The sequence below is a fragment of the Narcine bancroftii genome, unplaced genomic scaffold, assembly GCF_036971445.1.
Source record: "Narcine bancroftii isolate sNarBan1 unplaced genomic scaffold, sNarBan1.hap1 Scaffold_113, whole genome shotgun sequence".
Taxonomy (NCBI): Eukaryota; Metazoa; Chordata; class Chondrichthyes; order Torpediniformes; family Narcinidae; genus Narcine; species Narcine bancroftii.
The window spans coordinates 487,566-548,513 of NW_027211848.1; the positions used below are offsets into that span (position 1 = coordinate 487,566).

The 60,948-nt window shown below is 47.3% G+C and overlaps 1 protein-coding gene and 1 long non-coding RNA gene across 2 annotated transcripts; both read right to left on the minus strand.

The window, feature by feature from the left end:
• Window positions 1–29,319: 29,319 nt before the first annotated feature.
• On the minus strand, window positions 29,320–55,628 carry LOC138750291 (uncharacterized). Its single transcript, XR_011349232.1, has 3 exons — window positions 55,539–55,628; window positions 54,071–54,156; window positions 29,320–29,442 (listed from the first exon to the last, which is right to left on the minus strand). It is a non-coding gene; the product is annotated as an uncharacterized lncRNA (long non-coding RNA).
• On the minus strand, window positions 41,693–55,689 carry LOC138750290 (endophilin-B1-like). Its single transcript, XM_069912390.1, has 3 exons — window positions 55,546–55,689; window positions 51,301–51,519; window positions 41,693–42,500 (listed from the first exon to the last, which is right to left on the minus strand). Exons 2-3 carry the CDS (start codon window positions 51,457–51,459, stop codon window positions 42,315–42,317), a joined length of 345 nt encoding a protein of 114 aa, XP_069768491.1. The 5' UTR covers window positions 51,460–51,519; window positions 55,546–55,689; the 3' UTR covers window positions 41,693–42,314.
• Window positions 55,690–60,948: the final 5,259 nt, after the last annotated feature.

Below are 60,948 nucleotides of genomic sequence, written 5' to 3' on the forward strand. Positions count from 1 at the left end.
AAAGGTGGAGAACTGTGGGGAACAATGCAGAACAGAGGGGAACCAAAGGGAGCAGAGGGAACGGATTGGAAAAAGTGGAGAACCGTGGGGAACACTGCACGACAGAGGAGAACCAAAGGGATCAGGGGGAACAGATAGGAAAAAATTGGGGAACTGTGAAAACACTGCATGACAGAGGGGAACTAAAGGGAGCAGGAGGTACAGGTTGGAAAAAGTGGGGAACCGTGGAGGACACTGCAGGACAGAGGGGAACCTAAGGGAGCAGAGCGAACAGATTGTAAAAAAGTGGGGAACCGTGGGGAACACTGCAGAACAGTATGAAACCAAAGCGAGCAGGGGCAACGCATTGGAAAAAGTGGGGAACCGTGGGGAACACTGCAGAACAGTGAGGAACCAAAGGGAGCAGGGGGAACAGCTCGGAAAAGTGGGGATCCGTGGGGAACAATGCAGAACAGAGAGGAACCAAAGGGAGCAGGGGGAACAGATTGGAAAAAGAGGGGAACCGTGTGGAAAAATGCAGAACGAAGGGGAACCAAAGGGAGCAGGGGGAAAAGATTGGAAAAAGTGGGGAACCGATTGGAACAAGTAGGGAACCGTGTGGAAAAATGCAGAAAGGTGGGGAACCAAAGGAAGCAGGGGGAACGAATTGGAAAAGGTGGAGAACTGTGGGGAACACTGCAGAACAGAGGGGAACCAAAGGGAGCAGAGGGACCGGATTGGAAAAAGTGGGGAACCGTGGGGAACACTGCACGACAGAGGAGAACCAAAGGGATCAGGGGGAAGAGGTAGGAAAAAATTGGGGAACTGTGAAAACACTGCATGACAGAGGGGAACCAAAGGGAACAAGGGGAACAGGTTGGAAAAAGTGGGGTCCCATGGGTAACACTGAATGACAGAGGGTAATCAAAGGGAGCAGGGGGAATGGATTGGAAAAAGTGGGGAAGCGTCGGGAACACGGCAGAACAGAGGAGAACCAAAGGGAGCAGGGGGAACAGATTGCAAAAAGTGGGAAACCGATTGGAAAAAGTAGGGAACCGTGTGGAAAAATGCAGAAAGGTGGGGAACCAAAGGAAGCAGGGGGAACGAATTGGAAAAGGTGGAGAACTGTGGGGAACACAGCAGAACAGAGGGGAACCAAAGGGAGCAGAGGGAACGGATTGGAAAAAGTAGGGAACTGTGGGGAACACTGCATGACAGAGGGGAACCAAAGGGAGCAGGAGGTACAGGTTGGAAAAAGTGGTGAACCATGGAGAACACTGGAGCACAGAGGGGAACAAAAGTGAGCACGGGAAACGGATTGCAAAAAGTGGGGCCCAAGGCGAACACTGAATGACAGAGGGTAATCAAAGGGAGCAGGGGAACCGATTGGAAAAAGTGGGGAACTGTGGGGAACACTGCAGAACAGAGAAGAACCAAAGGGAGCTTGGGAACAGATTACAAAAAATTTGGTGAACCGTGGGGAAAACTGCAGAACAGAGCGGAACCAAAGGGAGCAGGGGGAACAGCTCGGAAAAGTGCGGACCCATGGGGAACAATGCAGAACAGAGAGGAACCAAAGGGAGAAGGGGGAACAGATTGGAAAAAGTGGGGAATCGTGGGGAGTTCTGCAGAACAGTGGGGACCCAAAGGGAGCAGGGGGAAAGGATTCGAAAAAGTGGACCGTGGGGAACTCTGAAGCAGGGGGAACGGATTGGAAAAAATGGGGAACCGTGTGGAAAAATGTAGAACAGAGGCGAACCAAAGGGAGAAGGGGGAACAGATTAGAAAAAATTTGGAGAACCATGGGGAACACTGCAGAACAGTGAGGAACCAAAAGGAGCAGGGGGAACGGATTGGAAAAGGTAGAGAACTCTGGGGAACACTGCAGAACAGAGGGGAAGCAAAGGGAGCAGGGGGTACAGGTTGGAAAAAATGTGGAGAACCGTGAGGAACACTGCAGAACAGTGAGGAACCAAAGGGAGCAGGGGGAACAGATTGGAAAAAGTGGGGAACTGTGTGGAAAAATGCAGAACAGTGGGGAACCAAAAGGAGCAGGAAGAACAGATTGAAAAAAGTGGGGAACCGTGAGGAACAATGCAGAACAGAGGGGAACCAAAGGGAGCAGGGGGAATGGATTGGAAAAAGTGGGGAACACTGTGGAAAAATGAGAACAGAGGGGAAACCAGAGGGAGCAGGGGGAACAGATTGCAAAAAGTGGGAAACCGTGGGGAACACTGCAGAACAGAGGGGCACCAAAGGGAACAGAGGGAACGCATTGGAAAAAGTGGGGTACCGTTTGGAACACTGCACGACAGAGGGGAACCAAAGGAAGCAGGGGGAACGGATTGTAAAAAGTGGGGAACCGTGGAGGACACTGCAGGACAGAGGGGAACCAAAGGGAGCAGGGCGAACAGACTGTAAAAAAATGGGGAACCGTGGGGAACACTGCAGAACAGTATGAAACCAAAGCGAGCAGGGGGAACAGCTTGGAAAATGTGGGGAACCGTGGGGATCACTGCAGAATAGAGGGGAACCAAAGGGAGCAGGGGGAACGGATTGGAAAAAGTGGGGAAGCGTTGGGAACACTGCAGAACAGAGGCGAACCAAAGGGAACAGGGGGAACGGATTGGAAAAAGTGGGGTACCATGGGGGAAACTGCAGGGCAGAGCGGAACCATAGGGAGCAGTGGGTACAGGTTGGAAAAATGTGGAGAACCGTGAGGAAAACTGCAGAACAGTGAGGACCCAAAGGGAGCAGGGGGAACAGTTTTGAAAAAGTGGGGAACCGTGTGCAAAAATGCAGAAAAGTGGGGAAACAAAGGGAGCAGGAGGAACAGATTGGAAAAAGTTGAGAACAGTGGGGAAAACTGCAGAACAGAGCGGAACCAAAGGGAGCAGGGGGAAGAGCTCGGAAAAGTGGGGACCCGTGGGGAACTATGCAGAACAGAGAGGAACCAAAGGGAGCAGGGGGAACAGATTGGAAAAAGAGGGGAACCGTGTGGAAAAATGCACAACAACGGGGAACCAAAGGGAGCAGGAAGAACAGATTGGAAAAAGTGTGGAACCGTGAGGAACACTGCAGAACAGATGGGCACCAAAGGGAGCAGTGGGTACAGTTTGGAAAAGTGGGGAACCGTGGGGAACAATGCAGAACAGAGGGGAACCAAAGGGAGCAGGGGGAACAGATTGGAAAAAGTGGTGATACGTGGAGAGATCTGCAGAACAGAGGTGAACCAAAGGAAGCAGGGGGAACGGATTGGAAATAGTAGGGAACAGTGTGGAAAAATGCAGAACAGAGGGGAAACCAGAGGGAGCAGGGGAAACAGATTGGAAAAAGTGGGGAACCGTGGGGAACACTGCAGAACAGAGGGGCACCAAAGGGAGCAGAGGGAACGCATTGGAAAATGTGGGGAACCGTTTGGAACACTACACGACAGAGGGGAACCAAAGGAAGCAGGGGGAACGGAATGTAAAAAGTGGGGCCCATGGGGAACAATGCAGGACAGAGTGGAATCAAAGGGAGCAGGGGGAACGGATTGGAAAAAGTGGGAACTGTGGGGAACACTGCAGAACAGAGGGGAAACAAATGGAGCAGGGGGAATGGATTGCAAAATGTGGAAAACCATGGGGAAAACTGCAGAACAGAGTGGAGCCAAAGGAGCAGGGGGAACGGATTGTAAAAAGTGGGGCCCAAGGGGAACACTGCAGGACAGAGCGGAATCAAAGGGAGCAGGGGGAACTGATTGGAAAAAGTGGGGAATCGTGCAGAACACTGCGGGACAGAGGGGAACCAAAGGGAACAGGGGGAACGGATTGGAAAAAGTGGGGAACCATGGGGAATACTTCAGGGCATAGGGGAACCATAGGGAGCAGGGGCTACAGGTTGGAAAAAATGTGGAGAACCGTGAGGAACACTGCAGAACAGTGAGGAACCAAAGGGAGCAGGGGGAACAGATTGGAAAAAGTGGGGAACCGTGTGGAAACATGTAGAACAGTGGGGAAACAAACAGAGCAGGGGGAATGGATTGCAAAAAGTTGGGAAGCGTGGAGGACACTGCAGAAATGAGGGGAACCAAAGGGAGCAGGGCGAACAGATTGTAAAATAGTGGGGAACCGTGGGGAACGCTGCAGAACAGTATGAAACCAAAGCGAGCCGGGGGAATGGTTTGGAAAATGTGGGGAACCGTGGGGAAAACTGCAGAACAGAGTGGATCAAAAGGAGCAGGGGGAACAGATTGGAAAAAGTGGGGAACTGTGGGGAACACTGCAGAACAGAGCAGAACCAAAGGGAGCAGGGGGAACAGATTGGAAAAAGTGGGGAACCGATTGGAAAAAGTAGGGAACCGTGTTGAAAAATGCAGAAAGGTGGGGAACCAAAGGGAGCAGGGGGAACGAATTGGAAAAGGTTGAGAACTGTGGGGAACACTGCAGAACAGAGGGGAACCAAAGTGAGCATGGGAACAAATTACAAAAAATTTGGAGAACCGTGGGGAAAACTGCAGAAGAGAGCGGAACCAAAGGGAGCAGGGGGTACAGCTCGGTAAAGTGCGGACCCATGGGGAACAATGCAGAACAGAGAGGAACCAAAGGGAGAAGGGGGAACAGATTGGAAAAAGTGGGGAATCGTGGGGAGTTCTGCAGAACAGTGGGGACCCAAAGGGAGCAGGGGAAAAGGATTCAAAAAAGTGGACCGTGGGGAACTCTGCAGAAAAGAGGTGGACCAAAGGAAGCAGGGGGAACGGATTGGAAAAAATGGGGAACCGTGTGGAAAAATGTAGAACAGAGGCGAACCAGAGGGAGAAGGGGGAACAGATTAGAAAAAATTTGGAGAACCATGGGGAACACTGCAGAACAGTGGCGAACCAAAGGGAACAGTGGGAACGGATTGGAAAAAGTGGGGAACCATGGGGGACACTGCAGGGCAGAGGGGAACCATAGGGAGCAGGGGGTACAGGTTGGAAAAATGAGGAGAACCGTGAGGAAAACTGCAGAACAGTGAGGAACTAAAGGGAGCAGGGGGAACAGTTTTGAAAAAGTGGGGAACCGTGTGCAAAAATGCAGAACAGTGGGGAAACAAAGGGAGCAGGAGGAACACATTGGAAAAAGTTGAGAACAGTGTGGAAAACTGCAGAACAGAGCGGAACCAAAGGGAGCAGGGGGAACAGCTCGGAAAAGTGGGGACCTGTGGGGAACAATGCAGAACAGAGAGGAACCAAAGGGAGCAGGGGGAACAGATTGGAAAAAGAGGGGAACCGTGTGGAAAAATGCAGAACAAAGGGGAACCAAAGGGAGCAGGAAGAACAGATTGGAAAAAGTGGGGAACCGTGAGGAACACTGCAGAACAGAGGGGCACCAAAGGGAGCAGGGGGTACAGTTTGGAAAAGTGAGGAACCGTGGGGAACAATGCAGAACAGAGGGGAACCAAAGGGTGCAAGGGGAACAGATTGGAAAAAGTGGGGATACGTGGAGAGATCTGCAGAACAGAGGTGAACCAAAGGAAGCAGGGGGAACGGATTGGAAATAGTAGGGAACAGTGTGGAAAAATGCAGAACAGATGGGAAACCAGAGGGAGCAGGGGAAACAGATTGGAAAAAGTGGGGAACCGTGGGGAACACTGCAGAACAGAGGGGCACCAAAGGGAACAGAGGGAACGCATTGGAAAAAGTGGGGTACCGTTTGGAACACTGCACGACAGAGGGGAACCAAAGGAAGCAGGGGGAACGGATTGTAAAAAGTGGGGAACCGTGGAGGACACTGCAGGACAGAGGGGAACAAAAGGGAGCAGGGCGAACAGACTGTAAAAAAATGGGGAACCGTGGGGAACACTGCAGAACAGTATGAAACCAAAGCGAGCAGGGGGAACAGCTTGGAAAATGTGGGGAACCGTGGGGATCACTGCAGAATAGAGGGGAACCAAAGGGAGCAGGGGGAACGGATTGGAAAAAGTGGGGAAGCGTCGGGAACACTGCAGAACAGAGGCGAACCAAAGGGAACAGGGGGAACGGATTGGAAAAAGTGGGGTACCATGGGGGAAACTGCAGGGCAGAGCGGAACCATAGGGAGCAGTGGGTACAGGTTGGAAAAATGTGGAGAACCGTGAGGAAAACTGCAGAACAGTGAGGACCCAAAGGGAGCAGGGGGAACAGTTTTGAAAAAGTGGGGAACCGTGTGCAAAAATGCAGAACAGTGGGGAAACAAAGGGAGCAGGAGGAACAGATTGGAAAAAGTTGAGAAAAGTGGGGAAAACTGCAGAACAGAGCGGAACCAAAGGGAGCAGGGGGAAGAGCTCGGAAAAGTGGGGACCCGTGGGGAACTATGCAGAACAGAGAGGAACCAAAGGGAGCAGGGGGAACAGATTGGAAAAAGAGGGGAACCGTGTGGAAAAATGCACAACAACGGGGAACCAAAGGGAGCAGGAAGAACAGATTGGAAAAAGTGTGGAACCGTGAGGAACACTGCAGAACAGATGGGCACCAAAGGGAGCAGTGGGTACAGTTTGGAAAAGTGGGGAACCGTGGGGAACAATGCAGAACAGAGGGGAACCAAAGGGAGCAGGGGGAACAGATTGGAAAAAGTGGTGATACGTGGAGAGATCTGCAGAACAGAGGTGAACCAAAGGAAGCAGGGGGAACGGATTGGAAATAGTAGGGAACAGTGTGGAAAAATGCAGAACAGAGGGGAAACCAGAGGGAGCAGGGGAAACAGATTGGAAAAAGTGGGGAACCGTGGGGAACACTGCAGAACAGAGGGGCACCAAAGGGAGCAGAGGGAACGCATTGGAAAATGTGGGGAACCGTTTGGAACACTACACGACAGAGGGGAACCAAAGGAAGCAGGGGGAACGGAATGTAAAAAGTGGGGCCCATGGGGAACAATGCAGGACAGAGGGGAATCAAAGGGAGCAGGGGGAACGGATTGGAAAAAGTGGGAACTGTGGGGAACACTGCAGAACAGAGGGGAAACAAATGGAGCAGGGGGAATGGATTGCAAAATGTGGGGAACCATGGTGAAAACTGCAGAACAGAGTGGAGCCAAAGGAGCAGGGGGAACGGATTGTAAAAAGTGGGGACCAAGGGGAACACTGCAGGACAGAGCGGAATCAAAGGGAGCAGGGGGAACTGATTGGAAAAAGTGGGGAATCGTGCAGAACACTGCGGGACAGAGGGGAACCAAAGGGAACAGGGGGAACGGATTGGAAAAAGTGGGGAACCATGGGGAATACTTCAGGGCATAGGGGAACCATAGGGAGCAGGGGCTACAGGTTGGAAAAAATGTGGAGAACCGTGAGGAACACTGCAGAACAGTGAGGAACCAAAGGGAGCAGGGGGAACAGATTGGAAAAAGTGGGGAACCGTGTGGAAACATGTAGAACAGTGGGGAAACAAACAGAGCAGGGGGAATGGATTGCAAAAAGTTGGGAAGCGTGGAGGACACTGCAGAAATGAGGGGAACCAAAGGGAGCAGGGCGAACAGATTGTAAAATAGTGGGGAACCGTGGGGAACGCTGCAGAACAGTATGAAACCAAAGCGAGCCGGGGGAATGGTTTGGAAAATGTGGGGAACCGTGGGGAAAACTGCAGAACAGAGTGGATCAAAAGGAGCAGGGGGAACAGATTGGAAAAAGTGGGGAACTGTGGGGAACACTGCAGAACAGAGCAGAACCAAAGCGAGCAGGGGGAACAGATTGGAAAAAGTGGGGAACCGATTGGAAAAAGTAGGGAACCGTGTTGAAAAATGCAGAAAGGTGGGGAACCAAAGGGAGCAGGGGGAACGAATTGGAAAAGGTTGAGAACTGTGGGGAACACTGCAGAACAGAGGGGAACCAAAGTGAGCATGGGAACAAATTACAAAAAATTTGGAGAACCGTGGGGAAAACTGGAGAAGAGAGCGGAACCAAAGGGAGCAGGGGGTACAGCTCGGTAAAGTGCGGACCCATGGGGAACAATGCAGAACAGAGAGGAACCAAAGGGAGAAGGGGGAACAGATTGGAAAAAGTGGGGAATCGTGGGGAGTTCTTCAGAACAGTGGGGACCCAAAGGGAGCAGGGGAAAAGGATTCAAAAAAGTGGACCGTGGGGAACTCTGCAGAAAAGAGGTGGACCAAAGGAAGCAGGGGGAACGGATTGGAAAAAATGGGGAACCGTGTGGAAAAATGTAGAACAGAGGCGAACCAGAGGGAGAAGGGGGAACAGATTAGAAAAAATTTGGAGAACCATGGGGAACACTGCAGAACAGTGGCGAACCAAAGGGAACAGTGGGAACGGATTGGAAAAAGTGGGGAACCATGGGGGACACTGCAGGGCAGAGGGGAACCATAGGGAGCAGGGGGTACAGGTTGGAAAAATGAGGAGAACCGTGACGAAAACTGCAGAACAGTGAGGAACTAAAGGGAGCAGGGGGAACAGTTTTGAAAAAGTGGGGAACCGTGTGCAAAAATGCAGAACAGTGGGGAAACAAAGGGAGCAGGAGGAACACATTGGAAAAAGTTGAGAACAGTGTGGAAAACTGCAGAACAGAGCGGAACCAAAGGGAGCAGGGGGAACAGCTCGGAAAAGTGGGGACCTGTGGGGAACAATGCAGAACAGAGAGGAACCAAAGGGAGCAGGGGGAACAGATTGGAAAAAGAGGGGAACCGTGTGGAAAAATGCACAACAAAGGGGAACCAAAGGGAGCAGGAAGAACAGATTGGAAAAAGTGGGGAACCGTGAGGAACACTGCAGAACAGAGGGGCACCAAAGGGAGCAGGGGGTACAGTTTGGAAAAGTGGGGAACCGTGGGGAACAATGCAGAACAGAGGGGAACCAAAGGGTGCAAGGGGAACAGATTGGAAAAAGTGGGGATACGTGGAGAGATCTGCAGAACAGAGGTGAACCAAAGGAAGCAGGGGGAACGGATTGGAAATAGTAGGGAACAGTGTGGAAAAATGCAGAACAGATGGGAAACCAGAGGGAGCAGGGGAAACAGATTGGAAAAAGTGGGGAACCGTGGGGAACACTGCAGAACAGAGGGGCACCAAAGGGAACAGAGGGAACGCATTGGAAAAAGTGGGGTACCGTTTGGAACACTGCACGACAGAGGGGAACCAAAGGAAGCAGGGGGAACGGATTGTAAAAAGTGGGGAACCGTGGAGGACACTGCAGGACAGAGGGGAACAAAAGGGAGCAGGGCGAACAGACTGTAAAAAAATGGGGAACCGTGGGGAACACTGCAGAACAGTATGAAACCAAAGCGAGCAGGGGGAACAGCTTGGAAAATGTGGGGAACCGTGGGGATCACTGCAGAATAGAGGGGAACCAAAGGGAGCAGGGGGAACGGATTGGAAAAAGTGGGGAAGCGTCGGGAACACTGCAGAACAGAGGCGAACCAAAGGGAACAGGGGGAACGGATTGGAAAAAGTGGGGTACCATGGGGGAAACTGCAGGGCAGAGCGGAACCATAGGGAGCAGTGGGTACAGGTTGGAAAAATGTGGAGAACCGTGAGGAAAACTGCAGAACAGTGAGGACCCAAAGGGAGCAGGGGGAACAGTTTTGAAAAAGTGGGGAACCGTGTGCAAAAATGCAGAACAGTGGGGAAACAAAGGGAGCAGGAGGAACAGATTGGAAAAAGTTGAGAAAAGTGGGGAAAACTGCAGAACAGAGCGGAACCAAAGGGAGCAGGGGGAAGAGCTCGGAAAAGTGGGGACCCGTGGGGAACTATGCAGAACAGAGAGGAACCAAAGGGAGCAGGGGGAACAGATTGGAAAAAGAGGGGAACCGTGTGGAAAAATGCACAACAACGGGGAACCAAAGGGAGCAGGAAGAACAGATTGGAAAAAGTGTGGAACCGTGAGGAACACTGCAGAACAGATGGGCACCAAAGGGAGCAGTGGGTACAGTTTGGAAAAGTGGGGAACCGTGGGGAACAATGCAGAACAGAGGGGAACCAAAGGGAGCAGGGGGAACAGATTGGAAAAAGTGGTGATACGTGGAGAGATCTGCAGAACAGAGGTGAACCAAAGGAAGCAGGGGGAACGGATTGGAAATAGTAGGGAACAGTGTGGAAAAATGCAGAACAGAGGGGAAACCAGAGGGAGCAGGGGAAACAGATTGGAAAAAGTGGGGAACCGTGGGGAACACTGCAGAACAGAGGGGCACCAAAGGGAGCAGAGGGAACGCATTGGAAAATGTGGGGAACCGTTTGGAACACTACACGACAGAGGGGAACCAAAGGAAGCAGGGGGAACGGAATGTAAAAAGTGGGGCCCATGGGGAACAATGCAGGACAGAGGGGAATCAAAGGGAGCAGGGGGAACGGATTGGAAAAAGTGGGAACTGTGGGGAACACTGCAGAACAGAGGGGAAACAAATGGAGCAGGGGGAATGGATTGCAAAATGTGGGGAACCATGGTGAAAACTGCAGAACAGAGTGGAGCCAAAGGAGCAGGGGGAACGGATTGTAAAAAGTGGGGACCAAGGGGAACACTGCAGGACAGAGCGGAATCAAAGGGAGCAGGGGGAACTGATTGGAAAAAGTGGGGAATCGTGCAGAACACTGCGGGACAGAGGGGAACCAAAGGGAACAGGGGGAACGGATTGGAAAAAGTGGGGAACCATGGGGAATACTTCAGGGCATAGGGGAACCATAGGGAGCAGGGGCTACAGGTTGGAAAAAATGTGGAGAACCGTGAGGAACACTGCAGAACAGTGAGGAACCAAAGGGAGCAGGGGGAACAGATTGGAAAAAGTGGGGAACCGTGTGGAAACATGTAGAACAGTGGGGAAACAAACAGAGCAGGGGGAATGGATTGCAAAAAGTTGGGAAGCGTGGAGGACACTGCAGAAATGAGGGGAACCAAAGGGAGCAGGGCGAACAGATTGTAAAATAGTGGGGAACCGTGGGGAACGCTGCAGAACAGTATGAAACCAAAGCGAGCCGGGGGAATGGTTTGGAAAATGTGGGGAACCGTGGGGAAAACTGCAGAACAGAGTGGATCAAAAGGAGCAGGGGGAACAGATTGGAAAAAGTGGGGAACTGTGGGGAACACTGCAGAACAGAGCAGAACCAAAGCGAGCAGGGGGAACAGATTGGAAAAAGTGGGGAACCGATTGGAAAAAGTAGGGAACCGTGTTGAAAAATGCAGAAAGGTGGGGAACCAAAGGGAGCAGGGGGAACGAATTGGAAAAGGTTGAGAACTGTGGGGAACACTGCAGAACAGAGGGGAACCAAAGTGAGCATGGGAACAAATTACAAAAAATTTGGAGAACCGTGGGGAAAACTGGAGAAGAGAGCGGAACCAAAGGGAGCAGGGGGTACAGCTCGGTAAAGTGCGGACCCATGGGGAACAATGCAGAACAGAGAGGAACCAAAGGGAGAAGGGGGAACAGATTGGAAAAAGTGGGGAATCGTGGGGAGTTCTTCAGAACAGTGGGGACCCAAAGGGAGCAGGGGAAAAGGATTCAAAAAAGTGGACCGTGGGGAACTCTGCAGAAAAGAGGTGGACCAAAGGAAGCAGGGGGAACGGATTGGAAAAAATGGGGAACCGTGTGGAAAAATGTAGAACAGAGGCGAACCAGAGGGAGAAGGGGGAACAGATTAGAAAAAATTTGGAGAACCATGGGGAACACTGCAGAACAGTGGCGAACCAAAGGGAACAGTGGGAACGGATTGGAAAAAGTGGGGAACCATGGGGGACACTGCAGGGCAGAGGGGAACCATAGGGAGCAGGGGGTACAGGTTGGAAAAATGAGGAGAACCGTGACGAAAACTGCAGAACAGTGAGGAACTAAAGGGAGCAGGGGGAACAGTTTTGAAAAAGTGGGGAACCGTGTGCAAAAATGCAGAACAGTGGGGAAACAAAGGGAGCAGGAGGAACACATTGGAAAAAGTTGAGAACAGTGTGGAAAACTGCAGAACAGAGCGGAACCAAAGGGAGCAGGGGGAACAGCTCGGAAAAGTGGGGACCTGTGGGGAACAATGCAGAACAGAGAGGAACCAAAGGGAGCAGGGGGAACAGATTGGAAAAAGAGGGGAACCGTGTGGAAAAATGCACAACAAAGGGGAACCAAAGGGAGCAGGAAGAACAGATTGGAAAAAGTGGGGAACCGTGAGGAACACTGCAGAACAGAGGGGCACCAAAGGGAGCAGGGGGTACAGTTTGGAAAAGTGGGGAACCGTGGGGAACAATGCAGAACAGAGGGGAACCAAAGGGTGCAAGGGGAACAGATTGGAAAAAGTGGGGATACGTGGAGAGATCTGCAGAACAGAGGTGAACCAAAGGAAGCAGGGGGAACGGATTGGAAATAGTAGGGAACAGTGTGGAAAAATGCAGAACAGATGGGAAACCAGAGGGAGCAGGGGAAACAGATTGGAAAAAGTGGGGAACCGTGGGGAACACTGCAGAACAGAGGGGCACCAAAGGGAACAGAGGGAACGCATTGGAAAAAGTGGGGTACCGTTTGGAACACTGCACGACAGAGGGGAACCAAAGGAAGCAGGGGGAACGGATTGTAAAAAGTGGGGAACCGTGGAGGACACTGCAGGACAGAGGGGAACCAAAGGGAGCAGGGCGAACAGACTGTAAAAAAATGGGGAACCGTGGGGAACACTGCAGAACAGTATGAAACCAAAGCGAGCAGGGGGAACAGCTTGGAAAATGTGGGGAACCGTGGGGATCACTGCAGAATAGAGGGGAACCAAAGGGAGCAGGGTGTACAGTTTGAAAAAGTGGGGAACCGTGAGGAACAATGCAGAACAGAGGGGAACCAAAGGGAGCAGGGGGAATGGATTGGAAAAAGTGGGGAACACTGTGGAAAAATGCAGAACAGAGGGGAAACCAGAGGGAGCAGGGGGAACAGATTGCAAAAAGTGGGAAACCGTGGGGAACACTGCAGAACAGAGGGGCACCAAAGGGAGCAGAGGGAACGCATTGGAAAAAGTGGGGATACGTGGAGAGATCTGCAGAACAGAGGTGAACCAAAGGAAGCAGGGGGAACGGATTGGAAATAGTAGGGAACAGTGTGGAAAAATGCAGAACAGAGGGGAAACCAGAGGGAGCAGGGGAAACGGATTGGAAAAAGTGGGGAAGCGTCGGGAACACTGCAGAACAGAGGCGAACCAAAGGGAACAGGGGGAACGGATTGGAAAAAGTGTGGAACCATGGGGGACACTGCAGGGCAGAGGGGAAGCATAGGGAGCAGGGGGTACAGGTTGGAAAAATGTGGAGAACCGTGAGGAAAACTGCAGAACAGTGAGGAACCAAAGGGAGCAGGGGGAACAGTTTTGAAAAAGTGGGGAACCGTGTGCAAAAATGCAGAACAGTGGGGAAACAAAGGGAGCAGGAGGAACACATTGGAAAAAGTTGAGAACAGTGTGGAAAACTGCAGAACAGAGCGGAACCAAAGGGAGCAGGGGGAACAGCTCGGAAAAGTGGCGACCCGTGGGGAACAATGCAGAACAGAGAAGAACCAAAGGGAGCAGGGGGAACAGATTGGAAAAAGAGGGGAACCGTGTGGAAAAATGCAGAACGAAGGGGAACCAAAGGGAGCAGGGGGAAAAGATTGGAAAAAGTGGGGAACCGATTGGAAAAAGTAGGGAACCGTGTGGAAAAATGCAGAAAGGTGGGGAACCAAAGGGAACAGGGGGAACGAATTGGAAAAGGTGGAGAACTGTGGGGAACACTGCAGAACAGAGGGGAACCAAAGGGAGCAGAGGGACCGGATTGGAAAAAGTGGGGAACCGTGGGGAACACTGCACGACAGAGGAGAACCAAAGGGATCAGGGGGAAGAGGTAGGAAAAAATTGGGGAACTGTGAAAACACTGCATGACAGAGGGGAACCAAAGGGAACAAGGGGAACAGGTTGGAAAAAGTGGGGTCCCATGGGTAACACTGAATGACAGAGGGTAATCAAAGGGAGCAGGGGGAACCGATTGGAAAAATTGGATTACTGTGGGGAACACTGCAGAACAGAGGGGAACCAAAGGGAGGCAGGGGGTACAGAATGGAAAAAAATGTGGAGAATCGTGGGGAACACTGCAGAATAGAGGGGAACCAAAGGGAGCAGGGGGAACGGATTGCAAAAAGTTGGGAACCGTGGAGAACACGGAAGGACAGAGGGGAACCAAAGGGAACAAGGGGAACAGGTTGGAAAAAGTGGTGTCCCATGGGTAACACTGCAAGGCAGAGGTGAACCATAGGGATCAGGGGGTACAGTATGTAAAAAAATGTGGAGACTCGTGGGGAACACTGCACAATAGAGGGGAACCAAAGGGAGCAGGGGGAACGGATTGGAAAATGTGGGGAAGCGTCGGGAACACTGCAGAACAGAGGAGAACCAAAGGGAGCAGGGGGAACAGATTGGAAAAAGTGGGGAACCGTTTGGAAAAAGTAGGGAACCGTGTGGAAAAATGCAGAATAGTGGGGAACCAAAGGGAGCAGGGGGAACGAATTGGAAAAGGTGGAGAACTGTGGGGAACACTGCAGAACAGAGGGGAACCAAAGGGAGAAGGGGAAACGGATTGAAAAAGTGGGGCCCATGGCAAACACTGCATTCCAGAGGGGAATCAAAGGGAGCAGGGGGAACAGATTGGAAAAATTGGGGAACTGTGGGGAACACTGCAGTACAGAGGGGAGACAAACGGAGCAGGGGGAACGGATTGCAAAAAGTTGATAACTGTGGAGAACACGGCAGGACAGAGGGGAACCAAAGGGAACAAGGGGAACAGGTTGGAAAAAGTGGGGTCCCATGGGTAACACTGCAAGGCAGAGGGGAACCATAGGGAGCAGGGGGTACAGGATGGAAAAAAATGTGGAGAATCGTGGGGAACACTGCAGAATAGAGGGGAACCAAAGGGAGCAGGGGGAACGGTTTGGAAAAAGTGGGGAAGCGTCGGGAAAACTGCAGAACAGAGGAGAACCAAAGGGAGCAGGGGGAACAGATTGGAAAAAGTGGGGAACCGTTTGGAAAAAGTAGGGAACCGTGTGGAAAAATGCAGAATAGTGGGGAACCAATGGGAGCAGGGGGTACGAATTGGAAAAGGTGGAGAACTGTGGGGAACAATGCAGAACAGAGGGGAACCAAAGGGAGCAGAGGGAACGGATTGGAAAAAGTGGAGAACCGTGGGGAACACTGCACGACAGAGGAGAACCAAAGGGATCAGGGGGAACAGATAGGAAAAAATTGGGGAACTGTGAAAACACTGCATGACAGAGGGGAACTAAAGGGAGCAGGAGGTACAGGTTGGAAAAAGTGGGGAACCGTGGAGGACACTGCAGGACAGAGGGGAACCTAAGGGAGCAGAGCGAACAGATTGTAAAAAAGTGGGGAACCGTGGGGAACACTGCAGAACAGTATGAAACCAAAGCGAGCAGGGGCAACGCATTGGAAAAAGTGGGGAACCGTGGGGAACACTGCAGAACAGTGAGGAACCAAAGGGAGCAGGGGGAACAGCTCGGAAAAGTGGGGATCCGTGGGGAACAATGCAGAACAGAGAGGAACCAAAGGGAGCAGGGGGAACAGATTGGAAAAAGAGGGGAACCGTGTGGAAAAATGCAGAACGAAGGGGAACCAAAGGGAGCAGGGGGAAAAGATTGGAAAAAGTGGGGAACCGATTGGAACAAGTAGGGAACCGTGTGGAAAAATGCAGAAAGGTGGGGAACCAAAGGAAGCAGGGGGAACGAATTGGAAAAGGTGGAGAACTGTGGGGAACACTGCAGAACAGAGGGGAACCAAAGGGAGCAGAGGGACCGGATTGGAAAAAGTGGGGAACCGTGGGGAACACTGCACGACAGAGGAGAACCAAAGGGATCAGGGGGAAGAGGTAGGAAAAAATTGGGGAACTGTGAAAACACTGCATGACAGAGGGGAACCAAAGGGAACAAGGGGAACAGGTTGGAAAAAGTGGGGTCCCATGGGTAACACTGAATGACAGAGGGTAATCAAAGGGAGCAGGGGGAATGGATTGGAAAAAGTGGGGAAGCGTCGGGAACACGGCAGAACAGAGGAGAACCAAAGGGAGCAGGGGGAACAGATTGCAAAAAGTGGGAAACCGATTGGAAAAAGTAGGGAACCGTGTGGAAAAATGCAGAAAGGTGGGGAACCAAAGGAAGCAGGGGGAACGAATTGGAAAAGGTGGAGAACTGTGGGGAACACAGCAGAACAGAGGGGAACCAAAGGGAGCAGAGGGAACGGATTGGAAAAAGTAGGGAACTGTGGGGAACACTGCATGACAGAGGGGAACCAAAGGGAGCAGGAGGTACAGGTTGGAAAAAGTGGTGAACCATGGAGAACACTGGAGCACAGAGGGGAACAAAAGTGAGCACGGGAAACGGATTGCAAAAAGTGGGGCCCAAGGCGAACACTGAATGACAGAGGGTAATCAAAGGGAGCAGGGGAACCGATTGGAAAAAGTGGGGAACTGTGGGGAACACTGCAGAACAGAGAAGAACCAAAGGGAGCTTGGGAACAGATTACAAAAAATTTGGTGAACCGTGGGGAAAACTGCAGAACAGAGCGGAACCAAAGGGAGCAGGGGGAACAGCTCGGAAAAGTGCGGACCCATGGGGAACAATGCAGAACAGAGAGGAACCAAAGGGAGAAGGGGGAACAGATTGGAAAAAGTGGGGAATCGTGGGGAGTTCTGCAGAACAGTGGGGACCCAAAGGGAGCAGGGGGAAAGGATTCGAAAAAGTGGACCGTGGGGAACTCTGAAGCAGGGGGAACGGATTGGAAAAAATGGGGAACCGTGTGGAAAAATGTAGAACAGAGGCGAACCAAAGGGAGAAGGGGGAACAGATTAGAAAAAATTTGGAGAACCATGGGGAACACTGCAGAACAGTGAGGAACCAAAAGGAGCAGGGGGAACGGATTGGAAAAGGTAGAGAACTCTGGGGAACACTGCAGAACAGAGGGGAAGCAAAGGGAGCAGGGGGTACAGGTTGGAAAAAATGTGGAGAACCGTGAGGAACACTGCAGAACAGTGAGGAACCAAAGGGAGCAGGGGGAACAGATTGGAAAAAGTGGGGAACTGTGTGGAAAAATGCAGAACAGTGGGGAACCAAAAGGAGCAGGAAGAACAGATTGAAAAAAGTGGGGAACCGTGAGGAACAATGCAGAACAGAGGGGAACCAAAGGGAGCAGGGGGAATGGATTGGAAAAAGTGGGGAACACTGTGGAAAAATGAGAACAGAGGGGAAACCAGAGGGAGCAGGGGGAACAGATTGCAAAAAGTGGGAAACCGTGGGGAACACTGCAGAACAGAGGGGCACCAAAGGGAACAGAGGGAACGCATTGGAAAAAGTGGGGTACCGTTTGGAACACTGCACGACAGAGGGGAACCAAAGGAAGCAGGGGGAACGGATTGTAAAAAGTGGGGAACCGTGGAGGACACTGCAGGACAGAGGGGAACCAAAGGGAGCAGGGCGAACAGACTGTAAAAAAATGGGGAACCGTGGGGAACACTGCAGAACAGTATGAAACCAAAGCGAGCAGGGGGAACAGCTTGGAAAATGTGGGGAACCGTGGGGATCACTGCAGAATAGAGGGGAACCAAAGGGAGCAGGGGGAACGGATTGGAAAAAGTGGGGAAGCGTTGGGAACACTGCAGAACAGAGGCGAACCAAAGGGAACAGGGGGAACGGATTGGAAAAAGTGGGGTACCATGGGGGAAACTGCAGGGCAGAGCGGAACCATAGGGAGCAGTGGGTACAGGTTGGAAAAATGTGGAGAACCGTGAGGAAAACTGCAGAACAGTGAGGACCCAAAGGGAGCAGGGGGAACAGTTTTGAAAAAGTGGGGAACCGTGTGCAAAAATGCAGAAAAGTGGGGAAACAAAGGGAGCAGGAGGAACAGATTGGAAAAAGTTGAGAACAGTGGGGAAAACTGCAGAACAGAGCGGAACCAAAGGGAGCAGGGGGAAGAGCTCGGAAAAGTGGGGACCCGTGGGGAACTATGCAGAACAGAGAGGAACCAAAGGGAGCAGGGGGAACAGATTGGAAAAAGAGGGGAACCGTGTGGAAAAATGCACAACAACGGGGAACCAAAGGGAGCAGGAAGAACAGATTGGAAAAAGTGTGGAACCGTGAGGAACACTGCAGAACAGATGGGCACCAAAGGGAGCAGTGGGTACAGTTTGGAAAAGTGGGGAACCGTGGGGAACAATGCAGAACAGAGGGGAACCAAAGGGAGCAGGGGGAACAGATTGGAAAAAGTGGTGATACGTGGAGAGATCTGCAGAACAGAGGTGAACCAAAGGAAGCAGGGGGAACGGATTGGAAATAGTAGGGAACAGTGTGGAAAAATGCAGAACAGAGGGGAAACCAGAGGGAGCAGGGGAAACAGATTGGAAAAAGTGGGGAACCGTGGGGAACACTGCAGAACAGAGGGGCACCAAAGGGAGCAGAGGGAACGCATTGGAAAATGTGGGGAACCGTTTGGAACACTACACGACAGAGGGGAACCAAAGGAAGCAGGGGGAACGGAATGTAAAAAGTGGGGCCCATGGGGAACAATGCAGGACAGAGTGGAATCAAAGGGAGCAGGGGGAACGGATTGGAAAAAGTGGGAACTGTGGGGAACACTGCAGAACAGAGGGGAAACAAATGGAGCAGGGGGAATGGATTGCAAAATGTGGAAAACCATGGGGAAAACTGCAGAACAGAGTGGAGCCAAAGGAGCAGGGGGAACGGATTGTAAAAAGTGGGGCCCAAGGGGAACACTGCAGGACAGAGCGGAATCAAAGGGAGCAGGGGGAACTGATTGGAAAAAGTGGGGAATCGTGCAGAACACTGCGGGACAGAGGGGAACCAAAGGGAACAGGGGGAACGGATTGGAAAAAGTGGGGAACCATGGGGAATACTTCAGGGCATAGGGGAACCATAGGGAGCAGGGGCTACAGGTTGGAAAAAATGTGGAGAACCGTGAGGAACACTGCAGAACAGTGAGGAACCAAAGGGAGCAGGGGGAACAGATTGGAAAAAGTGGGGAACCGTGTGGAAACATGTAGAACAGTGGGGAAACAAACAGAGCAGGGGGAATGGATTGCAAAAAGTTGGGAAGCGTGGAGGACACTGCAGAAATGAGGGGAACCAAAGGGAGCAGGGCGAACAGATTGTAAAATAGTGGGGAACCGTGGGGAACGCTGCAGAACAGTATGAAACCAAAGCGAGCCGGGGGAATGGTTTGGAAAATGTGGGGAACCGTGGGGAAAACTGCAGAACAGAGTGGATCAAAAGGAGCAGGGGGAACAGATTGGAAAAAGTGGGGAACTGTGGGGAACACTGCAGAACAGAGCAGAACCAAAGGGAGCAGGGGGAACAGATTGGAAAAAGTGGGGAACCGATTGGAAAAAGTAGGGAACCGTGTTGAAAAATGCAGAAAGGTGGGGAACCAAAGGGAGCAGGGGGAACGAATTGGAAAAGGTTGAGAACTGTGGGGAACACTGCAGAACAGAGGGGAACCAAAGTGAGCATGGGAACAAATTACAAAAAATTTGGAGAACCGTGGGGAAAACTGCAGAAGAGAGCGGAACCAAAGGGAGCAGGGGGTACAGCTCGGTAAAGTGCGGACCCATGGGGAACAATGCAGAACAGAGAGGAACCAAAGGGAGAAGGGGGAACAGATTGGAAAAAGTGGGGAATCGTGGGGAGTTCTGCAGAACAGTGGGGACCCAAAGGGAGCAGGGGAAAAGGATTCAAAAAAGTGGACCGTGGGGAACTCTGCAGAAAAGAGGTGGACCAAAGGAAGCAGGGGGAACGGATTGGAAAAAATGGGGAACCGTGTGGAAAAATGTAGAACAGAGGCGAACCAGAGGGAGAAGGGGGAACAGATTAGAAAAAATTTGGAGAACCATGGGGAACACTGCAGAACAGTGGCGAACCAAAGGGAACAGTGGGAACGGATTGGAAAAAGTGGGGAACCATGGGGGACACTGCAGGGCAGAGGGGAACCATAGGGAGCAGGGGGTACAGGTTGGAAAAATGAGGAGAACCGTGAGGAAAACTGCAGAACAGTGAGGAACTAAAGGGAGCAGGGGGAACAGTTTTGAAAAAGTGGGGAACCGTGTGCAAAAATGCAGAACAGTGGGGAAACAAAGGGAGCAGGAGGAACACATTGGAAAAAGTTGAGAACAGTGTGGAAAACTGCAGAACAGAGCGGAACCAAAGGGAGCAGGGGGAACAGCTCGGAAAAGTGGGGACCTGTGGGGAACAATGCAGAACAGAGAGGAACCAAAGGGAGCAGGGGGAACAGATTGGAAAAAGAGGGGAACCGTGTGGAAAAATGCAGAACAAAGGGGAACCAAAGGGAGCAGGAAGAACAGATTGGAAAAAGTGGGGAACCGTGAGGAACACTGCAGAACAGAGGGGCACCAAAGGGAGCAGGGGGTACAGTTTGGAAAAGTGAGGAACCGTGGGGAACAATGCAGAACAGAGGGGAACCAAAGGGTGCAAGGGGAACAGATTGGAAAAAGTGGGGATACGTGGAGAGATCTGCAGAACAGAGGTGAACCAAAGGAAGCAGGGGGAACGGATTGGAAATAGTAGGGAACAGTGTGGAAAAATGCAGAACAGATGGGAAACCAGAGGGAGCAGGGGAAACAGATTGGAAAAAGTGGGGAACCGTGGGGAACACTGCAGAACAGAGGGGCACCAAAGGGAACAGAGGGAACGCATTGGAAAAAGTGGGGTACCGTTTGGAACACTGCACGACAGAGGGGAACCAAAGGAAGCAGGGGGAACGGATTGTAAAAAGTGGGGAACCGTGGAGGACACTGCAGGACAGAGGGGAACAAAAGGGAGCAGGGCGAACAGACTGTAAAAAAATGGGGAACCGTGGGGAACACTGCAGAACAGTATGAAACCAAAGCGAGCAGGGGGAACAGCTTGGAAAATGTGGGGAACCGTGGGGATCACTGCAGAATAGAGGGGAACCAAAGGGAGCAGGGGGAACGGATTGGAAAAAGTGGGGAAGCGTCGGGAACACTGCAGAACAGAGGCGAACCAAAGGGAACAGGGGGAACGGATTGGAAAAAGTGGGGTACCATGGGGGAAACTGCAGGGCAGAGCGGAACCATAGGGAGCAGTGGGTACAGGTTGGAAAAATGTGGAGAACCGTGAGGAAAACTGCAGAACAGTGAGGACCCAAAGGGAGCAGGGGGAACAGTTTTGAAAAAGTGGGGAACCGTGTGCAAAAATGCAGAACAGTGGGGAAACAAAGGGAGCAGGAGGAACAGATTGGAAAAAGTTGAGAAAAGTGGGGAAAACTGCAGAACAGAGCGGAACCAAAGGGAGCAGGGGGAAGAGCTCGGAAAAGTGGGGACCCGTGGGGAACTATGCAGAACAGAGAGGAACCAAAGGGAGCAGGGGGAACAGATTGGAAAAAGAGGGGAACCGTGTGGAAAAATGCACAACAACGGGGAACCAAAGGGAGCAGGAAGAACAGATTGGAAAAAGTGTGGAACCGTGAGGAACACTGCAGAACAGATGGGCACCAAAGGGAGCAGTGGGTACAGTTTGGAAAAGTGGGGAACCGTGGGGAACAATGCAGAACAGAGGGGAACCAAAGGGAGCAGGGGGAACAGATTGGAAAAAGTGGTGATACGTGGAGAGATCTGCAGAACAGAGGTGAACCAAAGGAAGCAGGGGGAACGGATTGGAAATAGTAGGGAACAGTGTGGAAAAATGCAGAACAGAGGGGAAACCAGAGGGAGCAGGGGAAACAGATTGGAAAAAGTGGGGAACCGTGGGGAACACTGCAGAACAGAGGGGCACCAAAGGGAGCAGAGGGAACGCATTGGAAAATGTGGGGAACCGTTTGGAACACTACACGACAGAGGGGAACCAAAGGAAGCAGGGGGAACGGAATGTAAAAAGTGGGGCCCATGGGGAACAATGCAGGACAGAGGGGAATCAAAGGGAGCAGGGGGAACGGATTGGAAAAAGTGGGAACTGTGGGGAACACTGCAGAACAGAGGGGAAACAAATGGAGCAGGGGGAATGGATTGCAAAATGTGGGGAACCATGGTGAAAACTGCAGAACAGAGTGGAGCCAAAGGAGCAGGGGGAACGGATTGTAAAAAGTGGGGACCAAGGGGAACACTGCAGGACAGAGCGGAATCAAAGGGAGCAGGGGGAACTGATTGGAAAAAGTGGGGAATCGTGCAGAACACTGCGGGACAGAGGGGAACCAAAGGGAACAGGGGGAACGGATTGGAAAAAGTGGGGAACCATGGGGAATACTTCAGGGCATAGGGGAACCATAGGGAGCAGGGGCTACAGGTTGGAAAAAATGTGGAGAACCGTGAGGAACACTGCAGAACAGTGAGGAACCAAAGGGAGCAGGGGGAACAGATTGGAAAAAGTGGGGAACCGTGTGGAAACATGTAGAACAGTGGGGAAACAAACAGAGCAGGGGGAATGGATTGCAAAAAGTTGGGAAGCGTGGAGGACACTGCAGAAATGAGGGGAACCAAAGGGAGCAGGGCGAACAGATTGTAAAATAGTGGGGAACCGTGGGGAACGCTGCAGAACAGTATGAAACCAAAGCGAGCCGGGGGAATGGTTTGGAAAATGTGGGGAACCGTGGGGAAAACTGCAGAACAGAGTGGATCAAAAGGAGCAGGGGGAACAGATTGGAAAAAGTGGGGAACTGTGGGGAACACTGCAGAACAGAGCAGAACCAAAGCGAGCAGGGGGAACAGATTGGAAAAAGTGGGGAACCGATTGGAAAAAGTAGGGAACCGTGTTGAAAAATGCAGAAAGGTGGGGAACCAAAGGGAGCAGGGGGAACGAATTGGAAAAGGTTGAGAACTGTGGGGAACACTGCAGAACAGAGGGGAACCAAAGTGAGCATGGGAACAAATTACAAAAAATTTGGAGAACCGTGGGGAAAACTGGAGAAGAGAGCGGAACCAAAGGGAGCAGGGGGTACAGCTCGGTAAAGTGCGGACCCATGGGGAACAATGCAGAACAGAGAGGAACCAAAGGGAGAAGGGGGAACAGATTGGAAAAAGTGGGGAATCGTGGGGAGTTCTTCAGAACAGTGGGGACCCAAAGGGAGCAGGGGAAAAGGATTCAAAAAAGTGGACCGTGGGGAACTCTGCAGAAAAGAGGTGGACCAAAGGAAGCAGGGGGAACGGATTGGAAAAAATGGGGAACCGTGTGGAAAAATGTAGAACAGAGGCGAACCAGAGGGAGAAGGGGGAACAGATTAGAAAAAATTTGGAGAACCATGGGGAACACTGCAGAACAGTGGCGAACCAAAGGGAACAGTGGGAACGGATTGGAAAAAGTGGGGAACCATGGGGGACACTGCAGGGCAGAGGGGAACCATAGGGAGCAGGGGGTACAGGTTGGAAAAATGAGGAGAACCGTGACGAAAACTGCAGAACAGTGAGGAACTAAAGGGAGCAGGGGGAACAGTTTTGAAAAAGTGGGGAACCGTGTGCAAAAATGCAGAACAGTGGGGAAACAAAGGGAGCAGGAGGAACACATTGGAAAAAGTTGAGAACAGTGTGGAAAACTGCAGAACAGAGCGGAACCAAAGGGAGCAGGGGGAACAGCTCGGAAAAGTGGGGACCTGTGGGGAACAATGCAGAACAGAGAGGAACCAAAGGGAGCAGGGGGAACAGATTGGAAAAAGAGGGGAACCGTGTGGAAAAATGCACAACAAAGGGGAACCAAAGGGAGCAGGAAGAACAGATTGGAAAAAGTGGGGAACCGTGAGGAACACTGCAGAACAGAGGGGCACCAAAGGGAGCAGGGGGTACAGTTTGGAAAAGTGGGGAACCGTGGGGAACAATGCAGAACAGAGGGGAACCAAAGGGTGCAAGGGGAACAGATTGGAAAAAGTGGGGATACGTGGAGAGATCTGCAGAACAGAGGTGAACCAAAGGAAGCAGGGGGAACGGATTGGAAATAGTAGGGAACAGTGTGGAAAAATGCAGAACAGATGGGAAACCAGAGGGAGCAGGGGAAACAGATTGGAAAAAGTGGGGAACCGTGGGGAACACTGCAGAACAGAGGGGCACCAAAGGGAACAGAGGGAACGCATTGGAAAAAGTGGGGTACCGTTTGGAACACTGCACGACAGAGGGGAACCAAAGGAAGCAGGGGGAACGGATTGTAAAAAGTGGGGAACCGTGGAGGACACTGCAGGACAGAGGGGAACCAAAGGGAGCAGGGCGAACAGACTGTAAAAAAATGGGGAACCGTGGGGAACACTGCAGAACAGTATGAAACCAAAGCGAGCAGGGGGAACAGCTTGGAAAATGTGGGGAACCGTGGGGATCACTGCAGAATAGAGGGGAACCAAAGGGAGCAGGGTGTACAGTTTGAAAAAGTGGGGAACCGTGAGGAACAATGCAGAACAGAGGGGAACCAAAGGGAGCAGGGGGAATGGATTGGAAAAAGTGGGGAACACTGTGGAAAAATGCAGAACAGAGGGGAAACCAGAGGGAGCAGGGGGAACAGATTGCAAAAAGTGGGAAACCGTGGGGAACACTGCAGAACAGAGGGGCACCAAAGGGAGCAGAGGGAACGCATTGGAAAAAGTGGGGATACGTGGAGAGATCTGCAGAACAGAGGTGAACCAAAGGAAGCAGGGGGAACGGATTGGAAATAGTAGGGAACAGTGTGGAAAAATGCAGAACAGAGGGGAAACCAGAGGGAGCAGGGGAAACGGATTGGAAAAAGTGGGGAAGCGTCGGGAACACTGCAGAACAGAGGCGAACCAAAGGGAACAGGGGGAACGGATTGGAAAAAGTGTGGAACCATGGGGGACACTGCAGGGCAGAGGGGAAGCATAGGGAGCAGGGGGTACAGGTTGGAAAAATGTGGAGAACCGTGAGGAAAACTGCAGAACAGTGAGGAACCAAAGGGAGCAGGGGGAACAGTTTTGAAAAAGTGGGGAACCGTGTGCAAAAATGCAGAACAGTGGGGAAACAAAGGGAGCAGGAGGAACACATTGGAAAAAGTTGAGAACAGTGTGGAAAACTGCAGAACAGAGCGGAACCAAAGGGAGCAGGGGGAACAGCTCGGAAAAGTGGCGACCCGTGGGGAACAATGCAGAACAGAGAAGAACCAAAGGGAGCAGGGGGAACAGATTGGAAAAAGAGGGGAACCGTGTGGAAAAATGCAGAACGAAGGGGAACCAAAGGGAGCAGGGGGAAAAGATTGGAAAAAGTGGGGAACCGATTGGAAAAAGTAGGGAACCGTGTGGAAAAATGCAGAAAGGTGGGGAACCAAAGGGAACAGGGGGAACGAATTGGAAAAGGTGGAGAACTGTGGGGAACACTGCAGAACAGAGGGGAACCAAAGGGAGCAGAGGGACCGGATTGGAAAAAGTGGGGAACCGTGGGGAACACTGCACGACAGAGGAGAACCAAAGGGATCAGGGGGAAGAGGTAGGAAAAAATTGGGGAACTGTGAAAACACTGCATGACAGAGGGGAACCAAAGGGAACAAGGGGAACAGGTTGGAAAAAGTGGGGTCCCATGGGTAACACTGAATGACAGAGGGTAATCAAAGGGAGCAGGGGGAACCGATTGGAAAAATTGGATTACTGTGGGGAACACTGCAGAACAGAGGGGAACCAAAGGGAGGCAGGGGGTACAGAATGGAAAAAAATGTGGAGAATCGTGGGGAACACTGCAGAATAGAGGGGAACCAAAGGGAGCAGGGGGAACGGATTGCAAAAAGTTGGGAACCGTGGAGAACACGGAAGGACAGAGGGGAACCAAAGGGAACAAGGGGAACAGGTTGGAAAAAGTGGTGTCCCATGGGTAACACTGCAAGGCAGAGGTGAACCATAGGGATCAGGGGGTACAGTATGTAAAAAAATGTGGAGACTCGTGGGGAACACTGCACAATAGAGGGGAACCAAAGGGAGCAGGGGGAACGGATTGGAAAATGTGGGGAAGCGTCGGGAACACTGCAGAACAGAGGAGAACCAAAGGGAGCAGGGGGAACAGATTGGAAAAAGTGGGGAACCGTTTGGAAAAAGTAGGGAACCGTGTGGAAAAATGCAGAATAGTGGGGAACCAAAGGGAGCAGGGGGAACGAATTGGAAAAGGTGGAGAACTGTGGGGAACACTGCAGAACAGAGGGGAACCAAAGGGAGAAGGGGAAACGGATTGAAAAAGTGGGGCCCATGGCAAACACTGCATTCCAGAGGGGAATCAAAGGGAGCAGGGGGAACAGATTGGAAAAATTGGGGAACTGTGGGGAACACTGCAGTACAGAGGGGAGACAAACGGAGCAGGGGGAACGGATTGCAAAAAGTTGATAACTGTGGAGAACACGGCAGGACAGAGGGGAACCAAAGGGAACAAGGGGAACAGGTTGGAAAAAGTGGGGTCCCATGGGTAACACTGCAAGGCAGAGGGGAACCATAGGGAGCAGGGGGTACAGGATGGAAAAAAATGTGGAGAATCGTGGGGAACACTGCAGAATAGAGGGGAACCAAAGGGAGCAGGGGGAACGGTTTGGAAAAAGTGGGGAAGCGTCGGGAAAACTGCAGAACAGAGGGGAACCAAAGGGAGCAGGGGAACACATTGGAAAAAGTGGGGAACCGTAGAGAACACTGCAGCTCAGAGGGGAACCAAATAGAGCAGGGGGTAATGTGGGTAATAATTGGGGAACAGTGAGGAACAATGGGGAACAGTTGGGGATCAGTGGGGAACAGAGGGAAAAAGTCGGGAACAGTTGTGGAACAGTGGAGAACAAATGGGAAACAGTGGGATAAATGGGGAACAGTACGGAGCATTGGGAAAAATGGGGAACAGGTTGGAACAGATGCAGAACAGTGGGGAACAGTGGAGAAAAGTAGGGTACAGTGTGGAACCCAGGGGTACACTGCAGAATAATGGGGAATGGAGGGATTATTGGGAAGTGGGGGGAACAATGAGGAAAAGGGAACAGTGGGGAACACTGCAGAACAGACGGGAACAAAGGGGAACAGTGGGGAACAGATGGGTAACAGTGGGGAACAGATGGGTAACAGCTTGAGAATAATGGGGAACATATGGGGAACTAACGGTGAATAGTGGGGAACCTTGTAGACCAGGTGTGAAAATGCTGGGAAACAGATGGGATTGATGGGGAACAGGTGAAGAATAGTGGGGAACAGTGAAGAACTGTGGGGACCAGATGTGGAATATTAGGGTACAGTGGGAAAAATGGGGGAAAGTGGGGAACAAAGGGGTACAGTGCAAAACAGTTCAGGAACAGCTGGAAAATAGAGAGGAACATTGGGGAGCAGGAGTAATAGTGTGGAACAGACGGTAAACAGTGGAGAAAGGGGGTAACAGTGAGGTACAGATGGAAAAGAGATGGGGAAGTGATGGGGAACAGTGAAGATCCATGGGGACCAGGTGGGTAACTGCTGGGAAACAGTGAGGAACAGTGGAGAACCATTTGGGAACAATGAAGAACTGTGGGGAACTGTGAAGGACAGTGGGGAAAAGTGGGGAACAGTTAGTACAGTGGGGAACATAGAGTCACATTGGGGAAGAGTGGGGAACACTGGGGAAATGTTGAAGACTGTGGGGAGCTGTGGATAATTCTGGGGGGCAGTGGGAAACAAATGGTGAACAGTGGAGATCTGTGGAAAACAGTGTGGAAAAGTGGGGCACAGATGGGAAAGAGTTGAACATTTTGTGGGCAAAAATGTGGTACAGTGGGTTACGGTGGGGGGATTGTTGGAGAACAGTGCAGAACATTGGGGAATATGGGGAACATTGGGGAACAGATGGTGACTGATGTGGAATATAGGGGAACAGTTGGGAACATTGTTGAACAGTAGGGAATAGTGGGAAAGTGGGGAAAAGGAGGAACTGTGGGGAACAGTCTGGGAATCAAGGGTAACAGGTGTGAAACAGTAGAGAACAGTGGGAAAAATGGGAAACAGTGTGGAACAGAGGGAGAAGAGTGTGGAATAGTGGGGTATACTGCAGAACAATGGGCAATGGAGGGGAATATTGGGGAGAAGGGGGAAACAATGAGGAAAGGGGAGCAGATGGGAACAGTGGGGAACACTGCAGGAGAGATGAGAACAGAGAAAACAAAAGGGAGCAGGGGGAACAATGGGGAACGGATGGGGAACAGTGGGGAACCATGGGGAATAGGTGGGAAACTGCTGGGAAACACTTGGGATTGGTGGGGAACAGTGGGAAAAAGTTGGGGAACAGGTGAAGAACAGTGGGGAACAGAGGTGAACTGTGGAGAACAGATGTGGAAGAGTGGGGATTAGTAGGAAAAATGGGGAACAGTTGGAGAACAGTGGGACACTGATGGGGAACAGTAGGGAAACATGGGGAAGAGGTGGGAAACTGCTGGGAAACAGTTGAGATTGGTAGAAACATTGGGGAACAGGTAAGGAACAGTGGGGAACAGTGAAGAGTTGTGGTGAACAGATGTGGAACAATAGGGTACAGTGGGAAAATGGGGTACAGTGAGGAAAATTGGGATAAATGGGCAAGAGTGGGGAACAGTTTGGAAACAGCTGGAAAACAGTGAAGAACTGTGGGGAACAGATGTGGAACAGTAGGGAACAGTGAGAAAAATGGGTAACTTTGGGGAACAGTTTGGGAACAGCTGGAGAACAGTGGGGAACAGTGAAGAACTGTGGGGGAACAATGGGGAACAGAGGGGAAGAATGAGTAACAGTGGGGAACAGAGGGTAACAGTGGAGAGCAGTGGGGAACATTTGGCGAACATTGGAGAATGTGGGGAACAGTGGTAAAAAGTGTTTGACAGGTGGGGAACAGTGGGGAACCGTGGGGAACACGTAAAATTGTTGGGGAACTGTACTATGGAGGGCAACAGCTGGGAAAATTGAGGAATGTAAGGAAGGAAAGGGGAACAGTGGAGATCTCTGCGGAACAGTGGGCAACAGAGGGGAATAGTGGGGAGCAGTGGGGAACGGATAGCGAACTGTGGAGAATGGGAGAACAGTGGAGAAAAGTGGGGAACAGATTGGGAAATGAGGGGAACAGTGGGGGACCATGGAGAACAGTGGTGAAACGTGGGGAACTGGTGGGAAACAGCAGGCAGAACAATGGAGAACAGGTGTGGAATAGGTGACGAACAGTGGGAAACAGTTTAGAACAGATAGGGAACTGATGGGGAACTCTGGGGACTTGTGGGGACTGTTGGGAGGGCAGAAAGGTACATATATACAGATTTGAAATATGCATTTGGAGTGGTACACACATTTAGGAAAATTTGGAAAGAACGAGGGATGATAACAACAAGATGAAAAGAACTGGCTCATGAGCAACTAACTGAAAAGACTTTGGAAGCATTAATCAAACCAGAAAGAATTGCCACAGTACATGTACCAGGTCATCAGAAGGGGAACTCACCAAAAGCACGAGGAAATCGGATGGCTGATGAACTGGCCCGACAAGCGGCACGATCAGGAAAAGTACATCCACCTGATGGCTCTGATACCTCTCAGAGAAGGGCTGAAGAAGGTCCTATCTTTTCCCTCCCTGAAGAAGAAAAAAATGGAAAAGATGGGAGCAAAGAAGACGGAAAATGGTGGCTCCCCAATGGAAGACAATTGTTAAATAAAGAAATCACCCAGCAGATACTAGGGGAACTGCACTCATGCTCCCACCGGGAGTGCAAGCACTGTGTGATGCATTCTTACAAACTTATGCCTGCAGAGGAGTCTATATCCTAGCAAGACAGGCAGTGAACCGCTGTGTGATCTGTTTAAAGGTTAATAAGAAAGTTATAAGAAAGTTATGAAAGCTATGCCTGGAGGAGTACCACCTTTAGCAATCTGGCCATTTCAGCGGATACAAGTGGATTTCACCAAACTCCCTAAGGTCCAGCGATGGAAATTTCTACTAGCAGTTGTGGACCATTTCACGAGATGGGTTGAAGCGTTCCCCACCGTCAATGCCACTGAACAAGCATATAATTCTGGAAAAAATTGTACCCCGATATGGAATAGCCGAATCCATCAATTCAGATCAGGGAAAGCACTTCGCTTCTAAAATTTACAGCCTGGTCTGTGAAACCTTAGGGATAAAATGGAAGCTGCATACTCCAAGGCATCCAGAGTGGAACAAATGAATGCCACTTTAAAAATGCAAATTACATAACTAAAAGAAGAGACTAAATTACCCTGGACCAAGTGCTAACCAATAACTCTTCTCAGAATTCGGACAGCCCCATGACAAAACATTAATATCCCCTTACGAGATGTTATTTGGACTCCCATATTTGGGGCGGATAGAAGGAATACCTACAGTCAAAAACAATGATGTGTTTTTAAGGAATTATCGACTGGCAGTTTCTCGTTCTCTTGCAGATTTAAAAGCTAAGCGTCTGCTGGTGCAGAGCCCTCCTCTGCATTTCCCTATCCACTCTGTGAATGCTGGTGACTGGGTCCTGATCAATTCGTGGAAAGAAGAAAAGCTTCAGCCCTGGTGGAACAGACCATATCTAGTACTATTGACCACAGAAAAATCAGACTGAACAAAGGAAAAGGGGTGGACACATGCTAAAAGTTAAATAAATGGGCCCCAACAGTATCAGATAGATGTTTTCGCTGTAAGAAGGAAACGGGAACAACAGTATATTTCAATTTGGGCATGTGAGAAAGTGGAAAAGTTTTGGGAAGATCTAAATCAGGTATTAAATAAAATCACAAAAAATAACATATCAAAAAATCCAGAGATTTTTCTTCTAAATAATATAAGAAGTAAAGAACGTGGCCTCGATTTGTATGAAGCGCAAAAAAGATTTATTACGATAGCCTTAGCTGTAGCAAAAAAATGTACAATGTCAACCTGGAAATCAGAAGATAGCCTGGGAATACAGCAATGATACATGGAAATGAATAAATGTATTGAATTGGAAAAATAACATATAATTTAAGAAATAACATCACAGTATTCGAACAAATTTGGGAACCGTACATGGAACACAAAAGAGAGGTCCTACCGCAGACCACCACCTCTTGAAATGACAGAATGAGAAGTAGACGAAATGAACTGACCCAGTGTGTAAAAGTAGATGACACAATTTTCTTGTCTATTTCATTGTGTGATAACATTGTTTAATGGGTTTATTGTATTGTATATGTTGAATGTTTAGTGGGTGGGGAGGGGGGTGGGACACTATATATTCAAGAGGGAAACGTTTGTGGGTATTTTGGTGAATATGGCTCATAGTGTGAAGAAAAAAAACTTTAAAAAAAGAATAAAGGGACCTGTGGTCCCACCACCAGCCACAGAAAGAAGGAAAGAGGAGTAAAAAGGAACAGAAAAGAAAACTACAATAATGAAACTTTTGCGCTTACTATTTCAATTTGACTTATACATATCATAACTTTGCGTGTTAAACCTAAAAATTATTTTATCTCTCTATGTACTAATTATGCTAAGAACCAAAATCAAACAGATTGTTGGGTTTGTGCGAAAATACCACACCATGGCAAGTCAGGAGTCCCCTTAGTAGCAATCCCTCTCTCCCTACACAAATTATTTGATATATAGATCTTGCCGAGCAACAGTGATCCAACCATTGAAGATAAATACAAAGGGTGGTCGATACGACCAAAACCAACAAAGTCACCAACTCCTCAGTCTGGAGAGATGCTTCCTTTTGAGAAACCAACTAGGAGTTTCCAATTTCATGAAGAATTAGACCGTCACACGACTGTGAATCCCACACCCGGTAAATGGCACATATTGGGTGTGTGGACGTAAAATTTATTCATGGTTACCCGGAGAAAAGGAATGTTGGAATCGGACAAAAGGATTTATATTGACCTGTACACCTAAAGGTTGGAGTGGATTTTATTACCTGGCATACTTAATTCCCAATGTCCGTGAACTTAACCAGCTACCTGTACTAGGCTTGTCCCATGGGAAAAGCAAAAGGGTGACTGAAGGAGATCGTCTCATGTGGAGGTTTTTCCCAACATATGGAGCTGCACAAAGTGCGGTTGAGATTCAAAAATAGCAGCCACCCTAGATGAACTAGTAAATAATACGAACCTGGTACTTGGGGAAGTCCAATCCCAAGTCTGGGCAATAAATACAGAAATGGCCACCATGCAACTTACAGTCCTCCAAAAATGCATGGCCCTTGATTTTATTTTGACAGAGAAAGGGCTTTAATTGGTTCTGAATGTTACACATACATCCTGGATGAATCAGCTAATATCTCGGATTTGGTGGTCCATATTAAAAAGTGTAGAGAGAAGATCCAGGAGACTAGAGATAAATATAAAAAAGGAGGTGATTGGACATGGGGAGATTGGAATTTCGGAGGTTGGGTGCCATGGTTAATGCACTCTGCTATATCTGGCTGAATGATTCTAGTGGGCTTATTGATTGGATCAGCCATCCTACGATGTTTTATCACAAGATCCATTTGCTCAGCTACTGGAGCGAAGCAGGTGGTATTAAAAAATCCCATGGCAGATGAACAACGACAAATTCAACTCATGTTACAATTTGAGGAAACAAAAGGTGAACAATAATGCAGTTTAATCAGAAATACATGATAACGAGAAAAAAGGAGGAATTGTGAAAAACAGTTGAATATGATTAAACTCGCACCATTCTGTGAAAAATGATGGAATGCAAAGTATGTAGATAAGAGCTTGAGAGTAGACAGTACTAGCCAGTGGGCCCCTTCTTATCTCAAGCCCCAAGGATGCAAGGAACTGGTTCAGGTTGGTACAGTGACCTAAGATAGTCTATAGCTAGTACTGCGATTGCCTAATAGGGACATGAACAGGCAATGTATGAAGAGGGAAGAACTGAGTGATACCTGGATTGATGGAAGGGAGAAGGAGAATGTTGTAATGTATTGGGATTCTGATTGGAAGAAGGTAAATGAAGGTGGGGTGATGTTGAACGTAGGACTGTAGAAAAGAGTGATGATTCTGAACTTCCGGTATGTCCCCAGACCAGGGACACCCGACTCTGCAGACTCGAAATAAAGATGAACCTGTTCTTAAAAACTTTGTCTCCAGACTAAGGATTGTGAACTTTATATTTCACGGTGGGGAATGGATGGTGAACAGTGGAGTAGTGTGGGAAAAAGTGTGGAAAAGTGGGGCACAGTTGGAAAACAGATGATCTTCTGATGGTCAACAATGGGGAACCATGGGGTACGTTGGGGAACAGTGCAGAACATTGTTCCCCACAGTTCTCCTTTCCACATTATACCCCCTGCTCCCCATTATTCCCCTCTGATCCCAATTGTTCTAGTGTTCCCCACGGTTCCACACTGTTCTCTAGCTGTCCCCCCGGTTCCATACTGTTCCCCACGGTTCCCAAATTTTCCCCACTGTTATGCATTATTCCCACTGTTCCCCACTTTTGCCCTCTGTTCCCCATTTAACCCACTGTTCCCCATCAACTGTTCCACACTGTTGCCCATTTTTCCCAATGTTCTCCACTGTTCCCCATATATACCTCTGTTCCCCAGTGGTTCACACCTGTTCCTGACTATTCCCCACAGTTCCCCACTTTTCCCCTCTGTTCTCCACTGTGCCCCTCTGTTCCCCAGCTGTTCCCCATCTGGCGGAAGAATGAGGAGCAGTGGGGAACAGAGAGGCACAGTGGATAACAAGTGACGAACAGTGGAAAACAAGCGAGTAACAGTGGACAAATGTTGGTAACAGATGGGGAACAGCTGGGAACAGAGGGAAAAAGTCGGGAACAGTGGGGAATAGTGGTGGAACAGTGGGGAACAGTGGGATAAATGTGGAATGGGGACAGCTGGAGAATAGAGGGGAACAGGGTGGAACAGATGCAGAATATTGGGGAAAAATAGTGAACAGTGTGGAGCAGGGGGTTCAAATGGAGAACACTATGGAACAGTGGGGAACAGTGAAGAACTAAGGGGAAGAATGAGGAACAGAGTGGCACAGTGGGGAGCAGTGTAGAACAGGGGGGAAGATTGGGGAAAATGGGCAACAGGGCAGAAACATAGAAACATAGAAGATAGGAGCAAGAGTAGGTCATTCGGCCCTTCGAGCCTTCTCCACCATTCAATGAGATCATGGCTGATCTTAAAGTTCAGTACCCCGTCCCCGCCTTCTCTCGTAACCCCTAATTCCCTTATACTGAAGAAATATATCTAATTCCCTCTTAAATATATTCAATGAACCTGCCTCTACTGCTCTGTGTGGCAATGAATTCCACAGATTCACCACGCTCTGGGTAAAGAAATTCCTCCTCATCTCGGTTCTAAATGGTTTGCTTATTATCCTCGAACCATGGCCCCGGGTTCTGGACACCCCCACCATTGGAAACATCCCTTCCGCATCCATTCTGTCCAGTCCTGCCAGAATTTTATATGTCTCTATGAGATCCCCTCTCAATCTTCTAAACTCTAGCGAGTACAATCCCAAATTGTGCAATCTTTCCTCAGAAGTTATTCCTGTCATTCCAGGTATCAGCCTGGTGAATCGCCTTTGCACTCCCTCCATTGCAAGAACATCCTTCTTCAGATAAGGCGACCAAACCTGCACACAATACTCCAGGTGTGCTCTCACCAGGGCTCTGTACAACTGCAGTAAGGTATCCTTATTCCTATACTCAAATCCTCTTGATATGAAGGCCAACATACCATTTTCTTTTTTAACCGCCTGCTGTACCTGCATGCTCGCCTTCAGTGACTGGTGCACAAGAACCCCTAGATCTCTCTGCACTTCCCCATCTCCCAATCTATTGCCATTCAAATAGTAATCTGCCCTCCGGTTTGTATTACCAAAGTGGATAAGCTCACATTTATCCACATTGTAGTGCATTTGTCATGTAACTACCCAGTCCCCCAATTTATCCAAATCACACTAGAGCTTCCTGACCCCCTCTTCAGTGCACACAACCCCTCCTAGCTTAGTGTCGTCTGCAAATTTGGAGATATTACATCCAATCCCCTCATCTAAATCATTAATGTAAATTGTGAACAGCTGGGGTCCCAGTACAGATCCCTGTGGCACCCCACTGGTCACCGCCTGCCACTCAGAAAATGAGCTGTTTATCCCAACTCTCTGTCTTCTATCTGCCAGCCAGTTCTCAATCCACATCAATACCTTGCCCCCAATCCCATGAGCCTTGATTTTGCATGCCAGTCATTTATGTGGAACCTTATCAAGGCCTTTTGGAAATCCAGGTACACCACATCCACTGGCTCTCCCCCATCTATTTTACCTGTCACCATTTCAAAGAATTCCAATAGATTTGTCAAGCACGATTTACCTTTTGTAAATCCATGTTGACTCCGTCCGATCCCTTCCCTGCTAGTCATATGCTCCGCTATTACATCCTTAATAATGGATTCCATCATTCTGCCCACTACTGATGTAAGGCTCACCAGCCTATAATTCCCCACTTTTTCTCTACCCCCCTTTTTAAATAGTAGCGTAACATTAGCTACCCTCCAATCCATGGGAACTGATCCTGAGTCTATCGAGTTCTGGAAAATTATTTTTAAAGCATCTGAATGTCCACTTCTTTAAGTACCCTAGGATGTAGATTATCAGGCCCTTGGGATTTATCGGCCTTCAATCCCTTCAATTTTCCCAAGACCATGTCCTTAGAGATACTGATTTCTTTCAGTTCCTCCCTTGCATTGGTGTCTATGTTTCCCAACATCCTTGCGAGGTTATTGTATCCTCTCTTGTTAAAACAGATCTAAAGTAAGAATTTAATTGGTCTGCCATTTCCTTATTCCCCATTATATATTCCCCTGATTCTGCCTGCAAGGGACCTACTCTGGATTTCACCAATCTTTTCCTCTTGACATATCTATAAAAGCTTTTGCAGTTGGTTTTTATGTTTGCCGCAAGCTTACTTTCATAATTTATTTTTGCCCTCTTGATTAATCCCTTTCTCCTCCTTTGCTGCATCTTGAACTGTTCCCAGTCTTCGGATTTGGTACTTTTTTTGGCCAATTGATATGTTCTCCCTTTGGACCCAATGCTGTCTCTAATTTCCTTTGTTATCAACGGTTGAGTCACCTTTCTTGGTTTACTTTTATGTCAAATCGGTATAAATGATTTCTGCAATTCTTCCATTAGATCTTTGAATGCTTTCCATTGTCTATCCACCGTCAACCCCCCCACCCCACCATAAACCACCCAATCAATCTTACTTAACTCCCGTCTCATACCATCATAATTCACTTTATTTAAATTCAGGACCTTAGTCTCGGTGATAATTTCTTCACTCTCCATGTCGAGTGAGAATTCGATCATATTGTGGTCGCTCCTACCCAAAGGGCCTTGTACAACAAGTTTGCTGATTAGGCCCTTTTCATTGCATAATACCCAGTCTAAAATGGCCTGCTCCCGAGTTGGTTCCTCGACATATTGGTCTAGATAACCGTCCCGTAAACATTCAAGGAATTCCTCCTCCTCAGTATTTTTACTAATTTGACTAGTCCAATCGATATGTAAATTAAAGTCTCCCATAATGACAGCTGTTCCCTTATTGCATGTTTCTCTAATTTCCCTTATTATCACCTCTACATTACTATTTGGAGGCCGATATACCACCCCCACTAACATTTTCCACCCCTTGCTATTCCTCAGTTCTACCCATATAGATTCCGTATCTTCCGAGTTAATATCCTTCCTGTCAATTGTGTCGGTTCCTTCTCTCACCATCAAAGCTACCCCACCCCCTTTTCTTTCTTGTCTACCCCTCCAAAATATTGTATACCTCGGGATGTTAAGCTCCCAGTCTTGCCCACCTTGCAGCCATGTTTTGTAATCCCAATCAAATCGTATTTGTTTGTCTCAATTTCCACAGCCAATTCATCTACCTTGTTCCGAATGCTTCTTGCATTAAGATATAAAGCCTTCAGATTTGCTTTTTTCACCCTCCTTGCTCTTTCTGATTTTTCCTTACACTGCCTAACCCAACTTTTCCTATTTTATCTTTCCTGTCCTTTGCTTATCATACAGGTTCCCATCCCAGTGCCAAAGTAGTTTAAACCGCATCCGACGGCTGCACCAAACCTAGCTGCCAATATATTGACCCCTTTTGGGTTTAGGTGTAACCCATCCTTTTTGTAAAGGTCATGCCTTCCCCAAAAGAGACCCCAATGGTCCAAGAAGCCAAAACCCTATCTTTTACACCAGCCCCTCAGCCACACATTCATTTGGCTTAACCTTCCATTTTTGTCCTCACTTGCACTTGGCAGAACAGATGCAGAACAGTGGGGGAAAGTAGGGAACAGTGTGGAACAGGGGGGACAGCTGTAGAACTGTGGGGACAGATGGGGAACAGAGTGAACCCATGGGGAACAGTGGGTAATTCCTGGGAGCAGTTGGGAACAGATGGTGAACACTGGAGAACTGTGCGAAACAGAGTGTGGAAAAATGGGGCATAGATTGGAAAGAAGAGCATCTGATGGGCAACAATGGGGAACCATGGGGTATTGTTGGTAACAGTTGGGATCTGTGGGGAACAGTGCGGAAGAGATGTGGAACAGAAGGGAAAAGTGGGAGAAATGGAGAACAGTAGGGAACAGAGGGTAACAGTGGGGAACAGTTCGGGAACAGCTGGAGAAAAGTGGGGAACAGTGAAGAACTGTGGGGAACGGAGGGGAACACAGGGTAACGGGGAGAGCAATGGGGAACAAAAGGCGAAAATTGGAGAAAGTGTGCAACATTGTTCAAAAGTGTGTGATAGGTGGGGAACAGTTGGGGAACAATGGTGTATTGAGGGCAACAGTGGGAAAAATTGATAAATGGATGGAAGAGATGGGGTAAAGTGAGGATCACTGAGGAACAGTGGAGAAATGGGGTGAATAGTGGGGAGCAGTGGGGAACAGATAGCGAACTGTGGAGAATGGGGGAACAGTAGGGAAAATATTGGGAAATTAGTGGAACAGTGGGGAACCATGGGGAAAAGTGGGGAACTGGTGGGAAATAGCTGAGGAACAATGGGAAACTGATGGGAAACAGTGGGGAACCGTGGGAGACAGCTTTAACGATGATGTATGGTGCACTGAGACAGAAACTGTGACACCGAATTCAGATCAATGAGAAGGTTTATCAGTGATGAAGGATAAACTGTGTCAGATACTTTGAAAACCAGGTTCACAGTGGGGAGGAGGTTTATTGGTGATGTATGGTAGACTGAGACGGATACTGTGAAACTGGGTTCACATTAGTGAGATGGTTTAACGTTGAGGTTCAATGAACTGTGACAGGTACTGTGACACCAGTTTCACAGTGTGGATGAGGTTTAAACGTGACACGAGATATATTGTTGCAGATACAGTGACACAGAGTTAACAGTGGGGAGAAATTCTCATGGTGATTTTCGGGAGACTGAGGGAAATATTATTTCACCAGGTTCACAGTATGAAGAAGGTTTAACAGTGATGTATGTTTGACTGAGGTAGATAATGTGACACCATTTTCATAGCGGGAAGAAGGTTTAATGCTGATATTTGGTAGACTGAGGCTTATACTGTGACACCGGGTACACAGTGGGGAGAGGATTTCACGGTGTTTTACAGGAGTCTGAGGTAGATACTGTTACACCGGATTCATAGTGGGGAGGTTCATCAGTGACACATGATAAACTGTCAGATACTGTGACACCAGGTTCACAGTGGGAAGGAGGTTTAACGGTTTTATACGATACACTGTTGCAGATACAGTGATACCGGTTTTACAGTAGTGAGAAGGTTTAATTGTGACGTACGATAAACTGTAGCAGGTTCTGTGACACCAGGTGCACAGTGGGGATTAGGTTTAACATTGATTTAATGTAGACTGAGACCGATTACTGTGACACCGGGTTCACAACATTGAGAAAGGTAATGTACGATAAACTGTGTCAGATACTGTGAAAACCTGGTTCACAGTGGGGAGAAGGTTTATCAGTGATACAAAATAAACTCTGGCATGTACTTTTATACCGGGTTCACAGTGGGTAGAAGGTTTAACAGTGATGTACGGTAGACTGAAACGGATACTGTGAAACTGGGTTCACATTAGTGAGATGGTTTAACATTGAGGTTCAACGAACTGTGGTAGGTACTGTGACACCAGGTTCACAGTGTGGACGAGGTTTAAACGTGAAACGCGATACATTGTTGCAGATACAGTGACACAGAGTTAACAGTGGGAAGACATTTTAATGGTGATGTTCGGTAGACTGAGGCATATACTGTGACTCCGGGTACACAGTGGGTAGAAGGTTCAACGGTGATTTACGGGAGTCTGAGACAGATACCGTGACACCGGGTTCACAATGGGAAAAAGTTTATAGGGTGATGAAAAATAAGCTGTGGCAGATAAACTGACACCAGGTTCACAGTGGTGAGTGGTTTAATGGTGATGACGGAAGACAGAGGCAGATACTGTGACACCAAATTGACAATGAGGAGAACGCTTTTCTGTGATGTACAATAAAGTGTGTAAGATACTGTGACCCCAGGGTCACAGTTGGGAGAAGGTTTAACTATGGTGTATGGTAGACTGAGGCAGATTCTGTGACACTAGGTATACAGGGGGTGGAGGATAAACAATGATGTACAGAAAACTGTGGCACATAAAGTGACACTGATTTCACTGTTGGGAGAATGTTTAATGTTGGGATACAATAGACAGAGGCAGATACGCTGACACCAGCTTCACAGCGGGGAGATTGTTCAATGGTGATGTACGATAGACTGAGATAGATACTAAGACAATGGGGGTTCACAGTAGGAAAAAGGTTTAACAATAATGTACTATAACCTATGTCAGATACTGTGACAGCAGGTTCACATTGGGGAGAATGTTTAATGTGCTGTACGGTAGACTTTGGCAGATATTGTGACACTGAGGTCACAGTAGTGAAAAGGTATTTTAACGGTGATGTACGCTAGACTAGGGCAGTACTGTGACACCAGGTTGACAGTGGGGAGAAGGTTTAACGGTTATGTACAGTAGATGTTGGCAGATACAATAACACTGGCCTTACAGTGGGAAGAAGGTTTACTGGTGATGTAAGGGAAACTGAGGCAGATTCTGTAACACCGGGTTCACAATGGGGTGAATGTATAACAGTGGTGTACAAAAAACTGGGGCAGACAAAGTGACACTGGTTTCACAGTTGGAAGAATGTTTGATGGTGATGTATATTAGACGTATGCAGATACTCAGACACCAGCTTCAAAGTGGGGAGCAAGTTTAACAGTGATGTACGGTTGACTGAGGCAGATACTGTGAAACCAGATTCACAGGGGGAGAAGCTTAAACGATGATGAATGGTAGACTGAGTCTGATACTGTGATACAAGGTTCACAGGATGAAAAGGTTTAACAGTAATGTACGATAAACTGTGTCAGATACTGTGACACCAGGTTCACAGTGGGGAGAAGGTTTAATGGCAATGTATGGTCATTTGAGATAAATACCATGACACCAGGCCCACAGTGGGGATGAGGTTTAACTGTGATGTACGGTAGACTGAGGCAGATACTGTGACACCATGTTCATAGTGGGGAGAATGTTTAATGGGTGTACAACAAACTGTGGCAGATGCTGTAACACCAGGCTCACAGTGGGTAGAAGGTTTACTGGTGATGTAAGGTAGACTTTGGCAGATACTGTGACACCAAGTTCACAGTAGTGGAAAGCTTTAACAGTGATGTACTATAAACTGTGGAAGATACATTGACACCAGTTTCACAGTTGGGAGAATGTTTTACAATGAAGTACAGTAGACTGAGGCAGAAACAATGACACCAGGTTCACAGTGGGGAGAAGGTTTACTGGTGGTGTCAGGGAAACTGACGCAGATAGTGTGACACTGGGTTGACAGTGGGGAGAATGTTTAACAGTGCTGTACAGTAAACTATGACAGACAAAGTGACACTGGTTTCACTGTTAAGAAAATGTCTAATGGTGGGATATGATAGACGTAGGCAGATACTCTGACAGTGGGTAGATTGTTTAATGGTGATGTACGGTAGACTGAGACAGATACTTTGACATCAGGCTCATATTGGGGAGAAGGTTTAACGGTGATGTACGTTAGAGTGAGGCAGATACTCTGACACCAGGCTCACTGTGTTGTTCATTTCCCTTATTTACATCTAATTTATATGCTAGATTTTTTTGTGGCAACTTGATGATGGGGTGGTGAATTGGATTAGTAAATATGCAGACGATACTAAGATAGGTGGAATAGTGGATAATGAAGAAGGTTTTCAAGGATTGCAGAGGGATTTGGGCTGCTTAGAAAAGTGGGCTGAAAAATGGCAGATGGAATTTAATGCTGATAAGTGTGAGGTGCTTCATTTTGCTAAGAAGAATCAGAACAGGACACATGTGGTAAATGGGAGAGCATTGGTGAATACAGAAGAGCAGAAAGATTTAGGAGTAACGGTACATCGTTCCCTGAAGGTAGAAACTCACGTGAATAGGGTGGTGAAGGAGGCTTTTAGTATGCTGGCCTTTATCAATCATTGCATGGAATATAGGAGTTGGGAGGTGATGTTGAGATTGTATAAGACGTTGGTGCGGCCTAATTTGGAGTTCTGTGTGCAGTTCTGGTCGCCTAATTATAGGAAGGATATAAACAGAGTGGAGAGAGTGCAGAGAAGGTTTACCAGAATGTTGCCTGGGTTTAAGCATCTGGAGTATGGGGAGAGATTGGACAGATTGGGTCTTTATTCTTTGGAGCGTAGAAGGTTGAGAGGGGATTTGATAGAAGTATTTAAGATTATGAAAGGGATAGACAGAATGGATGTGGATAGACTATTTCCGTTAAGAGGAGGAAAGTTTAAAACAAGAGGACATGAGTTAAGAATTAAGGGGCAGAGGTTTAGAGGTAACATGAGGGGGAAATTCTTTACTCAGAGAGTGGTAGCCGTGTGGAATGATCTTCCGGGAGAAATAGTGGCGGCGGAGTCAATTGTATTATTTAAGAAAAGGTTGGACAGGTATATGGATGAGAAGAAGATGGAGGGTTATGGGCATTGTGCAGGGAGGTGGGATTAGAAAGGGGTGTTTGGTTCGGTGCGGACTAGAAGGGCCTAATGGCCTGTTTCCGTGCTGTAATTGTTATGTTATGTTATATGTTATGTTAACATGGCAAATATTGAGAATTGAGAACATCTGATTTGATAGAGGTATTCAAAAGTATAAGGGGAAGAAGTGAGATCGATGGTAATATTCAAGGAAATGTTGGCAAGATATATGGACAGAATAGGTGTGGAGGGTTATGGGCATTGTGCAGGGAGGTGGGACTAGAGAGGGGTGTTTGGTTCGGTGTGGACTAGAAGGGCCTAATGGCCTGTTTCCGTGCTGTAATTGTTATGTTATGTTAACTTCCAAACATTCCATAAACTTCTTTTCTAATCAGATTTTGTTCATTTAAATAGGTCTCTTAAGTATTCTGCACAAAATTAAATTCGTTACTTGGGTTTGGTTCAATGGCACTTCAGTCTGCTTCATTATTTTTTTAGACCCTCGTTTTGTGCTTTCTGCTTTGCCCAGCAGATTCACCAAATAGGCATCCAACTCTGTCTTCTCAGCTTGACCCAACATCTCCTCTGTAAACTTAAGCAAACCAAGGAGACCAAAGTTAAAATTTTCATATTTGCATTTTCAAAAACAAAAATGGCGCTGTGACCTGTAGTTTCACATCTTAATCCCACTTGCTAAACTTGCAAGCAATTGCACCTCATCCTACAGCTGGAAAATTGCAATAGAACTGGTTGGTTAAAGCAAAGATACCTCCCAGTCACCCCATTAAAGGCCTCCAAGTTAACAACAGGTTGCAACCCGTCAGTTCAATACAAAGATCTGTATCAGGAAGATTAACGGGCTTTAAAAAAAATAATTTCCACTATTGAAAGAAAACTCATCAGGGAACACCAGGCTCTTGTTGAACAATTCCTGTTGTATTCCTCAAAATGGTTTGATCTTGATTTCAAGCAGAGTCATTTGGTGAGATTGTTGGTCCAGAACAAACTCTGCCCACACACTCCCTTAAATACCTGCAAAGTCCTGGCTCAGCTCTGCTCCATGCTAAAGCTATCAGAGCTTTACTGAAGAGGTAACTGACTTCAGATGCTGGTACGTTGAGTCAAAAACACCCTAATACTTCCCTGAAAAACACACCTCTCTCTGAAAACCATCAAGAACCTTCCTGAACTGTAATCATTGATATTTAGAGCACCAAAACCTGGTGAACTTAAATTCTGTGCACAGTATCAGAATGGCCTGCAACCAGTGAACTTGGAGGAATGAGACTGTGAACTAAAGAACTTTTCTGAACTTACACACACATTACACACATGTGCACTTAGAATTAGAAGGGGGTTAAGTTAGATAAAGTAAGTTGAAGTAGTAAAATAGTGATAAGTTAAAGTGTAATTCCATTTTCATGTTTAAAAATAATTAAAATCAACTTTTGTTTAAGTAACCATTTTTCAGGTGAATATCTATTTCTGCTGGGTTTTGAGATCCTCTGGTCTCGTAACACAGCACCAAGCTTCTGAACAACCTTAATTCTTAAAGTTATGATAATAGTCCATTAATGGACCCTTGAATCTTTTGAAAGTTATTATTTTACTCCAATTTTTTTTTTAATATCGACAAGACATAATATCATTTAACCGTTGTGTATGTGTTGTTGGAGAATTGTCTTTCCATTCAATCAGAATTAGAGTTTTGGATGCCGTATTTGAGAAAAGATGTGCTGGTGTTGGAGGAGGTTCAAAGATGATTTACTTGAATATCAGGAATGATAGGGTTAGTTTATTAGGAACAATTGTTGACTCTTCGACTGTACTAGTTGGAGTACAGAAGGATAAGGGGGACCTCAGAGGCATTTCAAATGCTGGAAGATATGGCAAAGATGCTTCCCATGGTAGGTGACTCTACGACAAGAGAGCATAATTACAGGATAAAAGGGTGATAAAACAGATGTGGAAAAATTGATTTTGTCAATGGGTTGTGAATCTGTGAACTGAGATCATTGGGTATATTTAAGGCAGAGATTGACAGGTATTTGATTAATCAAGGAATCAAGGGTTATGGGTAGAAAGTTGGGCAGTGGGGCTGAGTGGCAGAATGGTGGAACAGACTCGATGGGCCTACTTCTGCTCCTAGACCTTGTGATCTAAATCCTGTGGAAGACCTAGACAACCCTCCTCTTGTATTCCATTCATAGAAAACAGTCTACATGGTGGTTTTATGTCATGTGAACCCATTTCCGATTGAATGCCATGTTACAAGTGACCCAATGCAAATTCTGCATTGACAGGACTACAGCTTCCTGATTTTAAAAATTGTTATCGAGCAGCTCAAATGAGATTTCTTGCTTCCTTTTTTGAAAGAGAAACATTGACATCAAATAAAATAGGAGAGAGAAAAGCAGAAGAATTTATCTACAAGTGGGATTTGATATTAATGGTTGGTGATAAAGATACACCATTTTGAAACATTTGTTTAATATATGGAATAAAATAAATGATGAAATTGGTCTAAGTGAATGTACATCACCCAGAATGGCTTTGATTCAAAATCGTCGTATCTTTTTCAAAGGATCATACATTTCTGGATAGCTGGTTTTGTTTCGTAAGGGGATTATAAATTTGGAAGATTGTTATGAAAAGGGGTCAACTAATGTCATCAGAGCAACTGATAAATTATTATCATATAACTCATAGCAATCTTTTTTGCTATTTCCAATTACGAGCATATTTGAAGGATAAGTTCGGACCAACCATGTTATACTGAAATAGAAATTCTTCCTAGAGGAATTGTTAAAAAATTTACTTCGATAATGGCCTCTTCATTACAAGTACGAACTTTTAAATGAGGAGTTCTTAAGTCGAGACAAAGGTGGGAAATGGATCTGAATATTGTAATTGATTGGCAAATATGGGCATATCCATGTAAGGATCTCAATGTAAGACATAAATTAGTTCAGTTTAATTCTTTTTACATCAGTAATGTAGCAGATGTCACCAAGGATTTTATCTGAAGCTGCTCTTGGAGTAAGGTGACTCAGGCAGTTGGATATGAAAAGCTCTATAGGAAGATAATTTGGCCACAGAGATCACGTGATCCAAGGGAGTTGTATTAATTCACTTCAACTCAGCATTTTGGATCTATTGACCAGAGTTCCACACTGCAGCAGTGATGAAGGAATTCACAACTAGTTTTTTTCTTCTACAGTTACTTCTTACACCAGAGAAATTGAATAGAATAATATCAGAATTATCAGATCAATGTTTTAGGGGTGGTGAAGATGTAGCAACTTCCTTGCATTCAACCTAGCTTTGTCCTTATGCAAGATCTTTTTGGGGAGAACTACAAATTTTTTGGAACAAGTTATAGGAGTTGTTTTTCTGCAAAATCCAACCTTACCTTTATTAGGAAATATTGAAGGAACAAGGATCAAATTTAAACTATTAAAGTATCAATTGAAATTTGTTAAATTAATGTTAGCGGTGATGAGGAAATGTATTTCACTTTCTCGGAAATCAGATATATTTTTAGGGATGCCAAGATGACATGCAAAATTTCAAAGTTTTATGTCTTTGGAAAAAATTACATTAGTTTGAGAAATATATACTCTATGTTTTTGCAAATTTGGCACCTGAATATTCAAATATTAGACTTCAATTTATAATAATGCCCTTTCCATCCTTCTAGACATACGAGATTCTCCTCTAAGTTGTAAAATGTTTATTTAGATGTGTTGGATTTCCTCGCCACCACAAACTCTGGGGAAGCGGAGAACTAACACAGGGCACCAGAAAACAGGAAGACCACACACAATCAACATCTGAGAAGCAGAGGATTCAATCCACAGGTCAGTGACCATGGAACCAGACCAATGAGGGGTTCTGCTGCTGAAGGACCCACATAGGTGATAGGCTATTGGAAATTAGAGGAGAGGAACCCAAGCAGGTTGTGGGCTTCTGGAGAAAGCAGTCAAGGAACTCACACCAGGCCGTGGATTGCTAGAGACTGGTTCGAAACTGGCTAAAAGAGTATCAGGTATCAGACTTGTGATATGAGTGGGTGCTAATCCTCAACATTCATTGGAGCGCTTTCATCCCTAACGTCGAAGTACTCAAGATGGCAGAGGTCGACAGCATCGAGTCCACACTGCTGAAGATCCAGCTGCGCTGGGTGGGTCACACCTCCAGAATGGAGGACCATCACCTTCCCAAGATTGTGTTATATGGCGAGCTCTCCACTGGCCACCATGACAGAGGTGCACCAAAGAAAAGGTACAAGGACTGCCTAAAGAAATCTCTTGGTGCCTGCCACATTGACCACTGCCAGTGGGCTGATATCGCCTCAAACCATGCATCTTGGCGCCTCACAGTTCGGCGGGCAGCAAACTCCTTTGAAGAAGACCGCAGAGCCCACCTCACTGACAAAAGGCAAAGGAAGAAAAACCCAACACCCAACCCCAACCAACCAATTTTCCCCTGCGACCGTGTCTGCCTGTCCCGCATCGGACTTGTCAGCCACAAACAAGCCTGCAGCTGACATGGGCATTTACCCCCTCCATAAATCTTCGTCCGCGAAGCCAAGCCAAAGAATAATTGGTTCCTAATCGTGTCAGAGGTTCAAAACAGGAGCACGCATTGCCAATGACTTGGATTAGTCTATGAGCATTGAAAGAGAATCCACAAGCCCTCAGTGACTTGGCCCAGGGATCAGGGTGGGGGGGGGGGTGGAAGAGGGGAAGGGGGAGAGCACGACTCTCTTTTGCTTCTTTCTCTGACTGCAAAAGGCATTTCAGGCAATCTCTGCCAATGGCGAATCTGTCTGCCTCACAGCAGGAAAAAAGCAATTTTGTGTGATATGACACTTTTTAATTACATGACAGTAAATTGTCTCCTGAAATAGAGAGAGACGTTCAAGTTTCAAACTATTACAAACTCAACTTGCCAGAGCTACCTGGATTATATCTCATCCCCCTTTTCCTTTGCAAGGACACCATTGATTTTATCACAACTCCTATGCTCCATCTGACCAGTGACAGATTATATATTTAAAAATTGTATATTGACATGTTTTTGAAATAGATGGATTGTAGGAGTTGTGTAGGTCACAAACACAAACACTTCACAAAACAGCTCATACTTAAAATGCAAGTTTTAATGGTTCTTGAGATACTAAGAACAATGGAATGTTTGCTTTATTAAAACCTGAAGAATTTGTGAAGGAAGGAAAGACTGCTGGTCAAACGGAGAGACCATCTGTTGATTAGGTGTATTTTTTAAAATTGAAACTAAGTCAATAGAGTGCTGAGAGATGGCAGCGGTTTGAATAAGCAAGTTCTTGATTCAAGTTCCTGCGCAGACAGGCTGGAGTCCGTTGGCTCATGATTCATCCTTTTGAAGAGACATAGTGGACTTCAAAGGAAGAAATGGTGGCACATGTCATGTGATGAGACATTTTGGAGAAACATTACAAACGAGATGCAGAAGTTGTTGTCCATCCTGTAGGGAAGAGAGGATTGAACATACAGTCATCAGAGATGGTACAGTTACATAGTCTTCTCCTTCGACCAGGAGTAACAAGTGGATTTTAAGGAGAAAGACCACTTCTGTCTCTTTGAGATCAAGAGGGCAGCCTCGTTGTGTCCATGGAAATGGCCACTTTTGAAGAATAAAGTAAAAGTGATCTTGTATTTGCAACATAACCATTTTTAAATGGTGACTGAGTTCAGTCCTTGACTGGGTTTATGAAATCATTGTGGAAGAAAATAGCCACTCCACTGTCTCTTTGAAAAGAGAACAGATTCATCATGTGGAAGAGATTCGGAAACCTCCTGCAAGAGAGGAAAATAAACTCTCACAGAGTAAGTTTCAGAGCAATGTTTCTTCATCCAAGAAATTCAGACGAGTTTGAAAGAGGACCGATGACGATGTTTCCAAATACTTCAGTAGCTTTTGAGCCACAATTTCCATGGACAGGGTGTCAAACGACTCAAATCCAGATACAACCCTTCACAAAGCTCAAGTCAACCAGGAGATACAAACTCCTGACTGCAATGTTGCTGTGCACATTTGCTACATTATTGAAGTCTCACATTGCTTACAGCAGATATTCAAAGTCAAGCAATAACTGAAATAACAGAATATTACAGGACGGTACAAGCCCTTTGGCCCAAAATGTTGTGCTGATCTAGATATTTCTAACAAAAAAAATAATGCCCTGTAGCGGCTACTGCGGTAGATGTTACTAAATAAAGGCAAACACACACAAAGGTAGTCAACTCAAGACTGGTTTATTGCAGACATACACAGACCTTTTATTTTCTGCCTGTTAATGAGCTCGTTAGTGAATACCTTCTGGTCCACAGGACCAACAGGTTAAAGCTACGAGCCATTAGCGCCCCGCACCTTTAGGCAGGGGCTTCAACTGATCCACTTGCTGTACTTTGGCACCCAGCTCTGTTAGCCCGCGATCTGTCAATTAAGTCTATGAATTGACAGTGGTGGTTCACAATACCGCGCTGTGCACTCGCTATATCACACCCCCCAAAATCGTCACTATAACTTAAGATGCCAGATACGCTTGATTTAGGCAGACGTCCATGTCGCCTGGGTTGATGGCACTGAACTGGTGAAGTAGGGTCCGTATGGCGGGTTTAAGTCTGTCCACGCTCAATAGCTGCGGATGCCCTCCGATGTCCAATGTATATACCACTCCATATCTCTTAATCAAACAAAATGGTCCTTCATGTGGTTTTAGTAACAGTGCCCCTGGAACCTGTCTTCATACAAATACAAATTCAGTGTTTAGTAGTGATTGGGGCACTTGTTGCCGAGGTTTGCCATACCAGTTGGTGGAGGATGGTTTGCTGTTAGCAATACCCTTACGGAGTTGCTGAAGGAATTCCATGTCTGAATTGCTTCTGAAGTGAATATCTCCTCGAACTCTAAGGGCCAGACAAAACAACAATTCTGCAGATGATGTAGACAGATTTTCTTTTGGAGCTGTTCATACTCCTAATAGAACCCAAGGTAGTTCATCGACCCAGTTGGGGCCAGTGCTTCAGGCCTTCAGTGAAGATTTAAGTTGATGATGGAAACGTTCCACCAGGCCATTGGACTGCGGATGGTACGCAGTAGTGTGGTGCAATTGTGTACCGCAAAAATGAGCCAAGGAAGCCCATAATGCCAAAGTGAACTGTGCTCCACGGTTATGTATGTCGGCACTCCAAATCTAGCAATCCAATTTAAGATGAATGCTCTCGCATATGCCTCAGTATTACTGACTGGTAATGGAATGGCCTCTGGCCAGCGTGTGAAGTGGTCAACTACCATGAGAATATACCTCATGACCTGTGATACTGGTAATGGTCCAACCAGATCCACGTGCACATGCACTAATCTTTTGCGTGTTGTCGGGAATGACTGCAGGGGTGCCTTGGTGTGGTGCGGAATTTTCACAGATTGGCAGGATATACACGTTCGGGCCCATTGAGTGACGTCTTTTTTCAGCCCATGTCACATGTACTTATTTGACATTACTTTGACTGAAGTCCAGATGGATGGGTGTGATAGATTGTGAATGTCATGTTGTGGTGCCACCTGTTGAATGTCGAGTCCAGTGATAGCTATACTGTGTGCCTGTATATCCGGATCCGCAGATTGTGCCGCAGCCAGTTCAGCAATGTTGACTCCACCTTGAATATGGCACACACTTGATCTAGAGAGCACATCTGCGACCAGATTGTCCCTTCCTGAAATATGACGTATGTCCGTAGTAAACTCCGAAATGTAGGACAAATGTAGTTGTTGTCTTGCCAACCAAAGATCTGTGAATTTGCTCAAGGTGAAAATTAGAAGTTTATGGTCTGTGAATATGGTGAAATGTCGACCTTACAAGATATAACGAAAGTGCCTTATAGACAGATAAAGTGCTAATAGCTCTCAATCAAAGGTGCTGTATTTAATTTCTGCTGGTCTTAGATGACGACTCAAGAAGGCAAGGGGCTGATAATGGCCATTGACGTATGTTCCAGATCTGCACTCACAGCTGTTCCTGAGGCATCAATGCAGTTTCAGGATTTGGATGCGCAAGCATTGCTGCTTTGGCTAATAATTATTTGGCGGACATAAATGCAACCTCTGCCTCTGAGGTCTAGTAATGTTTTTGTTTGGAGCAGAGATGATGTCAAACAGGGGTTGCAGGATGTCAGCAATCCCAGGAATAAATCTGTGATTAAAAAATTATCATTCCCAAAACCTTTTCCAGCCGTTTGACAGTGACAGGTCTGGAGATTTTATGGATGTCGTCTACCTTGCCTGATAATGGAGATATGCCGTCTGCTGTAATTTTATGCCTTAAGAATTCTATGGTTCACTTGCCAAATTGACACTTCTCAAGATTAATTGTCAGTCCAAAGTCTTGGAGCCATTGGAAAAGGCAGCGCAAATGGAGGCGGTGACCTTGCTCATTTTGACTGCTACAAGGAAGTCGTCCAAATAAATAAGCGCAAAGTCTAAATCTCTGCCAAGAGCGTCCATAAGCAACTGAAAAGTTTGCATGGCATTCATACCAAATGGCATTCTGAGGAATTCATAAAGACCAAACGGCGTAATAATTGCTGTCTTGGTCATATCATTCTCATGAATTGGTATCAGATAATATCCCTTAACCAAATCAATCTTTGAAAGTATGCGGCAATGATGTAGATGGGCGGCGAAATGCTGTATGTGTGGAATTGGGTATCTGTCAGGTGTTGTGTCATCATGAAGCCTACAGTAGTTGCCGCAGTGCCTCCATCTGCCTGTCTCCTTGACTACCATATGCAAAGGTGAGGTCCAAGGGCTCTTTGAGCATCGGATGATACCCAATTCTTCCATTGCTTTAAATTCTGCCACAATTTATCAAGCACCAGACGCTGAGCCCTGACATGGGCCAGTGGGCCTGATGTGTCAATGTAATGAGACCCACCATGGACTATTCTTGAGGCATTGGAGTTCAGGGTGAGAATATGGGGAAATTCAGGGAGTAGACCAGTATATGCATCCATGTGTAACGTATGTACTCCGAGCTGTGAAACTCTCCCCTTGATGCACGCCAGTGGATATGTCTGAAAGATGGTGATGTGAACTAGTTTACTCTGCTTTATGTCTACCAATAAGTTGTGGGAACATAAAAAATCCACACCCAAAATAGGTTGAGCGACAGAAGCGAGGACACAATTCCAATGTAACGTGGTTCCACCTATTCCGACTCATCTAGTGCCAAAACTTGGAATGGCAGTTTCATTCGCCCCTCTCAGGGTCAAGTGCTGTTTTTTGAGTCCTTTCAAAATAGGTCGGCAAACTAAGTTCAGCACCTGTGTCTACAAGAAATTTGTGCTTACCTGCATCGTCCTGAAGATACAATAGGCCTGTATATATGCCAGCTTCCAGCGCTCTTGTTTTCCGACTTCTTTTTGTAGTAGGTACATGCTGGATGCACTTATGGGCATAGTTTCCCCAGTGGCGATGGTAAAATCACCACTCTCGATGTACATCAGCATGTTCCTCTTTCTTGGTTTGGACTGCAGATACTGGAGTTTGGTAGGATGCGGGAGATGCTTCTGCAACAGAAACAGGATGTATTGGGGCAGACTCTTGTGTCGGAGTACGATAGAGCCTGTCAGCCTCTTGAGCCACGTCATGGAGATGGTGAAAATCCATGTTACCAATGTGTATGGCCACGTGAGCGGGAATTTTTGACAGAAATAAGGTTTAAAAAAGCAGACAATGGGAAGGACCATCTGACAACGCCAGCATCTCATTCATCAGGTATGATGGATTCTTGTCAGTTTGGCCTCCCACGTTCAAATCCACGCTCATCAAGTAAGTTCCAATGTGTCAAGAAGAAACTACCGGAACCTGGTGCCCTGGTCTTCTGCTGGAGGATGAGCAGAAAACTTGCTTACTGGCAATGCAGTGGCCACGCCCAATGTAATCACGACTTGCCAAAATTTTGTGTCTTCCGCCATTATACCCCAAAAATGAAACTGGGTTTCAGCTTGAAGAAACCAAATTTGTGGCTGATGTGTCCAGAAAGGAGGCAAATGAAGCCCAACTGCATTAACTGTCATGGCGGCAGCAGTTGTTCCTGCTGTTGAAATGTCCTCCTTTTCCATAATGATTCAAATTCATTAAATCTTAACTTTGGGATCACCAATGTGTAGCGGCTACTAAATAAGGGCAAACACAAACAAAGGTAGTCAACTCAAGACTGGTTTATTGCAGACATACAGATCTTTTATTCCCTGCACGTTAATGAGCTCATTGGCGAACAACTGCTGGTCCATAGGACCATCACGTTAAAGCTATCAGCTTTATAGCCCTGGGCCTTCATCTGATCCACTGGCTGTACTTTGGCGTCCAGCACTGTTAGCCCACAATGTGTCAGGTAAGTCTGTGAACTGACGGTGGCGCCCTCTACAACCTGTTTTTCTTTCACCCATGTATGCCTGTCTAAGAGTCTCTTAAATGCTCCTTACGTGATATTGTAATGAATAAATACATTTGGAGAATTTGGTAATATTTGCGATTTTGGTAAGATTTAGTGTAGGTTACATACATACATACATACCTTTTAAAACAGATCTTATTTGAAACATTGAAGATTTATGCACATACACAAGTAGGTGTTAACCGAACTGATGTCATAAAATGAATGACCATTGTTTGGAAATGGAGCCAGGATGGCTGCAAGTACCTTTCTGCAGGGTGCTTACAGGAAAGTCACTCCTGGGTTTTGTTTATCTAACAACAGCTTGAGCAGAAGAAAGAACTCCTGTTGTTTGGAATAAGAGGAATGGAACTCTGTGGTAGCTTAAAGAAAGAAGTTACCATCTGGAAAACCCTGACGGGGCAAGTTTGATCAGCGAGACATTGAGGTGACTCATGGTGGTACCTCAGTTGTGGAAATCCTGGAACAACAAATCACTCTCTGCAAACCCTACAAGAACCTTTACCTGAGCGGTAAACATTTACCTTTCGAGCACCAAAACCTGGTGAAATTTATACATGATCAATTCTGTGCACAGCAGAAGAATTGCCTGGATCCAGAGAACTTGGAAGTAGGAGAAGAGAGATTGAACTGTGAAACAAAGACCTTTTCATAAAATTTAAACACATTACAAACATGTGTGCTTAGAATTAGGAGGGGGTTAATTTGGGTTAGTTAAGTTAAAAGTTTCATTCTATTTTCATGTTTAAAGTTGATTAAAAAGAACTTCTGTTTTAAAAACCACATGTCCTGGTGAATGTCTATTGCTGCTGGGTTTTGGGGTCCTTTCGACTTGTAACAATATCTTCTTAGATAATGACAATTTGGCCTGTTCAAAGTAGGAAATGGCTTCTACTAGCAGGAGTTTCTATTTGAGAAAAAATATTGATAGGTGGCTGGCCACATGTTTCCTAAAAATTAATACCCTCTCCCTCCCTAAACAACATTCAGCCCCGTGACATCTTTCTGCATTGCATTACTGGGACCACCAAGGACCTGACCCATTTCCCATCTCTCCTTGCAATGCCAATATGGCAGCTCCCATTAAGAACAGACAAATCACATTTTAATTCAGCAAGCAAGATGAAAATCATCCTGACATCCTGCTTAAAAAGAAGGGGAAACAAACCTTCCTAATTTTGTCACTTCATTTTAATTTTGATTCACATGGGGCATTAGTAAAAAGTGTCCCATCCATTTTGTCACCAAATTATGAGTAGAATCATGATCGCTGTTCATGAAAACCCAAAACCTTCAATGTTACACAGATAATCTAGGAAGAATTCTGTAACAAAAGTAAATAAAACATTGAAATAATTTCCCCCTTATAAACACAGACATTGTAGTGCCAAGCAACGGGGCAAGCAAAAAAGGCCAAATCTCTGCAACACTCAGACAGTCCAAGATGGCACAGACACCCCTTCATTGCCAAGAAGGAGCCCGCGTCTAGCACCATGTGCGGGCTGAGGAGTCCTTCACTTCGTGTAGCGGCCAGCCGGCCGGAGAGTGACGTAATGATGCAAGTCTGCTGGAAGTCAAAGGGTACGTCAACAGAAGTGGCCAGGCCAGCAAGCACATGTGGGGAATTTAAACCAGTAAATCCAGTCTTTGTTTTACACTACCTTGTGTGGACGTCTCTTTATTTGGTAGCGCTGCCGCAGCGGATGCTACATGGTGATAACTTCTTACTTGCTGCAACCAAATAGGTCTGCAAGATACACCAACCAAAATAGAAAACATGACCAGAAATTCAGAGATCATAAATTTAAAAGGTGGTGAAATCTTTACGCTGTATTGTTAACACCAAAGTCCCTCTATTTTTCAAGGCATTCGGACAAGTAACTGAGAAACATTACATTTTAAACACATGGTGTAAGGGATACTTGAATGTGAGGAGTCAAGCAAGTGCTAAATAAGGATGAAGTATAATGGGTTAACTTAAGGATAAGGGATACTGGAATGTGAGGAATCAAGCAAGTGCTCATTAGAAATGAAGTTTTATGGGTTAAATCAGGGTGAAGGGATGCTGGAATGGGAGGAAGGGTTAGGAAGGGTTATAAAAGTATAATAAAATAGGTATCTTCAAAACAGGATAGCAAGTAAATAGCTTTAGCAAGTCTTGGGGATTGGTTAATGAGTAAAGAACAAAGACATGATATTTCCTGGCTAACAAGTTTGCAGATAGGCACATAAACTGATAAGAAGTTAGAATCCACGTGGGTGGAACTACCTAATGCTAAACCAATGCAGGAGGCAGAAGAATGTTAGGGGGAAGGTATCTCTGTACTGAAATGAAATGTATAAAAGTTAGGTCTGCCTCAGTATCTGTGTGTATTCCCAGGGTAAGGGGAAGCACCCAACTTTGCATTGTTGTAATAGTATAATAAAGATCTTTGTTCTCAATTTTGTCTCGAGCAAATTCTGTGAAGATACTTCTGCTTCCCACACGGTAAGTCAGGATCAGAAGGGGAGGAACATTATTGTTCAAGTGACACAACTTTAAAAAATATCATCTATCTTGATGAAGAATGTGATCCTACATCAGGAAAAACGGATGGAATCAGACACATTCTATGAGCATTGGGAAGCAAAGAAAAATGGATTGGTTTTCCATCCCTTCCGAAGCGACCCGACTTGCGACCGTCATGGAGCCCGATTGATCAGTCAGATTCCAAAACGGTCGCAAGTCGGAGATTTCCCCCGTGTGAGGAGCCCTGAAGTCTAAGAGCCTATTTTTAACATCAAATGATTTGCCAAATGAGAACAGAGACATGTGCGGATTGAGTTTGTAACTCAGTGTCTCGGGGTCCATCGGCTGGGGGCAGCCATCTTAATTTCTGTGCGCATGCGCGAGTCATCAGTTCGCGCTTGCGCTAAGCTTTCGCTTTGTGGCCGTCATTTGGCACATGTGTATCAGCCGCACATGCGCAAACCGAACGCCAAGTGGCGAACCCATCGCGCATGCGCCAACCAAAGACGTTCCAATCTCCTTCTTACCCCTCTCCCGCCCCCTCCCGCTGCCAGTTACCCCGCGGCCTCCGGCCTCGCACCGACGCCTCAGCTCCACCCAAACACCCTGTCGGTACCAGCCTCTCACGGGTGGGTCCCATCGGGCTGCGGGTCGCCCGCTTTCCCTGGACCGCGCGGCTGAGGAAGGTCCCGGCGCCGCCGCTAACTTCTTCCCGTTAGACCCGCTGTGACGCGACGGACCCCGAGCAGAAGACGCCACCGTCAACTTCCCGCCTCCTCACAGCAAGAGCCAATCAGCACGCGAACACGCCCATCAATCTAACCCTACTTCAGCTTCCAATTCAATAGCGGCCTCACCGAATCAGCCCATTGGCTTGTGCAACTGAAGCAACCAATCAGCGAGCGATACAACACAGCCACACCCAATCAGCATCGCAAGACAGAAAAGAGAGGCAGTCGAAGGAGCAGGAGACCCTTCGGCCCTTCCACTTACTACTACCCCAACTATCAAATCATTGGGAAACACAGGATCACTTTGTGCTGGCTCCTGGATTCCTCTGATCTCAAGAAATACATTGTACCCCAACTACAAGGGAGACTATTTATTATCAATCGCTCCTTCATCTTTATTACTGCTTCCAATTTAATAGAGGACATAAGTGTTGTGTCAGCCAGCTGGACCGCCTCAGGGAACCTCATGGAGCAAGCAATCATGGTGAGAAGGCCCCGTGGGAGGCCGGTAATGACCCTACAATGTCAATGTAGACGTGGCTGAAACTATGTGGTGCTGACTTGAATGTCTGGGGGTGATGCCTTCACGTATGTCTGCATTTTGGTCATCTGGCAGAGTGTGCAGGTCTTGGCCCAGTGACAATCTGTTTCCGGAGTCTCTGCAAGACAAACCTACTGACCACCATTTTGACAGGACTGATGGCTGGGTGCGTTAGGTTGTGCATCTCATCAAAAACTGTCATCTCCATGCTGCCGGCATGATGAGGCAGGGTTTGCCATTGAAATGTCGCAGAGGAATGTCTACTTATCAGGGTCGATGGCAACATCCTCCAGCCTGAGCCTTGAAACTGCTGTGCTGCATGCAAGGATCTCAGGGTCTTCCTGCCATCACCTGCCTAGGGCGAAATAGTCTATTCCCTGGGACAGGGCCTGGACAGACTTGATTGCGAGGTGAGGTAGTGCGTCACCCACGATGTGTTGAATGTCTGTCGTGAACTCAGACTCATATGAGAGGAGTCGCTGCTGCCTGGCCGACCACGGGTCCAACACTTTATTGAAGGCAAAAGTTAACGGCTTCTGGTCCATGAAGACTCTGAATTGTCTACCGTCCAAAAAATACCTGAGTGCCTGACAGCCAGGTACAGCACCAATTGCTCTCAACCAAAGGTGCTGTAGTTGAGTTCAGGTGGCCAGAGGTGTCTGCTAAAGAAGGCCAGGGGCTGCCATTGCCCTTCGATGAATTGCTCCAGTGTGCCTCGTACTGGTGTGCTGGAAGCATCTACTGTGAGAATTTGGGTGTTTCTAGCCTGGTGTGTACCAGAAGGGTGGTGTTGGCCAGTGCGTCCTTGGCCTTCAGGAACCCCTCCAAATCCTCATTGTCCCAGGTAATGTCTTTACCTTTCTCCACAAGATGCGGGCCACTAACGATATGAATCGTTGATAAAAATTAATCGTACCGGTGAATTCCTGCAACCCCTTCACTGTGGGGGGAGGTTTGTTGAAGTACAGAACAGCCTCTACCTTTTTAAGCAGGGGTTTAGTTATGTGCCTATTGATTTGACGCCCCAAGAAGTTGAAAGTTTCCAGCCTGAACTGGCACTAAGCAAGATTTATAGTTAGTCCAAATTCCTGCAGACGGGCGCACAGTCACCTTAGATGGTCTCTGTTTAGCTTCATTGCCACCACTTTGACACCTTGTGGTTACTGCCACCCTCTGCTGTTGGAGAATATCCTCCTTGGTCTCAGTCCCTCAATGTGACTAAGAACCCCTGAAAAGCACCTAATGTTTGGCCTTCATCACCACTCCTGGCAAGGCATTCCTGGCTCCCACAACTCTGGGTAGATACCCATGATACCTAAACCTTCCTCCCTTTGCTTTGGGCAAATTTCATCATGTTTGCTACCCCCATCTGGATTTCAGGCAGACCAAAGGGCATCTTTCACCGAGTTTCTGGTCTTCCAGCAGCTCTGGATGCTCTGCTCAGGGAACCACCCCTATGTATCCCATCGAATCCTAGACTCTCTATGTCAGCAATTCTCTGCTGACCATTGCCTGATGCCCTTTTGGTCAAAATTGTTTGTCAATGAAACCATTCCCAGGAAGGTGATGTGGCAAAGTCCTGCTGACTGGGACATTGTGTGGTACCAGGGCCAGACAAATCTTCCGCAACACCTGAACCAGGTAGAACCTCAGCACATAGCAGCTTTTGGTGCCCTTGCTCTTTGGTTCCACGCACAGCCACACACAATCATGGCCATGCCGGTTACACTCTTGCCCCCATTGATTGATGACGAACATGGTCCTTCTCCAGACTCTACCCATTTTGGACCCCCACATGAAGAGGAAGACTGTTTTGGGAATTGCCAGGGTGAAGGTGTGGGGATGGGCCACACCTGCCCCACGTGCAGCAGTACCGAGAGTTCCTTGCACCTTGCACCTTGCACCTGGCACCTGGTTATCAGATTTTCGCCGATTGATAGAGTTGGGCATCTCTGTGGTTCTCGCTGTCTCCTGGATATGGGGGTCTCTGTACTGCTCCTGGTCTCCTGGAGCTGGGGGTCTCCAAAGTGCTCACCATCTCCTTGAGTTGGTGTATTTTTCTCCACCAGCCCCACATGACAACCAAGACCCCTGGATGGAGGGCAGAGGCACAGAGAGATCAGAGCGAACACGGGTAGTTTCAACAGGTTGGGGTCAATCCAGGTGCCTGGTAACGGGAGGAAACCAAGGGGGAAGGAGGATGCAGGTCATTCGATAGCAGGACATTGCGAGAGAGTGGATTCCTCGGACTCTTGAGGAGGGAAGGCGCTGGTTGATCCATCGGTTTAGGGGGGGAAGGGTATAGACATGGCAGCTGACTGGAATTGTCAGCGGGGTACTGAGACCTGGTGGAGGAGGGGAAGGAGGGTGCAGTTGTATTCCGACGAGAGGGTGCTAAGGGAGAGGCAACATGGGTGGAACCTCAAGACAAGGGTCCCCTGATTGTTTGCAGGAATGGGATTTGTGAAAAGACTCATAGATATCCAGCACAGAGCATCTTTTGTCACCCTGCCATCAGGAAGGAGATGTGGAGGTATAAAAGCAGAGCAGCCAGGCAGGGAAATAGCTTCTTCTCACAGGCCGTGAGATTGACAAGGCAACATGAGCTGGATGGGAGCAAAGAATGAAAAAGGGGAGAGGAATATGGACTGATTACAACAGCCTAGCCAGCAGGAGAGAGGGGCCGAAGGGCCTGTTTGTGTGTTGTCTATCTGGACCAGCCTTTTGTGTTCAAGCTTTAAAAAGCCAACCCATTTTTTAATTTAATAACAATGGTACAGAATGAATCAAGAGACAAGACGTCTGTCCAGCAGCGAGCATCGAAGGCACTTCCTGAAATGGAGGCTCTGGAACCACAGGGAGGTTCTGGCTGCAATGAGGCCTTGCTTCTTCTGCAAGGAGGAGAGGAGAGGCAGGGGAAATGCAGGGGAACAGGTGGTGAGGGAGGGGATAGGGATGCCTTCCTCCATTCACCTCCCATTTCCTCTACTCCGTAGCCCTCCTCATTCCCCTGCCCGTTCCCCTCCCCAACCCCTCAACACCTGGACTGGTCCCAACATCCGAAGCGAGGCAACGACTGCACACTTGTAATAGGTTGTCGGGGCGCCGGTAGCAGGTTCTCCACCTCCCCCGACTGAGACATTGGTTGGAGTCTAGAAGTTCTTCTTCTTGCTGAGAGATATTTCCACCCCTCAGAGAGTCTCAAATCTCAGCAGTGGGACCATGGCTTATATTACCCAAAAGTTTGTTTACTTATAGCTTATCTCTTTGAATAACTGATTTAATTATCTTCAAGGTCTCCTGACAGTCTGTGACCAACAAAAGACAACTGCATCTCTGGGCCTCATGGTGGAATTTAGATCATGTCTTCTGATTCACATGTATACATTCTTGCATAAGCTGGTCGAAATCCTCCATTACAATTCCATAGAATGAATTTGTGATGTGATTTATAACCACTCTCTAACCTTGTTATGTGAGTGAGTCCCACATTCTGAACTTGTTATATCAGTGAGATCGACACTGAAAATGTTATGAGAGTGAGTTCCACAGTATAATCTTGTTTTCTTAGTGAATCCCACATTGTTAACGTTATGTTAGTGAGTCCCACAGTGTAAACTTGTTATGTGAGTTATTTTCGCAGTGTGACCTGGTGATGTGACTGTGTCCCACAGTTTGACATTGTTGTGTCAGTGAGTTCGATATTGAAAATGTAATGTTAGTGAGTTCCAGAGTGTAACCTGGTTATTACACTAACCTTGCTCTGTGAATCAGTTTAAAGTGTTACATTGTTATGGAAGTGAATTCCTCAGTGTCGTCCTTGTTTAGTTAATGAGTCTCAGAGTGTAACATTGGTATGTGAGTGAGTTCGACAGTATGACCTTGTTATGTGCGAGATTCCCACAGTGTAAACTTGTTATGTGAGTGAGTTCCACAGTATAAACTTGCTATGTAGTGAGTTCCACAGAAACTGTAGAAGAAAAACTAGTTGTGAATTCCTTCTTCACTGCTGCAATGTGGAACGCTGGTCAATCGTTCCAGACTGTTGAGTTGAAGTGAATGAATAAACTCCCCTGGATCACGTGATCTCTATTGCCAAATCAGCTTCCTGTAGATCTTTTCAAATCCAACTGCCTGAGTCACCTGACTCCAGGTGCTGCTTTCAGATAAAATCCTTGCTGACATCTGATAAATGATTGATGTATAAAGAATTATACTGAACCAATTTATTTCTTACATTGAGATCCTTATATGGATCTGCCCATATTAGCCAATCATATACAATATTCAGATCCATTACCCACCTTTATCTTGACTCATGAACTCCTCATTTAAAAGTTCCTACTTATAATAAACAGGACATCAGAGAAGTAAATTTTTTAACAATTCGTCTTTATAAGGAATTTCTATTTCAGTACAACATAGTTGGTCCAAACTTATCCTTCAAATATGCTCTTCATTGGAAATAGAAAAAAAGATTGCTATGAGTTATACGATATTTATTTCTCAATTGCTCAAAGGACATTAATTGACCCCTTTCATAACAATCTTCCACGTTTATAATCTCCTTACGAAACCAACTATCCAGAAATTGATGATCCTTTGAAAAAGAAATGAGGATTTTGAATCAAAGCTATTCTGGGTGATGTACATCCACTTACACCAATTTCATCATTTATTTTATTCCATATATTAATCAAATGTTTCAACAATGGTGTATCTTTATCACCAACCATTAATTTCAATTCCCACTTTTAT

Bases quoted from the DNA above. Each gene is read 5' to 3' on its own strand.
- LOC138750290 (XM_069912390.1), bottom strand. From the start codon at position 51,459: ATGCTGATGTACATCGAGAGTGGTGATTTTACCATCGCCACTGGGGAA. The intron at 42,501-51,300 runs GTAAGCACAAAT...GGTTTGCTTAAG, and splicing joins GTATCTTCAGGACGATGCAG to TTTACAGAGGAGATGTTGGG.